This window comes from Azolla caroliniana, unplaced genomic scaffold, assembly GCF_043228905.1.
Source record: "Azolla caroliniana isolate FFs.n. ecotype wild unplaced genomic scaffold, voAzoCaro1.0.p SCAF_3, whole genome shotgun sequence".
Taxonomy (NCBI): domain Eukaryota; kingdom Viridiplantae; phylum Streptophyta; class Polypodiopsida; order Salviniales; family Salviniaceae; genus Azolla; species Azolla caroliniana.
In genome coordinates this window covers 16,418,043-16,490,131 of record NW_028230438.1, presented here as the reverse complement: position 1 = coordinate 16,490,131, position 72,089 = coordinate 16,418,043, and the positions used below count along the sequence as shown (strand labels likewise).

Genomic DNA, 72,089 nt, shown 5'->3' with positions numbered 1-72,089 from the left:
GAGCTCCACGGATCATCCTCAATCCAATGGACAGACAAAACGAGTAAATCAAATTGTTGAGGACATGCTTCGAGCATACGTTGGTGCAAAACCAACAAAATGGGAACGTTATCTCCCAATTTTAGAGTTTGCTTATAACAGCTCCAAGCATACGTTGACGGGATATAGTCCTTTTATGTTGATGTATGGTTTTTCAACCACGAGCCCCGATTGATGTTAATATACATCATGATGAGTTGCGAAGTACACAAAACTTTCTTCGGGATATGCAAGATATGTTGCATATTGCACAAGATAATATAAAAACAGCTCAAGATAGAGCGTGTTTTTATGCCGATCATCATAGGCAACCTCGTGTATTCAACCCTGGACAGAAGGTATTTTTACGTGTACCTCACAATTCTAAGACATTGTCTAAGGGTAAGTGCACTAAGTTAGCCCCACGGTTTTGTGGACCTTTTACAGTCCTCAAACGCATTGGGTCATCAGCCTACCATCTCGCTCTTCCCGATGGTGTTGAAATTCATCCAGTTTTTCATGTGAGTCGTCTAAACCACATGTACCAAAAAAATTATCGATGTTAAAACAAAAAAATTACGTACTAAAGAAATCCAAGAATTTAAAATAAAATGGATGGATAAATCAATAAAAGATGCCACATGGGAACACGAAAATAATCGCAAAACTAACTTCCCTAACTTTCCATTGCAAGAGTGCAATGTTTTAAAGAGGGGGAGTACATTATAGGCATGACCATATAATATCCCGTGGTGAGAATTTACTGTAGTATTCTATACACGTGGATAAGTGTGAGGGTTAAACGAGAGTGTAAAGAAGGGGAGGATTACTTTTAATCCTCGGGATTGAGACAACCCATTAGGCCAAGTGTGAACTTGTTGGGGCCCTCGGGTATCGCTATAAATAAGAGGCCTAACTACCCTCATTTGATCATCTTGTTGACTACGTCGAGACTCTGTTTCGTGGTGGATCAACTCTTGTAGCGAGAGTGCCAACACCAGGTACGACTCGACGCCACAGCGGTGGTTTGGGACGCCGATCGAGGCTCGAGTCTGTCTCGATCTCTTCGCTCGGGGGTGGTCAGGTGGATCGTGTTGGGAATATGTCCCTCCAGTGGGAGGAAGAACCAACTGATCGAAAAGCCGACAGTCGATGACAGGGAAGATCTGACTTTTTGGAAAGCCGACAGTCGAAGAGTCGAAAACAGTGAGTCGACTGTTTGAAGATTCGACTATTATTATTATAGTAATAATAATGATGATGATGTGTGGAAACAAGTCCCTCCAGATGGGAAAGAGAGAGGAGCCGAGTTTATGAGTGACTCGGCCAAGGCCGAGGCCGAAACCAAAAACGTGTATAACTCGGGAGACTACAATTATAAATAGTCTGAGTGTGCGCCCCATGAGGTCTACGTATGTAAATAACCAAAAAGTTGCGTAAGTACATATGCAACTAGGGCAAACTTTTAGTTTGTGTGTTAGTGAGACGAACAAAGAGAGAGACAGAGAGTGTGAGTGTGAGCCGCGCCATAGCTGTGTGAGTAACATCATACGCGAAGAGCCCTGTGCAGCTGATACACTCAAAAGAGTGTTGTATTCGTCTTGGTGTTGTATATCCACTTTGTATAGTGAAGAAATCTGTTCACCCGTGGTTTTCCTCGTTTTAGGGTTTCCACGAAAATCTCTGTGCACCATTGTTAATCTTGTCTTTTCTTTGGCATATTTCTGTGATTCGTATTTCAGCAGTGTCTGTTCATTGTGATTTATATTCCGCAACGATTTCTCAATAGATCGGCACCCTTCTTTCTCTCTCTCCTTTCTATCTAGATCTATCTTTTATCCTTATTTTATGCTTACATTAGTTCATGTCTCTAATACCTATGTACTAGGCTAGGACTGTAGGCCTCTAATGGCCTACCGGTTACACTCTGATCCTAACACTGATCCAGCTCTTGGTTCCGAACACCGATCCGGCTCTGGCTTACTCATCCAATCCGGATCAGGTTGAGCTTGCTCGCTCAACAATAATAATACTCTCTCTGTTAATCAACCGACTAATTGATTAGTCGTTTCGATTAGCCGATTCCTATGTCGATTGTCTAGTCAGCCCAACTAATCGGCCTTGTCATCGACCATCCAGTCGGCCCGACTAGTCAGTCTTGTCCCCGACTTGGATCCTCTACTGTCGACTCTCTCTCAGTCAACTCTATCCATGTCGATTATCTCTTAGTCAACTCTTCGTGTCTTCAACTATCGACTCTCGGCCCGACCAGTCAGCTACTCCTTGTCTTCGACAGTCGGCTCTTACTCAGTAGAGCAGTCGGCTCTTCCCACAAGGACATATTCCTAACATACATGTGGCAACTAGCAAGATAGTATTAGATGGTGGTTTTTAAGAGATTTTAATCATTCCCTTGATATTTTTCGTCAGTATAAGTTTTCCAGGGGTATCATGAAGGCGTGGTGCGATTTGAATCATAACTTGATCCAATCTCTACCATCATGTATGGAGGACTGGTTGTGCCAACCCCTCATAATGAACCTATTGTTTCTATTAGAGGAGGGGGGGAATGTTAGGGAAAAGAAGTAGGTTGAAATGGGTTGATTTTGATATAGGAGAAGCTGGATCAGTAAGGAATTAGCTGAATTTTTCTTCTTCGATGATGGAAAACAAAACCTAAGTTTGTCACACAATTTGGGGTGGAAACATTATGTATGTAGAAATTGATAGAGTGTTTATGATGTATTCCTTTTAGCCTTCTCAAAGTGGCCTATTTTGGTATGGTATGTTTTCATCTTTACATGTCTTGTTGGTGGTCAAGGGTTATAAAAACTCTCGTGATTGTCTTTATTTCGATGTTTTGCATTCTGGACGGCTTCATTCTATCCTTATGGAAGACGAAGTTGTATCTCAAGGGAGTATGTTGCCTGTTCGTATATTATGGAAAAACAATAAAAAATGGATGTTGAATCCACACCCAAATGATATAATCAATTTATCTAAATTGTGGGTCTACGAGAATAAGCCCATTGATCAACTTTTGTGGGATCCCAATGAATGGAAATGGCAAAGCATATCAGCACAAGGAATTTTAGGTAGGCAAATCCCATTTTTTCAGTACTCGATAAAAATGGGTAGATAGTTGTTAAGGAGGCGTGTGGTTGTTACACCAGCAGCATGTAAACTTTGGAGTTTGGGTAATGTACGACACTCATGGTTGAATGCTTATTGGAAATGGTTATGGGCCATGCAAATTCCTAGAAAAGTTGTCTTGTTTAGATGGTTGTTGGTACATTATTGCATTCCTATGAAGTCATGGATGATGGGGCATTGCCATGATTAAAAATGTGACAGTTATGGTTTTCCCAATGAAACGGTTTACCATGTTTTATGGGTATGTCCTATAACTAGAGCAGTATGGAAAAGAATGTTGAGAATTTTGTATCCTATTTATGGTAAAGAGGTGTACACATGGGGTTTTGTGAGATGAGGAAGGTTACTTGAAGAAATACAGAATTATGAAAGGGACTATGTTGATTTTCTTCTCCTCTCCGATGAAAGACGTGTATTGGAGGCCTCTTATACTACACCAATCCATTGTTTGGAAGAAGACAAGGTTTGGTCTACGATATCTTCTTTAGTAGTTTGGATATTATGGAAGGCAAGATGTAAGTGTGTATTTCAAAAAGTCAAACCGAATGCGGTTGAGTTAGTCAAGGACATATGGTTGATGCTCCTGCATACTCTAAGAGGTCAATATGAGGCAATACATGGTGAGCATGATATTGTGTTTTGCAAGCAACAACAATTTCGAGAAATTTGGAAAAAGGTAGATGTCTTCACCTTTTTTGGGGACAAAATAAAATGGAGATATGGTCTACCAAGATGGATTTTTCCAGCCCCTGTCTTGAAACGACCATGCATGAGGGTTTCCGCTACCAGACATGTTGATTCATGTGGGTACGAGGGTTGTAATATATTGTATGGATTCTTTGTAGCCTTTGGGCATCTTTTCATTAATACCACGATGGATCTTGACATAAAAAAAAATTCTAGACATTGTAATTTTTTGGTTTAACAATATACATCGGGTTTAATTTTCTCGTTTTTTTGCAATGAGAAAGACATTGTAATTTTTTGGTTTAACAATATACATCAGGTTTAATTTTCTCGCTTTTTTGCAATGAGAAAGACATTGTAATTTTTTGGTTTAACAATATATGTCTCTTTTAAGTTTTTGGTTTTCTTTTTCAATGAGAAAGATATTTTTATTTTCTAGTTTAACAATGTACATTTTGATTAATTTTCTAGACATTGTAAATTTTTTTAATTTTTTTATCCCAAAAAAAGCTCCTTCCATTAGTTATAAAATTTTACAAATGAGACGATTATGTACAAATCCCTGTAGGGACACGATAGTTCCATCTTATGTGGATGCCCACTAGCTCAAGAAAGGGAGAGGAAGACCATTGTTGGATGAAGGCTATTCGTTGTCTTTCAACTCCATTGGAGCCGCCCTTGAGCCCATCATATTGGCTCTTTAGAGTGGCTACAATTTCACTCCATATCTCTTGTAGTAACCTTGTTGGATGCGTTGTCGTAGTGTATTTCGTACACTACGTGAAAAATGTATAAAGTACTCGATTTAATAAATATGAAGAAAACGACGAAAATATCAAAATATATATTACATGCATAGGGCAAGATTCAAACCTTGTACCTCCATGTTACTAATTTGAAGGCTTACCATTACACTAACACATCATGAGTGTTAGAAAAGCAAATATCCCACATAGAAAGGTTATTTCACGCATATTTTCTAGGAAAAAACAACACATGCACATTTAAACGTGCATGAACTGTATAGTTGATAAAAACACATGAGGTTAGAAAAGTATGTTAGAGAAAGCATATAGTCTATAGTTAGAGAAAAAGCATGGATTGCTAAGACTCTCTCATCACTATATAAGGATGGGGAGCACAATGTAATAAGGGGGGAGAAAAATAAATAAATAAATAATGGGGTGATTATTAGGGTCTAAATATTGATTAATATAATACTCGTGGGATTCACGAGGTTTTTTATCTCTCTTTTCCAATCTATTCCTATCGATTCCAAAGTATAATTAGGGTTAAATATTAATAAAAGTAAATTTAAACTATATTCATGGCATTCACGAATTTCTATCTCTCTTTCTTATAATCGATTCATATTCATAACTAAACTCGTCTCAAATTCTTCCTCCTCCTAGTCCAAAACCCCGGCGGTTCCCACCCGACTCACGCAACAATCTGGTGCCGAAAGGCACGACAGAGCGGTTTGGTTGGAAAAGACCCATCTACACCATTGTTTCCATAGAATCCAAAGAGTTATTGGGCTGACCAATTCCAACACAACTTGAGATTTGTCATTAAGAGGAGTTGAGTGGACATTGTCGTTGGTGGAGAAAAAAACCTCTTATGCTTTTATCACCAAAGTCATCCCCTCCTCCTGATGCTCATATCTGCCAACTGGGGTCTGCCATGATAGCCAACATATATTTCCCCACTTGATTGAGCCTTGCACCTGGCATAATTGCAACAAGCGTCCAACCCCCCGCCATATTCGATGGGACGTTGGACAATCCCATAGAGCGTGTCGTATTGTGCATTTGGGCACTCTACACAATTAGGAGAGCTAAGGTTCCCACGTTGCCATGCTCCCACCAGTAGGGACTTATGTATTAATATCCATTGGAGCGTGGTACGTGTATTGTTGTTTCCAGATTTTCTGCCAAAACTTGGTGATAATTGTGGGAGGAACTTGAATTGTGTGCCAGACCTTCGCAGCAGCCGGGTCTCGGGCGGTTTGAGCAGCTAGAATGTGGCGGCCCAATCTAGTTGTGAATTGGAAGAAAGGGATTGGTTTGCTTCCTTGCCCCGGGTAAGGATCACGCCATGTCCATTGCAAAGGGTCCCAACTGACCTTACGTAGCCATGTGTTTTTATGAGTACATATGTGCCAATCGGGTTGTACTTTGATCGGATCAGGATCTACAATCCATTTATGACCAGTATACGCGAGTACTAGAATTACGTTATTCTATGTTGGTGTCTCAATGTCTCGCAATTCAAAGCCTTCGATCCTATTTGGTGGTCCCCTACCTCTCGTGATCAGAGATCCCTCCTCCTCGTGGCTTATCCATTTCTCCATTGTCGTCCTTTGAGTAGCAAATTCCCTAATTAGTAGAGCGTTAATGATTTCTAATCTCATAGTCCATCCGCCCCTAATTCCATGGAGTATGTTGGCTTGATCTTGTAGTGGCAGTGACTTAAACCGTCACCAACATTCTATACTTTTTCCTGGACCTTCTGCAATGTATCCCCATGACAACCCCTTACATGATCCCAGTAGTTGATTAGATTCATACTTGATACATGGGTTCCATAGGATACGTTGACTGAGCCAAGCAGGTTCGGAACTTGGTTGATCACACTTGAGCCCTCATCTAATGTCACACCATGCCTTCCACATGGATGCACTAAATCTATCCTCCAATTGGCGAGAGAAACTAGGTTTGAGATCCATGTTTAGAATCCATCCTGTTTGGGGGGCCCAATTGACCCCTTTTCGTGGCCTAAAGTACGTGAAACGTAACCATAGTAGCATTTTCCAACAGTCATTTCCTGGTTGGAGTCCTTGCACCACAAATTTGGCAAGTAAGGCTTTTGATTGTGAAAGGGGATCAATAAGACCCAATCCCCCTCTCGACTTAGGTGTTGTGAGTATAGGCCACACCACCTTGGCGCGAGTTACATGGTCTTCCTTACCAGACCAAATGTAGTTATGGACCAATCCTTGAATATGATGTATACTTTCCTTAGAGATTGTCCAACATGATAGAGTGTACCATGCTATTGCGGGTAGTACTTGGTTTGCCACTATGATGTGACCCACTAGAGACAGTTTTTTCGAACTCCAATGTATCAACTTTTGTCGAATGGAATGGATAACGAGTGTAATCATAGTCTCCGGTGGTATGTTGAAACCAATTTGGAAACCCAAATATTTGGTGCTCACTCCTTGATTGATCCATTTGAAAGCGGGATGTGGATGCCACGCCAGATGTGTTTCATGAGAAAGCCATATTGCACAAGATTTGTGCCAATTGATCATGGCATTGGATCTCTTGCAAAATACGGCTAACCCACTTTCTAGTTTTTGGAGGTTTTCGAAGTCCCCTTGCAGGTAGACCGTTGTGTCATCTATAAATTCTATATCTTGGATGATTTGGTGAGAATGAGGTACGGGAAGACCACGTAGGTTGAGATGTCACGAGTTGAGAAAGAAAGAGAGTGCTTCGGCGTATAATAGAAATAAGGATGGAGCTAGTGGGCATCCCTATCGTATAGATCAGGATATTTGGAAAAAGGGGCCCCTTTCACCTGCCAGTGAAACGCAACTGTTGTCGTTCCTATAAAGTCTTGCAATGCCTTTGATCCATGTCTCTTGAAAGCCGAGTTTCCCCATCACACTTTCTAGAAAGTTCCATCATACCCTGTCATATGCTTTCTCAAAATTTAGTAGCACCACCGCTACCTTGTTGTTGGTACGCTTTGCAAGGGCTACTGCTTCCTAGAATGAGAAGAGGTTGTCTAGGATGCTCCGATTTCTATCGAACCCTGTCTAGGACGGATGAATGAGTTGAGGGAGAAGTGGTGCTAAATGACGTGCCACGATTTTTGCAAGCAACTTATAGACAGTATTGAGAAGAGTTATGGACCGCCATTTGCTAATGTCGTTGGCACTCCCACCACTTTTAGGAATGAGATGTATCATCCCCTATCCAAATTCCTCCGGCATGCTTCCAGAGGTGATGATCTCCTCATATGCCTGGAGGAGGTCTTCTTTAATAGTGTCCCAAAGGCATGTGAAAAAGTTTGGGGTGAGGCCATAGATTCCAGGGTAACTATCAGCATCCAAATCAAAGAGGGCCTCCCATATCTCAATGATTGATAGGGGACGCACAAGCCATGTATTCATTGTCAGCGTGACTTTCTCGAGTATGCTTTGGAGGATAATATCTTCTCTTATGTCTTCCCCTATAGCCATAGTATCTTCGATAAGTAGGCAGTTATAGTAACTTGTGGCAATATTCCTCATTTCGTTGCCATCCTTAGTGGTCGTTCCATCCTCTTGGTTGAGGCTACTCATCACTGTTCTAGCGTGCCTCAAGCCTTTGGAGCAGAAGAATTCCTTTGTGGTTTTGTCCCATACTCGAATCCATCGTGTCATGCTTCCATGAAACTCCATATCATATATTTCCTTTTCCGCCATGCTGAGTTCATATTTGGCCATGGAGACTTGTTCTGCGATCCAAATCCATGACAGGTATCTCTGTTGGAGTCGTTGTAAGGCTATTAGTCCCCGTTTGGTCCTCTGTCACTTCTCTTGAGCATCCTTGCTTCTGGTCTTGACAATCTGATGTAGGAGAGTTGAAACTCTTGTTAATTTAGCTAGAAGTTTGTTAGATGTTGATGAGTCATTGACAGGTATTGTCCATTGGTTGGAGAGTTGTTCCTTCACCTATGTAAATGTGTAAATAGTGTGTGGGATGCGAGTCTGGAATGGGCCCCATTTTTGGTGCAATTGAAAATGACCAACTACCGGGTAATGGTCAGAGAAAGTCGTGCCTGGAGTTATGTGACTCCACCCTCCCTTCGCTTCTAGAGCCTTGCCCACATAAATGCAGTCAATGCGAGATAGGGTGGGTCCACTATTCCACCCGTCTGATTGGGAGAATAAGAGAGAATCCCTTTTTCGTTGGAAGTTTTCAGAATGCCAGATGTCTCGCAGGTTAAGGTATATGTAAAGAATCAATGGTGATTCTTGTGTAGCGGAAGAGATGTGTGTTATGTGTATGTGTGAGAGGAAAGAGGAGATGAGAGAAACACAAGATGGATATGAGACAAAAAATGTACTCAAGAAGAAGGAGATGTATATTAACAAGGAAAATATGATAAATGAAAAAAGTAGCATTACAAGGAGTCACAACCAACTTGGTATGATGTATGAGGAGGGTGCTTTATATAGAGTCAGCCTCTCTCTTCATTAACTTTACAACAACCACTCTCTCTCTCTTGGGGAACGTGAAGACTCATAGTCATGGGAATATGTAACTCATATAGTTAATGTGTAGAGAGTAGTGGTGTGACTCGTGACCTTGAGTAATCATAGATTCTCAAAAGGTGTGTTCACACGTTGTGCTATGTTGAGCTTGATTCTCAACACGCCCCCTCAAGCTCAACTCGGATCGGTTCCATGTGTTTGTGTGTATCCTTTCGCTACGAGTCGAGCTTTGTAGCGGTTGACGGAGCCGTCGGCATTATACTTCACCTTGTAGATACATCTACATCCGATCGCCTTCCTGTGCGGTGAGTGGGGAACGAGATCCCATGTCTCGTTCTTACATAGTGCATGCATCTCCTCGTTCATTGCTTTGATCCATCGCGGGTCCTTCACAGCTTCGGAAAATGTTTCCGGCTCCCATACTGTTGCTACCTTCATCATAAAGGCATAATGGTACGCCATGTAATCGTTGTAGCCAAATCGGCTACGGGGTTCTTTTCACAGGTGGATCGGCGGAGCTTCTCCTTTGCAGATACTATGGCTTTCTCCGCTCCATTTGTCCAACTCAAGGCCTTCGAACTCACTATCGAGGGAGTGAGTCGATTCGTTGTCGTCAAAGTGATCGTCTTCATACTCCGGCATTTTGGCCTTCCCTTTGTCTAGCTTCGGACTCGGTCGAGATGTGCTTTGATCGCTTAGAGGCTCTTGTGGTCCGCTCAGTTGGGTCGTGATCAGACTTTCTTCGAACATGCATGTAAGGAGATCTTCATCCTCTATCTCTTGTTCAGCGGATTCCAGGTCGAGCGGAATCGGAGTCAAAGTTGTCTCTGGTGCGTACCAGGATGCGAACTAGTAAAAAACGACGTCTCGACTTACGCGAACTTCTCGAGTTGAGGGGTTGTAGCACTTGTACCCCTTTTGCTCCAATGAGTATCCAATGATGATACATTTCTCCAACTTCGGGTTGAGCTTTTGTCACTTTTCATCGGGGATGTGCACATACACAATGGAGCCGAATATCCGAACGTGTGATAGATCCGGCTTTTCGTTCACCATGGCCCGTGCTACTTCGAGGATGTGCCGATTCTTTCGTTCGGCCACTCCGTTTTGTTGTGGTGTATGTCGACACAAAAACTCTCGCCGAATTCCTTCTTTCCGTAGATACGTCATAAACTCATCCGAGAAATATTCCTTGCTTCCATCCGATCGAAGGCACTATACGTGTCAACTCGTAGCTTTTTCGAGTCCACTCTTGAATTTTTGGAAGTGTCCGAACAGTTCGCTCTTTTGCCGCATCGGGTAGATCCAAGTGTGCCTAGAGAAGTCGTCGATGAAGGTTACATAATATCGGCATCCGTCGAATGTCGCCATTTGAGCCGGTCCCCATACATTGGAATGAATTAAGTTGAATACGCCTTTGCTTACATTCCTCTCCTTCGGAAATGGATGCCGATGTTGCTTGCCGAATTGGCAAGCCGCACATACACCTTCAATCTCTCTCTCTTTGAAGGTCAGGAGTCCGATGACGACTCCTTTCGATTGCATTGCCTTGAGCTTTTGAAGATTGATATGGCCAATCAGCTTGTGCCATAGCTCTATGTCGGTGTCGGGTTTGAGGCCCTTTGCGTACATGGCCGATTTCACCTTGTTTGACTCGAGGATAAACATCTGACCTTCCTTTCGACCCCGAGCGATGAGTCGGCCTTCCTTCTCGATGAAGCAACCACCTTGGTTGAATCGAACTTGCATCCCTTGCTCCACAATTTGGCCGACCGAGACCAAATTCTTCGTTATGGTGGGTACATGTAATACATTTTTGATGCAAGTTTGTTCGCCATCTTTCCAGAATGGGACATTCCCGACATGCCGAATCGGATGAGTGGTATCGTCTCCAATCTTGACATAACCGGGTCGATCCGGCTCTTGCAAGTCTCGGAACCACTCTTGATGGGACGTCATAAGGTTCGAAGCACCGGAGTCGACAAACCATACGTCTTCCGGACCAAAGGCATTAGTTGATGTAGAAGCCGACATAGAGTTTGCTCTATGTCTCATCACGAATAGTCCGCCGTAATCGTCGTACTCGGAGTTGTTGGCGTAATTCGTGAGTTGTCGTCTTGTGGACGCCGACTCACGCATCTTCTTTCGGCACTCTTCTTCGCGGTGGCTGACTTTCCCGCAATATCCGCATTCGATTGAGGTTTGTGGGCTCAGACCGGAATGGTGGTTCCCCCTTCTTCCGAAGGTTCCCCGATGGCCTCCATCTTGTTGCTGTAATTGAGAGTTGTTTTCGTAACCTGAGCCTCATCCGCCTCATCCGCCTCATCCTTAGCTGAATCGGCCTCTTCTTGCACGGCCGCGTCCTCTTCCTCCGTCCAAGTGTGTGTAGAGCATTTGGCCTTCCGAGCCATTACTCCTTGTTCGAACATGGTTTTCTTCGACCAACAACATGGATTGAAGATCAAAGAAGGAGGGCGGATTCTCCCATGCTAGTACGGCGGTCCGCATCGCACCAAACCATGGTGCAAGGCCGCCGAGACATATTTGTACCATCTCGTCATCCTCCACGTTTACGCTTATCGAGCCGATCGAATCACAAATCTCCTTGATCTTCAAGGTGTAGCTCATGATGGACATATCCCTTTGTTGGATATTATTTAACTCTTGGCGGAGTTGAAGCTTTCTCGCGGTAATGTTGGCGGCGAAAATCTTTCGTAGATTCTCCCACGCTTCCTTCGGCATCTTGGCTTCTCAAATGTACCCGAGCATGTGGTCATGAACACATCTCGCCAAGCAATATATCACTCGGCTTGCCGCTTGCTCCCACGTTGCATAGTCAGCGTCTTCAGGTTTGGGCCGATTTTCTTGTACTCCTTTGATGTAGCTCCAATAGCCTTGGCTGACAAGGTATTGGTGCATCTTGTACTCCCAAGATGCAAAGTTGTTGTGATCCAACTTCTCGCTAGGGAGAGCACTCCCCATTTGAGTATTCATTGTCGATGTAGATTTCTTCCTTCTTTTCTTTTCCGTTTCTCTCGAACACGAGCTATGTAGTCGCACTACGATAGCGATGAGCCGGTTCTTCTTGAACCTCGGCGTAGAGCACAACACATGATCACGATGAGGTGAGTGGGCTAGATCGAGCTATCAAATCGCTCTGATACCATGTAAAGAATCAATGGTGATTCTTGTGTAGCGGAAGAGATGTGTGTTATGTATATGTGTGAGAGGAAAGAGGAGAGGAGAGAAACACAAGATGGATATGAGACAAAAAATGAAGTACTCAAGAAGAAGGAGATGTATATTAACAAGGAAAATATCATAAATGAAAAATGTGGCATTACAAGGAGTCACAACCGACTTGGTATGATGTATGAGGAGGGTGCTTTATATAGAGTCACCCTCTCTCTTCATTAACTTTACAACAACCACTCTCTCTCTTGGGGAATGTGAAGACTCATAGTCATGGGGAATATGTAACTCATTAGTTATGTGTCATAGAATATGATTCTATGACACATAGTTAATGTGTAGAGAGTAGTGGTGTGACTCTTGACCTTTGAGTAATCATAGATTCTCAAAAGGTGTGTTCACACGTTGTGCTATGTTGAGCTTGATTCTCAACAGTATACACATAGCTTCTCCCATTGTTTACGTTCCCTTCCTTGTAGAACTATGGGTTTGTTGTTGGAGCTATTGTGAATGGATTCGATCATATTAAAATCCCCTCCAATGCACCACTCTTCCACACCCGCTACTTGTAGGCAGATGCAGTCCCAGAATGTTTCCCTTTCTGTTCTACTATTTGGAGCATAAACATTCATGAAATTCTAGCGTTGCCCTTGGATGGCCAACGTGCAAAAATGTGCCCTACCAAGTATAAGTGATTCCTGGTGTATTAAGCCTTGGGCTAGATGTTCCGGAATCAAAGTGCAAATACCACCATGATTTCCATCCTCCCCTATTGCTGGCTCCCAAATTGTTCGCCATGATCCTGGTAGAAAGTCTCCAATTTCCTTTAATTGTGTGTTATCGAGGTGGTGTTCCTACAACATGATGATGTCAGCAACACTCCCTAATAAATATTCTTCAAGATCCCTTCTCAGTTTCCATTTGTTTTGTTGGTCTAGTCGACTTCTAAGCCTTTGCATGTTCCATGTTACAATCTTCATACTCATGGAATGGGGTGGGAGTTTGCCAATTATTCCTAGTGCTTTGCACAACAGGTCGTGAGTGAGGAGCACTCACCATTTAGACATTCAGTCACCATGGTGCACCAGAATTCTGTGTTATTCCAATGCTTCTTTAGTTCGTTCATGAGGGCTTCATCTCTTATTTTTGTGACAAAACAGGCTGCTTGACTGCATAGAGTATCTTTGATCTTGGACTTGGACTAGTCCTCTTGTGCCGGAAGCAAGAGTGGAAAAGAAATTGAGGTCATCAGTACTCCATTCTTGTGTACCGTTGATACATGTACCCTTATTTTGTCCATTGTCATATGCCCTATACCTAGCCACTTCAGGTCATTTTGCAGGTGTGGTTCAAGGTCCTAGCTAGATGTATCACACTCATTTGTGGCTAGGAAGGCTATGATCTGAGGCGTGATATTCAAACTACTACCTTGGTTTGTTGTTTCTCCATTGGGTGCAGTTCCATTAAAGCTCCACATTAGGGTCTTAACATGACTTATCCTTCGTCGCTTCCCTATTTTGTAAGCTTTAACGAGAATTTTCTCTTCTGTGTTTGGAGTCACCTTGGGTCTTTCCTTGGGGCTTAAGAAAGCACTAGGGGAGTGCTCATCTGCGGGGGGGGGGGGGGGGGCTCTTGTTGTAGATCAAAACGATTGGGGCTCACTGGCGATGGAGGATTTTGTGACTGTGGAGTTTCGCATAGGACATGGGATTTCCCCACCACTCGCCATTCCATCACAGCCTTATCAGGGCGTGGTGGGGGAGGCTTCTGATTTCCTATGGTGTCCTTGTCGAATACCAGTGTATAATGGCCGTATTCACACTGTCCCTTTGGACAGCCCAAGTTTGGGCTATTTCTATAAATAGCATAAAGAGCAGTTGCCCTAGGATAGTCACTATATAAAGTGACTTTGTAACCTGTTGTTGTTGTTGCTATTGAGGAATAAAATCGTATTTCTTTGTGCCTATCACTCTCTCTCTCTATGAGTATCTTGTGTTCATTCGCATACGCAGGTTCTTCACCATCACAGATGTTGTTTGTTCTTCCTCACTGACGACCTTGTCCCCAACATATGGTATCAGAGCATTGGAGGTTCTTCAACCCGTTGCCGGCCGTCCTCGTACACCACAACATTCTATTTTTTGTAACTTCTTGAAGAACAAAGAAGAGAGAAGAAAAACAAGAAGTCTGCATCTCACTGTGTTAAATCACTAATTGGAGTAAGCTAGCCGGCTATACTCTGTTCCTGTGATTGTAACCACTTGAGATGAGCTCCTTGTGCAACACTCGACCCAATCGTGCTTCATTCAGTTAAACGATATCCGAATAGGTCATTGGATGCTATTCACTCGCTTGTTGTAACCACCCACTACAGATTGGTCTCCTGGCAACAACCAAATTCGTGCTTCATTCAACTGATCGTCATTCGAGAGGATCAGTTGGATCCGTCCCTCTCATCGTTGCAGTCACCTGAAGCAGAATCGGCCCAAACAATCGGTCTCTTGTAATCGGTATTCGGTATAAAATCGGAAGCTAACCGGGCTCACTCCGACTCGGCAACATTCGGGAAGACCAGCCGGTTCTGTCCCTCAAGTTACCGTAGTCACTCCGAGCAAGTTCAGCAACAAGTATCCGAAACCAAACCGACTCGGGTTCGAAACCAACTAGAATGATATCAAGTGAGCCGACTGGCTGCACCCCACTAAGGTTCGTAATCAACTCTGAACCGAGTCTTACCAACCGAAACTGAAGCAGATAGCATCAACATCCAGCTCATCGGAGATGAGTCTAAGGAGGTTTGATGGTTCGAACTTCAACTTCTAGAAGGAATAAATGCAGGACTATCTCATAGTCAAGGGTCAGATAAACCCGATTGAGAATGAAAATCCTCCATAAGCATACAAGGCAAACGAGTGGCTAAAGCTGGACAAAATCGTCCGCGCCATGATTCGGATGCACTTGTCAGAGTCAGTGTACTTCACAGTGCAATCATGCACGACAACTTTTGAACTTTGGAAAACACTGTCGGAAACTTATGAAAAGAAGGTCGCCGCAACGAAGATGTATCTGATCCGGTGCCTCTACAACTTGCGGATGAAAGAATCTGATTCGGTTTAGGCACACCTCACGAGTACGAAAGCATAAGCTCCCAAATCTCGTCTCTAGGGAGAGCAATCAAGGATGAACTTAGAGCAATGATATTCATGAGTAGCCTCCCCTCTTCATGGGAAACTTTCGTAACAATCGTGTGCAATACTTCAACGACTACCGTTAAGTACTCCAAAGTCACGAGCGCAATCCTGACTAAAGCAGCTTGGAGAAAGTCTTTCGCCAAAGACCCGGCAGATGAAGCTTACGTAGTACAAGGTTCGACCGACCGATCGAACAACCGGGGAAGAAGTTCTTCCCGACTGCCGAACAATCAGCGAAGTCGGAGCAAGTCCCAGGACAACCGAATCTGCAACTACTGCAAGAAACCGGGACACATCAAAGCCGATTGTCGAGTACTCAAAGCAAAAACTGACAAAGCTCACAGAGCGGATTAGAAGAGTAGCCAGCATGAGGAGGTCAACTACGTCGGCTCTTCAGCCGAAATTTTGACGACCGACCTGTACATATTGTCCGTAGAGAACCCAGTCGAATCAAAAGTTCTGCTTACGACTGAGGAATCGAGCACATGGCTCCTAGTCTCGGGCACATCGTATCATGTAACACCTCACCAATCTCAGTATCGGCAATACTCGGACCGGCACTCCGACTCAGTTCGAGTCGGAAACTCGCAACATTGTGCTATAATCGGAATCGGCACCGTAGAGCTCAACCTTTCGGGTGGCTCTACACTCATATTACACAACGTCCGACACGTTCCTGAGCTTTCAAGACCCTTGATCTTAGTCGGACAACTTGACGAAGCCGGCATCTGTGCCGGGTTCTCATCAGGAGGGTGGACACTCCACAAAGTGAACCTCCTGATTGCTCGAGGACCAAAGGTACATTCCTTGTATCCTTTATATGTCACACTCAAAGAGGGTGACTTATTTTTGGTTGATATCCCCGTGTCATCGTTATGGCACAGATGACTTGGACACCTCAGCAAGGCCGGCATAACGCACCTATCCAAAGCCAGTTACATCCCGAAACTCTCCTTCTCAAATCACCAATTTTGCAAGCATTACTAGTACGGCAAATAGGTAGCTGCATCACACCCGATATCAGCACCAAGAGAATCGAGTCCCCTCGATTTGGTCCACTTGGACGTCTGTGGCCCGATGCCACATCAGTCTCTCGGCGGTGCTTCGTACTTCGTTAGTTACATTGACGACTCGACTCGAAAGGTGTGGGCTTACCCCATTAGAACCAAAGATCGGGTGTTCTCAATCTTCTCCGAATGGCTTGCAATGGTCGAAAACCAAACCGGTCAACAACTGAAATGTCTCTGAACCGACAACGGAGGAGAATTCAAGTTTGAAGAATTCGTCAAATTTTGCCAGGGACGCGGCATTCGACGTGAATTTACAGCACCTTATAGTCCGGAGTAGAACGAAATTGCATAACGCATGAATCGGACGATTCAAGAATGCGTAGTATCCATGCTCCAACACTCCGAACTGTCGAATGGCTTATGGGCAGAGGCTCTACTTATGGCAGTACACATAATCAATATGTTGCCAAGTAGAACTCTAGGACTTAAAATACCTCAGGAAATATGGACCAGTAGTAAGCCGAGTTATGACAAGCTGAGGATCTTCGGCTGTGAGGCGTATGCCCTCATACCGAAAGACGACTGCCGGAAACTCGAACCAAGATCAAGGAAATGCCTTTTCCTTGGATATGGACCCGACGGCGAGATCGGATACCAACTCTGGGACCTCGAGCACAGACAAATCGTTCGAAGTTCGGACATCGTGTTCAACGAGTCGGCTATGCATAAAACGGCCGAAAGGCTTATTGAAGTCCGACGGGTAATATTTTCCGAAGTGCCAACCCTTCATGAAGGCCTAGCCCACAACACGAGATCGGTTTCATGGGTAACCGACACCTCCCGTCCTGAATCCAACAATTCAGCACGGCCGAGTGGCTCGGCTTCCGACCATCCGACACGCACACCCGATGTGACCAGTCTAGTCATACCTCAAAGATCCGAGAGATTGTAGCAACCTCCGAAAAGTTACTCTCCCGGAATTTTCTTTACCGACGCCGGCGAACCGACGTCTTACGAAGAAGCATCGGCATCTGCCGACTCAACCACCTGGCATCTAGTGATGGAGTCGAAAATGCACTCCATTCGCGCAAACAAGACTTGGGACTTGGTTGAATTACCGACGAATCGACGTGCTCTTCCGTGTAAATGGGTCTATCGACTAAAAGAGACGTCCGACTCAACCAACCCAAAGTACAAGGCCAGATTAGTGGCGAAGGGATTTCGACAAGAATATGGCGTCGACTTCGACGAAATCTTTTCACCATTGGTGAAAATGACAACCCTTCGTTTCATGCTTGGCGTCATGGCCGCCAACAACTTGGAGCTAATTCAACTAGATGTAAAAATGGCATTCCTCCACGGTGACCTACAGGAGGAAATCTATATGAAGCAGCCAAAAGGCTTTGTGGCATCCGGTCAGGAACATCTAGTCTGCCGACTCATGAAAAGTTTATATGGCCTGAAACAGGCACCCCGACAGTGGTACAAGAAGTTCGACGACTTTGTCCAATCGGTCAGCTTCTCCAAGAGCGATGAGGACCACTGTCTCTTCACCAAAACAGTTGAAGATGGGTCTCCTGTCTTCCTCATCATTTATTTGGACGACATGCTACTCTCCGGCCAACATGCCGGAGAGCTCACCGAACTCGTTCAGAAACTGCAGTTGAAGTTTGCCATGAAGGACCTTGGTCCGACAAGACACATACTTGGTATGAAGATTAGTTGGCATCGCGATAAACGACAACTTTTCCTATCTCAAACCAACTACATCGGACATGTCTTGGAACACTTCAACATGAACTCGGCCAAGTCTGTTTCGACCTCGCTCCCCATTAACCTTTGGCTATCTCGGCGAGATTGCCCGACATCCGGTCCGGAGGGGGAAGATATGAAGTCGGTACTGTATGCACCGGCAGTCGGCTCCTTTATGTACGCGATGGTCACGACACGGCCTGATATTTCTCACGTCGTAGAGTCGTCAGCAGATTCATGCACAACCCAGGCCGATCGCACTGGAATGGAGTCAAGCATTTGTTCAGATATCTAGCTGGCACAAAAGACCACAGCATTCTTTTTGGCCCGAACTCAACCTCAGGCGTAGTCAGTTACACCGACTCGAACTTCGCCGGCTACGTGGACAATCGGAAATCAACAACCGGATATTGCTTCAAATTCGGCAATGGAGCAATCTCGTGGAAGTCGAAACTCCAGGAGTGCACAGCCACCTCAACGACCGAAGCAGAATATGTAGCCGCGTCTGACACGGCAAAAGAAGCCTTATGGCTCGGTCGGCTGGCGCACACATTTCGACAAGTCGACTCCGACTCGGCTCCAATTGTCTACAACGACAGTCATGGGTGTTGTTGCTTTGTTAAAGAATCCGATTCACCACAACGCCTCCAAGCATATCGGCGTTCGATATCACTTTGTTCGGGACTACGTCATTTCAAGGAAAATCGGTCTCGAGAAGATATCCACAACCGATAATGTCGTAGATGGAATGACAAAGTGTCTTTCGGCGGATCGCTTCCGGTCCCTTCGGCACCATATGGGCGTAACGAAAAATCAGTCCGGTTAAGGTCGGACACAGCACAGGATGGCTTCAGACAACCGACATCAGTTCTTTGAGGATCGGCTTTGGCTCTTCCGACCCGACCGGTTCGGTCTTCTATCTTCATATCTTGCCGACTCGAACAAAACCGATCTGTCTGATAAACCTTGTATATACCTGTAATTTCAGATAACCCATGTATACACCTATTACGGGGGAGTGTCGAATACCAGTGTATAATGGCCTTATTCACACTGTCCCTTTGGACAACCCAAGTTTGGGCTATTTCTGTAAATAGCATAAAGGGTAGTTGCCCTAGGATAGTCACTATATAAAGTGATTTTGTAACCTGTTGTTGTTGTTGTTGTTATTGAGGAATAAAATCGTATTTCTTTGTGCCTATCTCTCTCTCTCTCTCTCTCTTTCTCTCTTTGTATCTTGTGTTCATTTGCATACGCAGGTTCTTCACCATCACAGATGTTGTTTGTTCTTCCTCACTGATGACCTTGTGGGGGGGGGGGTTTACGGGAGTGGGGGCCAAACTACTCGAACTGTGGTTGGTGGGTTCTCACTTGTCGAACTTGGGGGGGGGGGGGGCTAGAACCCTAAATGAGGAGGGCGAAGCATCGGTGGCAGGGAAGTTGTGACGACACCAACTATGGGTCGTCTACAAGGAGTAGAGAGAGGCTTTCGTGCCCCACGTCTACAGACCTCCTCCCTGCACTGGCGCGGTTCAAACCTGCTCCGGCTCCGTTTCCGTTGCTCACTCGCGCGGTTCAAACCTCCTGCTCTGCTCCGGATCTCCTATTGAAGTGCTCACGCCACAGACCTCTACCCTGCACTGGCGGGCCGCTCTGTTGCTCCATTGCTCCGCTTCTGTTCGCCACCAAGTCTAACTAGTATTGTTCCACCATTGAAGGAAGTTATAGACATTGTAATTTTTTGGTTTAACAATATACATCTGGTTTAATTTTCTGGTTTTTTTGCAATTAGAAAGACATTGTAATTTTCTGGTTTAACAATATATGTCTCAGTTAAATTTTTGGTTTCTTTATTCAATGAGTAGGGATCGGCAACGGTTCGGTTTAGGCTTAGCCGGTTTGGCCCGATCCAAGCCAAACCGGCTAAGCCTAAACCGTTTACGGGATCTCAAACTTGAGCCGAGCCGAGCCGAGCCGGTTCACAACCCGGTTTAGCCTGAACCAGTTTGGTAAACGGCTTGTAAACCGGTTTCCAAACTAGCTTGGAAACCGGTTTAGAAACCTCCCCCCCTCTCTTTCTCTCTCTCCCTACCTCCCTCTCTCTCTCAGATGATCCACTATATACTATATACTATACATTGTACAAGCTCTCCCTCCCTCTCTCTCTCTCTCTCCTTATATGTTGTCTCCCTCCCTCTCTCTCTCTCTCTCTCTCTCTCTCTCTTTCCCCTTGTCTGTTGTCTCTCTCCCCCTCTCTCTAAAGTTTATAAACGGCTTAAACAATTTAGCCGGCTTGAGCCGATTTGGCGAGGCTCAAGCCGAGCCGAGCCGAGCTCAAACCGTTAAGGCAAGTTCAAGCCTAAACCGAGCCGCCAAGCCGGCTAAGCCAAACGGTTTAGGCTTGAGCCGAGCCGTTGCCGATCCCTATCAATGAGGAAGACATTTTAATTTTTTGGTTTTTTTGCAATTAGAAAGACATTGTAATTTTTTGGTTTAACAATATGTCTCAGTTAAGTTTTTGGTTTCTTTATTCATTGAGGAAGACATTTTAATTTTCTGGTTTAGCAATGTACATTTTGCTTAATTTTCTAAACATTTTAATTTTCTGGTTTAACAATATACATCTAGTTTAATTTTCTAGTTTAACAATATATGTCTCGTTTAATTTTTTGGTTTTTTTTTCAATGAGAAAGACATTTTAATTTTCTGGTTTAACAATGTACATTTTGCTTAATTTTCTAGATATTGTAATATTTTGGTTTAACAATATACATCTAGTTTAGGCTTAATTTTCTGGTTTTTTGCAAGAAGAAAGACATTTTAATTTTCTCGTTTACCAATATATACCTGCTTTAATTTTCCAATGTTAGAGTTTAACAAATTAGTGTATGTCTTAATGGTTTTATTCGTTTATGGGTTTAAATGGTGGGCTTCATTTTTATTTTGGATTGAATGGTTTGGTTTGGCTTTGATTTATGATAAACTGGTTCGGTTTAGTTCCAAATATTTCATAAATGGTTTGCTTTCACCTACGTTTTAATCGGTTTGGCTTAATTGCCTTGGTTTAAACTGTTCGGTTTAAACAACATGATAATTTATAAATGGTTTGGTTCGGTAAATGGGTTGGTTTGGTTTTAAGGCCAACCAAACTGGACCCATAGCTATATATACCAATTGGCCACTTGGCCCGTCTACTTTTCAATTTTGGATTCCTTCTTTAAGGTTGACTTGTGGTCAAAGTTATCAACTAGTGAAATACAAAAACGAACATGATATCCTTAATCATGCAAATGGTGTTGATTCATATAATTGGACTATGCAAGAAAACTCTTGTTTGACATATATATCTATATGTTAACAAGCAATATGGTGAGAGCTACATGTTAACAATATGTCGAGAGCTCAGAGGACTCTTCTTATCAATGATCGTAAACACAATGATTTCTATGTAGGGCACACTAAGGTCAAATAAAATTATCTTTTGGAGTATTAATCATGTTTCCAATAATTTTCTCGTAAGAGTATACAAGAAGTTGTCCCCGAAATGGAAAAGGTCAATATCATTAAGATGACCATGAACAAGTATAGGTGAGGAGTCGACACTTGAGTTATGAACTAATTATAAAAGCACATCTTGCAACCATTTCTTTGTATTTTATCTCCCTAATGTGGATTTATTTGTATTCATTACAAGATTGAGGTAGATACATTTAGCTTTCTAACAATATGAATATCTTATTATGCTGAATGCTTTTAAAGATTTTAGAACTTTCCTAAGCTCCTTTACAAATTTGGAGTTTGCCTGATTGGACCACATGGATAAGTTTTCTAAATGAAAATTGAGTATAATATTATATATATATATAGAGAGAGAGAGAGAGAGAGAGAGAGAGAGTATTCATGCCACAATACTCCCTCCACACCCTTTATAACTATAGGACCTTTATAATAGACCAAATTGGAAAACAATATATGTGATTGAAGTATTAAAAGTCACAAAGACTTTTATTGTGTTAGATCAGAGAGATGTGCTTAGTGGATCACTCAAATGCGAGCACTAAAATTTTCTCAATGTTTTCATAGTCATGCATTTTATCGAACTTGTTAGTGTATGGTGCACAAATTTATTTATTTTTCCAAAGAATGGTGCACAAATATTTGTTCGATATCTAAAATTAGGTCATACACTTGTAATGCGTTTTGATTTCTTGGAGATATTTCCAAATGTGATATCAACTAAAATATGTTATTTGTCGATGTAAGATCCATGCATAAATAGAACTTTCAAATATGAACAATAAATTACATCAAAAGGAATAGAAGAGAGAGTGAAATATATACTTAATGGCTAGAAATAAGCTACACGTGAGAGAAAGCAATTACTGACTCACAATCCTTGACTACTTAAATGTTGATCTTGGGGGCCTACCATAGCTCTTCATCGATTAACTTTTATATATTAGTAAAAGTAATGGCCATGATAACATAGAGGCATCTATATGTCCACATGATCTTTAGCTAGCTAACATTATATTTTATTACTCAATTCTACGTTTCAATCCTCAAGTTATAGAAATTGAATGCTTAAAGTTATGTATTGCTTATGACCAAACAATTGTTACCATGCATAATCTAAAACTAACCATAATAAGAAATAACGTCTATAAAGAAAATTGTGTTAAATCAATGAGTCTTGATTTGATCCCCAAACTTAAGGTTCCAAATCAAATGTTACATTTATATCTTCAAATTTCAAATGTTTAATAAGGTAAGCTTGTGAATATATAAGAAACCATTTATTCAATGTAATTAGTGAGGACATCTATGGTCTCTTATATCATACTCAAACAATGATTGTTTAACACATTAAGTATTGTGTAGATGATGGCGCCTTAAGTGTATAAAAGCCACTTCATATTTCACAAATAAAGTTTTGCCTAACAAGAGAAAGAAGAAGATTGAACTTACTCTTATACAAGAGATGGAAAACAAATTGTTTCTTGTTTAGTATTAACATGTTTTTTGACTATGACATAGGGGCATATTTGTAAGAAGAGAAGATCAAGAAAATGAAAACATCAGGGAAGAACACAAGCCACAAACACACATGAAACGAATTTACAACATTGTAAAAGATTTCTTCACACAATTAAGTCAGGTATTGGAACCAAGAGAAGCAATAATTGGAAATGGATGATGTTATGGTAATGGGACACACATTTTAGGTTCTCCATGGACATTTTTTATATTCCCCCTTGTCATCCATTTGGTGCACAAACGAATTAACACTTGTAAGAATCATCGTTGCAATAGTACATAGACCTTTTATACCACCAATATGCACTTTTTTACATAAGGTGGTGTGCCTCAATAAATCACAAAACGAGTGGCTTTATAGCATTGAAAATGAAGACATTATGGGTATGGAACACTCATTGTAGTTTCTTTTTGGGCCTTTTTTGATAGCCCCCTTTTCGTCTCATTGGTGCACAAACTAATAAATACTAGTAAGAATAATGGTTGTAAATTGTAGTAGTACATAAAACTCTATACCACCAACATGCCCATTTGGCTCTAAATGGCATGCATCGATAATCACAAAAACAAATTGCTTTATTAAGAACTCAAGCACCTCCGAAGAAGACTTGTTTCATTGGAATTCACGGGGGTTGGAGCTTATTGGTATGTGCAACATAATATTGTTAAGGTGTGGGGATGTGTTGCTTGTGACAAAGTGATATGAATTTATATAGATTTGCACATGATAATGTGGTATGAAACTAGATAGATAGATAGAAATGTGGTATGAAACTAGAAATTGGAGAGAGAGAGAGAGAGAGAGAGAGAGAGAGATTTAACACACATGGGAGATTGATTGTGATCTACGATATGTGGCCTGGCCTATGTTGGGGATTGCACTAGGGTTCTCTCAAAATTATGACTTTTTATGCTATGGTGTAAACCACCAAGCCAAAAACTAGAGAGAGGGACAAAGAATTGTCCACAACAAAAGCTCATTCATGTTTTTTTGTACAATGATTGTGGAAGATGCTAGACAAAAGTTCATTGCGTGTCTAGTTAGTGAAGTCATTTGGGTTGTTATATCACAACTTTGGGCATCATTAACCAATTAGTGTTTTTTCACCTTTTTTATGGATTTTCATTGAGAGTGTTAGAGCTCTACCCATGCCATCATATAAGGTTGTGTTTCACTATCTTAGGTATTGGGGGATGTCATATAATTGGAGCATGAGAAGCAAGTTATTGTTTGATGGAATTTGTGGGGTACCACAACAAATACGTAGGCCGAAAGGAAAGCTGATTTTCACAACTATGTTGTAAGAGTTAGATTTTATCCCATTTAGTATTACAACACCTTAGAGTCTACCTTGCCATATCACTACGAGGGAGTAATTGAGAAAACAAAGGTTTTATATTTTCATGTTGTTTCAATGCAAACATAAGATTTTTTGAAAGAAAAAGAGTTGTCCTCAAGGGGTCAACGAAAACGCCACAGAAGAAAATAACTTCGTGAAAAATGCATAGAGGCATCACTTGGAACAAAGCTTTCAAGATATAGATATGTGTTAGATGGGAGAGAAAAGGGAAGCGAGAGTATAGATGATGCATAATATATGTATGCATAAGGGACTTTAAGGATGTGGGACATACACACGTTTTCTTCTTCGGAGTGGGTAGAGTATGGATTTGTGGTAGTTAAGAACATTTTATGTAGCACATACACATAGGCATACGCATACACATATGTACATGTTCTTAGTACATACACATACACGTTCACATACTATACACATACATGTTCACATACACATATACATACACATACACGTTCACATACCATACACATCCACATACACGTTCACATACACATACACATCCGCATACACGTACATGTACACGTACACATACACATACACATACACATACACAATGGGAGGAAATCAGGGGGGAAATTTGGGGAGTTTGAGTGATTTAAGTGAAAAGTGTGAAGTGAATGAGTAACCAACTTACTTGGCAAAATGCATAACTCAAGGGGGAGGGGGGCTTGTCGGTTGGCTTTTCCGTGTGTGTGTGTGTGTGTGTGTGTGAGAGAGAGAGAGAGAGAGAGAGAGTTGACTAGGTAGGATCGATCCATTCATTCACTCTATTATTTTCCGTGATGTTTAATGTTAGGGAGTCTTCTATCCAACTCTTGTCTTCGAACAAAGCCAAGCCAAGCTACAAAGAAACCATCTATATCTATAGACTATGTATATGTATATGTATTATTACATATATCAATAGAGAGAGAGAGAGATAGATAGATTATATTATCGTCTTCGGAGAGAGAGAGAGAGAGAGAGATTTGTATACATTGTTATTAAAACAGAGGGGTGTAAGGAGGGAAGCATTATGAGAGGAGACCCAACACAAATGAGAGCCTTTACTTGTGAGAGCCATTAGAGAGAGAGATTCTGTGTGCCTGCCTATCTCTCTCTACACACAGAGACATTAGAGACATCACTCCATACCTCTACTATATATCTATATATACATACATACATACATACATATCTGGAACCATAGATAATAGACAGGTAGATATATCTTAGCAGTAATGTCATCATCGCATGAGGTAGAATTTAACCCTCCTCATCTCAATCTCCATCACAGTCACGATGCTACTGCTAATGTTAGTGTTGCCGAGCCTTCAGCTCATCCCAGTATGATGAATGGTGAGATGTGTTTACAGCCTACTAATAAGAATCTCCATTGCTGCTTCTCCATGGAAACACCCTCCTCCTCCGTCTTGCATTGCCTCCCTTCATCACTCACAAATGATGGCTTACTTCAGAAGGTTTCTCTCCTCTCCTGCTTTTTCTAACTAATCAATCGTCCTTTTCCTTTGGTTTGTTGATTTGTTTTGTCATCAAATTCAGCTGAACAAGGTAAGGTAGTTATGTGTGAAGCACTCTCCATGAAGGTAGGAGGGGTCAGAAATAGAGGAAATCATGTGCTGTCTGTCTGATGTTTTAGGTGGTTTTGATAAGTTTTAGGTATATAATCTAGAGAAAGATGAGGAGTAAGCAAGCAAAAGAAGATGTAGTGCCATCGGTGGGTATAAAATGGTGCTTGTGTTGGATTGAATGGGAACTAGGGTACATAATGAAGAGGGAAGATGAGAAGGGTGAAAGGATGGGAGAGATGTAGTGGGGTAACAGGGGGGGGGGTTTATGAGCTCCATTGTTAGAGTGGATTGGGTACTTGAATTTGGAATGGTCTTGTCATGGAGATGGATTTTTTGAAGCTTTTGTTTGATCTGTTGGTGTTGGTGGTGGTGTAGATAGGTGCAGAGATGATATCGACATACATCCTGGTGTTTGCGGGGTGCGGGGCAGCCATGGTGGATGAGAAGAGCGGAGGAGCGGTCACACATTTGGGCGTGTCGGCCGCATTCGGGGTGGTGGTCATGATCATGATCTATTCGGTCGGACACATCTCGGGCGCGCACATGAACCCCGCGGTCACCCTCGCCTTCGCCACTGTCCGCCACTTCCCTTGGTCCCATGTAAGTGCATTTTGGCTCCCTCTCACTTCTCTTTCATTTGCTTTCCATTTCATGTGTGATAGAGATTTTGTGAATTCTTTTGTTCGGAGACGATTTTGTGAATTCTTTTGTTTGGAGACTAAGCGAAGCTTGATACGGCATTCGCAAACATTTAAAGTTGGTCTGGGACCCCTTCATCTTTAGTTATCTTTTTGTTCTGTTTAGTAACACTTTTATTACTGGTGGGAAACCTCAAAGTCGAGGGGGAAAACCCACAAAGAATAAAGAGAAGTATTTATAGAAGTGTCGATTAGACACTAAAGAGCTTAGAAGCACTCAAAGTAAAGAGTGTAGATTTGCAGTGTGATGTCTCTAAGTTCCAGACAATTAAACAGAGATTCTCCACTTTGTGTTATCTTTTGGTATCTATGAGATTGGGGGAGAAGTATCATCTAATGGATGAGGAGTAAAAGATACTTTACAAAAAAGGAGGGGACATGGAGGAAAGACAAATAAAAATATGGGTGTCGGGATGGGGCCATGCGCGAGTAACAAACTCGAGTTCTCTCAAATTTCATGAGTTTTTACGTGAGGGAGAGCGAGAGTGTGTTTATGTGTGAGTAGTAGATAGATAGATAGATAGTAAGAGTGTGTGTGAATAGGAAACATTGAATGTTTTTTTGTTTTTGGTCCCCACCTTGGGTGTGCATTACATCTCTTATTTATTATTACATTCAATTTCCTTTCCTACCTTACTAACTGCATTTCCCTCTCAATTTCCTACCTTACTAACTGCATCTCCCTCTCGATGTAATATGTCTATTAATTGTGCATAGAGAGATGAATGTTTTTGTCCGTCTGGTCCGAGTGATTCAAACCTGACCCAAAAGTGGATGTTGTGCATTTTGCACATGCGAACTCCGGCCCATCTCTGCCTGTCTCCCCTTGGGCTATTTTCCTTGGATCCATGGACAAATGAAGTGTTCCTCATCATCAGATGATGTGATTCACACCATGGTGTGCTACCATATGTATGATCTCTGAGATTCAAAACCAACATTGTGACTGGTATTTGCAAACTTTAAAATGTTTGTGCCGAAAAGTTATGAACCTTAATTTATTAGTGCCCCTTTGCTTTGGCCGCCCCAACTATGTCATGTGAAATGCATGGTGTAATCTTGAGAATTGTAAAATCATGGTGTGCATATAGATGGATTCTCCAACATGATGTGCATAAGAGTCCTAGTCGACAAGTGAGATTGGATGTATTGGAATATACCAAATCCATAATCACGCAATGGGTGAGCTATGCTCCTCCAACAAAAGATAAGATGTGCATTGCTTGATTGTTGGTGGTGTGCCCCATGGATAAAGCTTGACAATTACACTCTCCTCCATCGCCCTGTCTCGTGCTGATGAGCAATAGTCACCATCACACAAATCAAGAACTTCTTTGAAAAATAGACACACTTTAATGTTTTTCAGGAGCACTACTGTTATTGCATTATTGGAGTGAACATGAGAGAGAGGGGAGCCTCCTTTTTTTTGTAGGAGTAAGTTGTTTGCATATGCCTTCTTTGTAAGTTTACATAATGCATATCAATATCTTTTATTGTTATTGGGTTTTGCCTCCTTCATCTTGGGTTTTGCCTGTTTTCTTGGAAGGTGGTTCCATATGTGGGGGCACAAGTGGGGGCATCGATATTGGCGAGCTTCACGCTACGTCTCATCCTGGGGTCGGTAGCAAAGATGGGGGCGACATTGCCGGCGGGGTCCGACCCGCAGTCATTGGTTCTGGAGATCATCTTGTCCTTCGTGCTCATGTTCGTAGTGTCGGCCGTCGCGACCGACACCCGGGCCGTAAGTACATACATAGTGTGTTTCTTCTTGTTATCTGCGTAAACACAAAATGATGAATCTCTGTTTTTTTTTCCAATGAATTATTTGAAGAGCAGATCGGAGAGTTGGCGGGGCTCGCCGTCGGCTCAGCCGTCGGATTGGATGCCATCTTTGGCGGGTAAGGGCGTTGGCGCCAAAAACCAAAAGCAAAAGCAAAAAAGCAAAAACAAAAAGATAGGAATGGAAAAAAAAAATTAAATCTACATTTTGCTCTCTAAGTTTGCTTTTTTGCTTTTCTTCCCCTGTGGGGATGGTTTTGGTGCGCTTTAAGATTTGGAAATCGAATGAGCCATTAATTTCTTTTGAGAATGAATTTGCGAATCATCATCATTATCATCATCGCGCTGAGCCCTGCTCTGCCTCCCATTTGTTTGTGGTTTTCTTCTTCCATCCATCCATCCATCCCTTCTATATATATATATATATATATATATATATATTGTTAGGTTTTATTTGAATGACCACCGCCTGCCTAATTCCATTCCCTTCATTTACTTTTCTTCTTTCGGGCCGAAAAAATCAAAATCCGGAGAAAAAAACGCAATGGACTGACTGGACTGCCCAAAAAATTTCAAAAAGCCACAGAAACGAGGTCGTACGGCCGCATTTAATGCACCGCCTTTTCAATTATATTTTGGCTCCTTTTTCCTACGCAATCCCAAAAACAAAAAACGAGTCGATTTCAATTCTCTCTCTCTCTCTCTCTCTCTCTCTCTCTCTCTCTCTCTCTCTCTGTGAATATTAATACTCCTTTCATTATCTATATATTATATTAATTGGTAGTTTTTATTGTAACGGAAACCCATAAAACAGAAAACAGCAAAACAAAAAATGTCAATTATAGGAAAGAGATCGACCCCTCTTTAATTCATTTTAACATATTTGAATAACAACGCATTTATATGTAATACAATTATTAATTAAAATTTACAAAGACACGAGATATTCTTTTATTTATTTATATATGTTATCATGTAATTTGCTACATGCAATAAAATAAATAAATAAATAAACAATGTCTTGTTCATTTGGTTATTTAAATAGCTTATTTGCACAAGCTGGGAAAAAAGCCCAATAATGGCCATCATTTACTTATTACAATATGTGAGCCTCCTTTTTTTGAAACACAAACGTAATGACATTTCAAAAGTCTCGACAATGACCACGGACTTTCCCCCCAAAAAACCATCGATCGGTGGGGCCGGGAGTATGACACAAAAGGACCAGGAAATGTGCCTTCTTGACTTGACTTTGAAATGTATGCACCACAATCAAACAATCAATCCTTTTGCTTTCACATTGTATTGTTAAGAACCTAATGTCTTATTGAAACTAATAGAAGTCCTCTTATCCTAGCTAGCTCTATGGTCCCCAGCTTACTACACATCATCTCTCTTTCCATCCCATACTCCCAATCAAGTTATGTATGCTAATGTTTCTTGAAGTGAAGCAAAGATGAGATATGGTGGCTGCTATTCATACAAATGTCTTTTCCTAATGACGTATTCTCATTTGCAGGCCAATAAGCGGAGCTTCGATGAACCCTGCTAGGTCGATCGGGCCTGCAGTCGCGAGTAATGACTATAGATCACTCTGGGTTTACATTGTGGGTCCCATTTTAGGTTGTCTCTTGGGTGCTTGGTCCTACAACATGATCCGCCTCCCCGAAAAAAATGGCGAAATGCAACCGTCCCGATCCTTCAAGTCATCTCGTCATGGCTAAGGAACACATCCGGTTCCGAAATGAAATCAAAATCGAAACCCATACATTATTTTTTATTAACCCTCTTATACATAACTATCTAATCTATTTCCCTTTTTCCAATTCCATCTATCCTCATTCTTATTCTTATACATTGTCAATTCAGTCCTTCCTTTAATGATGGTTGAAGGTCTATTGTGAGGAATTGTTGTGTCTTTCACTTTTCCTTTCGTTTTGGTCGATCAATTTCTAGGATATCATGATGCTGTTAATGGATTTTATGTTTGTTCTTCAAAAGCGAAGTTTGCCATCTGTGATCCTGTAGGTTCTGTGCAATTGAAAATGGAGAATATCGAATGATTCATCAGTTTGTCAATGTGTATGGATAGAAATAAGACGATCGTTGTGAATCGTGGTGCATGTGCTATAGTTCTATTGATTATCAATCATTGTTGCGTGAACCCTATGCACTCAGTTTTTAAAGTGCTACATGGAAGGTATCATTACTTGTTGATGTGATTGTCATATGCATCACACTAATTTGAGAGAAATGTTGTATAGGTTTTCTAAGGTTCATAGTGTGACATTGCTCTTGTTTTGTAATACCTGTCATGATTATTTTGCTCAATCATTCAAAGTTTGGTTGGTAAATGTATCTCACCTAAGTTATGAACTCAGTTTATGAAGTCTTCTTCTTTGAAAGCGTTGGTTATGAAATGAATTCCTCCAAGGCACAATGATTGTCTTCATTTAAAGGACTCATTATGGTGCTCATTAAAGTTATAGAAATATACCATGTAGATTACATGATTGATATACTGACTAAGATCACCACTACAAGTAGCAGTTGTAATGAAGGCATACCACAGTTACATTAAAGTAAATAAACTGTAATGATGTGCATAGAGGAATGACCTAGTGCACAAAAATTTGGGGCTAAATTGCTAGTGTCTAGGCTTTGATGCGTATTTAGTCCACCAACATATCTTGTCGTGGGCTTGGGTGCAACATGTTCCGCGACATATTTCTATAGATGTGTTAACGGGTAACACGTCCTTGTACTCTAGTGCATGTTTGTAACGTATACTTGCTTGTTCCAATGCATGTTATCAAATACACCAAAAACATATTCAACCTTTCAAATACATTCAAGCCTTGATCAATAAAGGTTCAAGTTTTGTTCATTTTCTTCATTCAAAGGGTATGACATGTAGGTAATAAGAACCCATAAGCATTTTGACCATATATTTAACCCATGAGAGAGAGATTCACATTAGTAGGAACCAAATAGTAGGCTCACTAGTAACTGCATTAGAAATTTCTAACATATAGAGAAATGTGTGTTAAAAGATGGTATTTTGTGGTCAATTCATTTAAAATTCTTCATTCTTCATGTTGTTACCTTGCTTATCATATTTACATTGCTATTGACCATCTTTGGAATATTAGGTTTTCAATCTTTTTCTAGCAAATTTATACCAAGAACAAAAAATCAATATTACTAATTTACTGGCTATTGTTAGAATATTCCTATATTTTCAAAGTTTACAAGAATACTCCTCTGGTGAAGTAGATTTACTTGAAAGGTAGAGCTAATATTTGTGTTTTGTACATTTATAAATTGGGACTTTTTAGAAAACAAACTAGACACAAGATGTCTCAAACATTTCCATGTGTAGGAGGTTCGCTATTCATTCGAAACAATACTTTTTTATTTATGCACCCGTTTAAAATATCTAGAATTAATTAATGCAAGAAGGTCATTAATATGATGGGACATAGCTGCCACATAGAATTCAATAGAGAATGGGAATTTATGGACCGTAACAATAAGAATCCCTTATAATTATGAACAAACCTCAATTTGATAACGTGATAATCCCATATGATTTCATCCCAACTCTTAACTTTTGAGAACTATGGCCTTCGTTGTACCCTTATGGTTATTTCTCAAGAAGTCCTACTTATTCTACCTCTTGGGATATCTTGGCCCACCTTTTGAATGGGCAATCTTTCTGTGTCCATTAAAATTGTTTGTTGTTGGATTCCACTAATTCCCCCTCTCGGAATCTCTGGGTTCCATGATCTCCTTGGTCTCCCATTTGAATGGGTAGCCTTGATACTTATTGTCTTCTTCCCCTTCAATTGAGAAGTCCTAAAGAAAAAATTAGGCTCTCATGCAAGTTGAGCATTCAATATGTGTCAAAAGATTGTCTCTCAATGTATGTAGCATGTGCCCTAGAAAACTACATTTAGAACCAATGGACCCCACACGCTCCCTTTCCCACCCACCCATGCATGGGTCTGGTAAGGACATCTAAAGATGAGCATTGAATTTTTGACAACCATCTTCAAATTGGCAGTCAAGTATTAGATGTATAACAAACATCCTTTTATATATTGTCATTTTCCCCGAGGTATTTTGTTTGACTCTCTATCCTCATTGTTTCTCTTTAACCTTATCCTTAGATCATGTTATTTATATATTTATGAGCCCCCTTTGTTCCTTATAAATATAGAGTGGTTGGTATGTATGAAATGGAAAACTACATTGAGACCATGCGACCATAAAATGGCATGTACACGAAGTGAATAAGGATCAAGCTCTCCATATCGTATACTATGGTGGAAGAAGGGACATGATTGGAGTGACGAGAGATGTCTATTGATGTGAAATGCAATCTTAACATCTAGATTCAATGAACATTTTGTTTTTATAGCTAGATCAACTAGGCGAAGACCTTGATAGTAATGAAAATGGGAACCATTTACCTGAAGAGGGAGAATGTTGCAAAACAGCTAAGTATGTTTACCATCTTTTCTTTGCAATCCTCATTGGGCAAAAGGCATGCATAACAAAAAAAGTATTTATAATGGAGTAAAATACTTCTCTTCAACCTTTTACATATTTTTAGATAATGTTCCTAAAATATTATAATCTCACTAGGTCCAACTTGATAACAATAATTTAAATGTCTGGGGTCATACAAAGAATCATCCATCTATTAAGCCGTGAGGGTCAATGCAATAAATGAGAGATTAGAAGCTTTGTATCCTTAAATTTAAAAGAAAAATGTTGCTATTGCTTTTAGAGCGATTCACATTTTTTTGGACTTCTACAAGGGCCTACAACATACATCCTCTAGGTAAGGGTTTTGAGCTACCCTATTTTAAAGATTAAAGCTCTTTTGAAAGGTCACTCCATTGTCACCATAGTATCATTAGTCAACACCACGTCTTGATCATCCCCACACAACTAGCTCCCTCACCGTCATCACAAAAAGTAGAATGCAAGAGGAAGAAAGAAAAGCAGAACAAATAGCATGAGGAGAAACCTTCAAATTTTCTATGAAAGAGAGGATAAGAGCACAAAACAGAAAAAGGTAGATTGTGTACACTCTAGTGAGGAAAAATACATTGGTAGAATTGAATGTTTTCCTATGTAGGATTTTTGGGACTTGCACAATTCTTAACTTGTGGTTGGAGAAGGTGCCTTTGGTTCGAACAACTACTTTTGTAATATTGATACACAAGGAACCTTGTTGTGAATAAGTAAAGCCAATGCAAGACCCTTTTTCAATTGATTTGTGGTATTCAAGATTGTATTTTTTTAGTCGGGACGTTTTTTGTAATCTTCCTTTTATTTGTACCGTTGGAATCTTTTTTCGGCAATGAGTGGGTATGAAATTTGGATAATTGAATAAATATTACAAGATAGCCGTTTCTATTGATTTACCACTTTTATTTATTAGTTGCCACTAATACAACATAGTTCTCATGTGTTAAAAGAGTATATAGCCAACAAACTCGAAAATAATCAAGAAATGTATGTAGAACCATTATCATGGGGGAATCAAAAAAGTTTAATAGAGACATTCAAAATCCTAAGTTTTGTACTCCACCACAAGACATCGAACTTGCTAACAACTAAAAGAACCACACAAATGATGTAAATGCGACCACATTTGAGATGTTAGAGGTCCTAACAAAATAGACCATCCACCATTGGTTCTTGAATATCTCCCATGAGCATGCGATGTTTACATGTGTCTAGACAATATTAGTGAGAAAACTTAACTTCTTGGTATATTGGAAAATACATTGCAAACAATAAAACCTCAAAAATGATATTGATTTGTAGCCCAACCATATAATAGCAAGTTTAATCATTAATGAAGATTTAAGATTTCTACCCTATATATGGTCTAAATTTATCAATCACAATTAGGATGAAGTGGATTAGAATTGAAACCAAGCCCTTCACAAACAAAATAATCACATGTAGATTATGTGCGTATTTAGATATGATGGAGTGATGCATCAAAGGTAACATTAGATGAGAAACATCATGATGATATGAACACAAAGTCATTATTGCTTTGTCGACCTCAAAAGGCCATCGAAATTCAACCACTTTCCTTATATGGAAATTTCCTTATTATGTGATCCTTATGAGGAGTTTTGTGTGATTGATGGCACGTGGAGTTGTGAAAGACATCATTTTCAAATCTTGATAACACGAAGGAATACACACTTCATGTTAATCCCTAGTGGTATTTTCGTAGTAATATAATATCTAGTGTAGTGGAACTTTCATGGGACATAATTCCAAGGAAGGTGGTAAAGTAGTTAGAAGTCATATTTGAGCCGTTTAGAATTCTTTTGTTTCTTTGGTTTTAGGGTTTCTTGAAAATGATTGTTTGGAATTGCTTAGAGTTCTTACATTTCTTTGTTTTTTATATAAAATCTTTCTTAAAATGATTGTTTGGAAGTAGATAATCAAGGAAACCAACATATGCATGTGAGCCCACATATGCATGTACATATGCTTAGTAAATGCATTAGGTAAACAAAGATTTTACCTAAACCCTAATAACATTGACAAGGCACACGAGAAAAGCTTTGCCTAAGACTTCGTCTATATTGGATGCTTACATGGCATATCTCATAACATACTTCTAAAACAAGAAATCTTGATGAGCCATGCAAACTTTTCATCAACAATGCCATACACGAAACATGTAATCACAGAAACCCTGTTACTACAGAAATGGAGTCAAGCATATGGTCACAACAACCCATCCTTGGACCTTTACCATGCCTAAATCAGTTGAAGGCAAAGGAAGCCATGATGACAATGACTGCATAAGGAATACAAACACACACCATGCTATATGTATGTCAAACCCGTTTCACACTGATAATTATTTTTTACTCTCCAGAAGGTGATAGCTACATTTCTATTCAACCATCTTCTTAAGCAAGAAAGGTATGATTTTATGAAATTACCATCCTTTTACTTGTTAACTAGAGTATGAGATAAACAAATGTCATCTTATCATACACTTGGAAATTTGCCCAAACGTAAGTTTTATTTACATTAAATCTTCTGCCTAAATAACTTACAAGAGCCTTTCCATCTTGACTTGGGTTTGAATCTCACCTAAAGTCCTGCTGGTTCGTGGTGGGGTATGCTTTCCTGGTTAAAGAGCATGTCGGCATTGCACTTTACCAATCCAGGCACCAATATGTATCATTCCATTTCTAACAATCTTCTTGTTGGTACTCAGAAAACAAAAGCATAATCATTAATAGTTAATGTTGGTTATGCTTTCAAAGAGAATATATTTGCATCACCATTATTCATATGGGAGCCATTATCCTCATTAACCAATGGAGTTGGTGATGTTTTGACAGACATATATCTGCATCATCATCGCTATCATATAGTAGCCATTGTCCCCATTAAATGATTAAGTCGGTGATCTTTAGAAAGTCATACATACCATCATCATCATTATTGTATGGTAGATATTATCCTCCAAACATATCTTGTTGGTAACCTTGATAAGGAAAGGCTTCTGGTACTTGCCATGTATTTGAATACTCGATATTTTGTGCATCCCTGTGAAGTTGGAGGCATATGACCACGCCGTAAGAAACACATTGAATCAGTGATATATGAATCATTTTATCTTACAAGTATCTTTAGTACATCAAAAACATTTATTGTTTTTGAGTAAAAGCAAGCTCTTGCTTGCCAATACTTTCCTACCCTGCAAACCAACTCTCAATATTTCAACATAATCTTAATTCATAGCACACTAGGGGAAAACGCCAGAACACTCCTAACTTTCTAGAAATCTACTGTATTACGACCAAGAATCAAGCTCTTCAAATGAGCCAATAATATTTTTTCTATGAAATTCTTGAGGAAACGCTAAAATATCCGTAACTTTCATGCTTCCAAAGTTTTCTAGGATAAGCCTCCCTGTAATGAATTTTGGTAAGGATTCAAAACACCAAGGGTGTCCTGGTAGATATCCTAAAATAATATGGGTATTTTGGATGTTTTCCGAAATCCAAAAATAATATGGGTATTTTTTATCTTTGAAAATATTTATGATATGCATACTCTTCAAATGAGCCAATAATATTTTTTCTACGAAATGCTAAAAATATCCCTACTTTCATGCTTCCAAAGTTTCCTAGGATAAACCTCCCTATAGTAAATTTTGGTAATCTTCAAAATACCAAGGGTGTCCTGGTAGATATCCTAAAAATATATGGGAAATCCAAAAACATTTGAGATATTTTGAAAATTTTCTCAACAACATTGATTAATAATTTTAAGTTTTCATCACTTCTGAAATATGTCCAAACCTTTCTTGTGGTTTCAAATGGTTGAGTTCAGTCTCTCCATTCTTGATCTTCTTTAGAATAGAAACAATCGTTTCCATATCTGGACGCTGTGATGGATCTACTTCGGTACATAATAGGCCAATCTCAATGAGTGCCAAGACTTGATTGGAAGGATCTGAAGTTGTTTGAAAGAGTCCCACATCTACAAATTGCATCACATTGTGTGGGAAAAATGCTCGTATCTTTGTCTCGAGCGTAGTTTTATCCAACGATAATGATCCTGCCCCTGACCTTTTTCGTGTGATAAGCTCCAAAACTATCAATCCATAGCTGTAAACCTCTCCTTGCTTGCTTATAGTTTCGCCTTCAGGTGTGCATTCTATTAAAAATTGAGGGAAGTTATTGCCAATATTTTCTTTAAAAGAGGCCTACTCCTAGTTGCTGCAATAAAAAAAATACAAAGTATAATTCTATTATTATGTATCAAATTGAAGTAACACAAGCCAACATGAGTCTTTATCAATTTTATTGCCTCGGTACTATATATATATACATGTACATATCATGCATGCATTCTATACTTTATATATATATATCCCTTGGATCTTACAGAACTATAACTATGAACAAGAATTGTGCAAATGTCTATGAGAAGTGCGACCATGAAAAAACTGTAACATGCCTAATTAGCATTTTGAAGGTTCAACCATAGATCATTGCCTAAGTAGTCTTTGCAATATAATGGTACTCAACTGAAAGCTTGATCAATCATGAGTACCATTTAAGTGCTGTCATGATGAGTACCAGTTAAGCTTATATTAAGCCATATTCAAGTGTTGTAATTGATGTCACTATCTAGTACAATTCAACGAGATATCAGTTGTGCTGTGACCATACTCAGTTAGCTCGATGTATATGACGGACTACATTGCATCCTCTTGGAATGCAAATTTTCACATCCTATCATGATTTTGCATTCCTAAGTATTTTCCTGAACTCTTATCCTTATTTATTCAACACACATGCCCATTCAAAGATGAGAAAAAGCAAGTAATTATAACTTTAAATAAAATATACACTTTGTGATTACCTGGTGCTAAATAGTTGGTGTAATCATCAGGGTTTGGTTTGCGTGAAGGAGCTCTGTTGAGGACACCCTCTGCCATCGCATGATCATCAGATTTTCGAACAACTTGCAAGCCACCAATCTTTGCCCTACATTTTTCATCTAACAAGATGTTATTAGGACACAGATGACAAAACACAATCCGTTTCTTCTTCGCTTGACGATGCAGAAAAGCAAGGCCAAGAGCTACATCGGTAGCAATCCCTAACCGATCCTCCCAGCTTAGAGTGGCCATTTGCATTTTACCAAATAGATTATCATGTAAACTGCCCCTTTCCATGTACTTGTACACGACAGCAAGAAATCCTCGCCTATAGCACCAGTCGAGTAATCGCATCACATTCGCATGATTAATCTTGTTGAGTATGGTGCATTCTTTTAAGAAGTATGGCCGTGTCAACCAAAAAAGTTCACGGTTCAATACTTTTACGACCAAATGCCTGTGTCTGGGAAACTCACCCAAGTACACTTTGTATCTGGTACCACTTCCAATGAATGCCCTAGTACAAAAATGCTCCGTGGCTAATCTGAGGTCCTTGTAACATAGTCTTTGTCTCTTTCCACAGCAATGCAGCAAGCAAGAGTACTTAACATCCCAGGACTCAGCAGTTTCTGCAAAGAGCTTTGGTCGAAGGATCTTGAGAAATAAGCAAAACACCATAAAAATGAGGATGATCACTCCCATGCTGGAAGCAAGCAAGAAAGGTAAATATTTGATTTTATCCTCCTTAGACTTGAGAAATTTATATACTTTTTTCCCTACGTCTTTCAGAACATTGGGTGGAGTATAGCATGTAACATTTACAACTGGGCCACAGAGCCCCTTTTCATTCTTCAGGTAACCTGACTTCACAAACTGCCGGAAAAGAGGAATATCCGGTAGTAAACCCGACAAGTTGTTATGCGACATATCAAACACCTCAATGTATGTAAGATTTTGTAGATTCATTGGAAGGGACCCTGAAAATTTGTTATAAGCTCCACTGAAGTATCTAAGGCTAGATAGGCTACCGAAACTGTCTGGAATTGCTCCAATCAAGTTGTTCATTGACAAATCGAATCTGGACAATGTGATGAGATTTCCAATCTCAATAGGTATATCTCCACTCAGTCCATTGTTTGACATGTTGAGATATTGAATATTCAGAAACATTTGTATAGAAGGTGGAATGTTTCCGCTCAAACGATTTGAAGACAGGTCAAAAGTTTTTAATGCAAACAAGCCTTGAGATATCTCAGGTAGTGGCCCTGATAACCTATTGTCAGAAAGGTCTATATTTTGAATACGACCCAAATTTCCAATAGTAGAAGGGATGTTTCCAGTAAGCATGTTGTGTGACAAGTCAAGAAAAGAAACAAGAGATGTCAGTTTTCCAATACTCTGAGGTATAGCACCCTGAAGCTTGTTCTTCGATAAAGACATTTGCTCAAGAAAAGTTAAGCTTCCTAAGCTTTCTGGAATGTTCTTTCCAATTTGGTTGTTGCTGAGGTCAAGCACTATCATGTATGTTGCCGCACTGATGGATGGTGTAATGAAACCCGTAAAATAGTTAAAGCTCAATTTCAGCTGAGTCAGATATGTCATGCTGCCAATGGCCTCCGGTAGTCTTCCTGTCAACTGATTATGTGATAGGTCAAGAACTCTTAGACGTGTAAGCTCGCCCAAACTCCTTGGAACATCACCATGAAGTGCATTGTCTGAAAGTCTTAAGACCTCCAGATTACTGCATCTGGAAATGTCCGATGAGATCACACCTACGAAGACAAGAAGCATGAATCAATATATAATGAACTTGATCCAGAAAAAATGCATAATGCAACCGATCACATATATTGCAGCAAGAATTCAGAAAAATAAGTATAAAAGGGTGAAACAAAACAGTACGCCAAGTCTCAATGTTTACCTTCTTCCATATGACTAACTATGCTGAACCCAATCGGTTATCTTAAACATGAGATTCGGTATTAGTCTAAAGGTAGATTCTAACAGTGGGAATTATATCCCTTTCCATATAGAATAGAGGAAACCTGTAAGGAATTCAATGAATACCATAAATTTAACAATTCCCTCACATCAACTGTAAAAACTTACCTTTCATGGCATTCTTGCTCATACTGAATGTGGGCTGAAATAGCAATTTCCTATGCTCAACTGTAGTGTTCTCTATCTTGTTATGAAGTGGAGGCATAAAGTACAAAATCATACCTGTCATCACACTCTTGCACATGTCCTATGCTCAAAATCAGGATCCTCTACCTCATAAAGGATAAAAAACTAATGCACTTTTCAAAGTATTGCTCATGTCTCATGCTCAATGATAGTTTCCTCTACTGTATAAAAGATGCCTAAAATGCAAAAAAGAAATCACCTTTCATTGGATTCTTATTACTATGATGAGAATGTATTTGCTAAACACTAATCAACCTATATTCTCAACAGTAGTGGCCTCCTGCTTTGTAAAGATGTTTGAAGCATAAAATGTAAAAGGATTATCCTTTCATCTCATTCCAATAGGTCCCTCTTACTTGTAATGAGGTGGAGGCATGGACAACGTAAAACTTGCATCTTTGTTCATATCCTCTGCACAATAATAGTTTTGCAAAGAGGTGGAACCATCGAATATAAACCAACAAATACATACCTTTCATCCCATTCTTGCTCATATCAATGTTTCGGAGTGCCGGGCCATCACATATCACACCGGGAAAATCTCCCTCAAATTGATTGTTCGACAAAGCTAAGACCTTCAAATGTGTGGCCTTCTCGAAAGAAGGAAGAACCCCCGTGAATGCATTGTAACTCAAGTCCAAGGTTTCCAGAACGATCGCATTTGCAACGTAAGGCGGGACTTGGCCTCGGAACCTGTTCCGGGACAAATTCAGAGATCTGAGAAACTTCAATTGGCCGAGCTCAGGCCAAAGGGTGCCGAGAATATTCTTGTTCGGGAGCGAGACACGGCGGACGACAGGGACACCTGTGAAATCAGTGTTTGAAAACAAAAACGAGATTGCACTTAAAAAAGTTAGAATGGCTTCATCTGGAGATTTCTTTTTTCATATATTTTCTTTCTTCTCATTTCTTGAGGACATCGGAGAGAGAGAGAGAGAGAACCTGTTTTGAGGACCTTCAGATCACATTCAACCCCAAGCCAATCACAGGGTCGAGCCGGAGAAGAGAGAGACCAAGAGGCAAATGCCCTGTTCGGGTCGTGTGTGATTGTTCTTCTGAAGTTGTGAAGCAAGACAGCATCCTCTACTGCCAACACCGTGGTGGTAGTGATGAAGAGGAGGAGGTGTACATTGATGAGTATTACACAAATGATGGTGGTGGTGCAGGGGAAGAAGAAGAAGAAGAGGAGGCGAGATGGCGATGTGGGTAGGGACATCTCTTGCCATCGTTCATAGTGCCCTTGGGGCCGTGGAAAGAAGAAGGAATGGAAGAAGAATTCGAAGGCGATGGTGAAGAAGAAGAAGAAGAAGAAGAAGAAGAAGAAAGACAGAGGAGAAGAAGAAGAAAAGAAGAAGGTGGAGATGGAGATGGAATTGATGGAGTTCTTCTCTTGCTCTTAACGAATTAGGTTGAGAGATTGATTGGGAAGAAGAGGAGGGGTGGTGAAAGGTAACCTATACATATATTATATATACATATATACTTCACACGCAGAGACACAGACACACACAAGACTCTCACGAGGGACAATTGTTTTCCTTTGCTTGATTTTACTTGCTAGCGACAATTGTTTTCCTTCCAGCCCGGCGTTGCCCAAGGTGATAACTAGCGTCTCCCAACTATCCGGGAGGGAACCGAGCAGGAGAAACGCAAGGACCTCGTCGACTAAAGGTACTTCCAATGAGGTTATTTGATTTATGAGCCCCTGGAATGCATTCATGTGCTCCGCCATGCTGGATCTGTCTTGGTAGAGTCTCACTAACTTCCGGAATATTGAAACCTGATTTACGACGTTTTTACTCTCCAGCATGGTGCCGATTTTCTCCCAGAGCACATGAGCTTTGCTTTCTTCATTCAAGTTGTTGTACAGGCTCATGTCGATGAAGCACCTAATGTACGTTGTCGTCTTCATGTCAATCACCTCCCACGTCGTGGCATCGATCTTGTTCGATTTCTTATCCCTGAACTATACTGGCAATTAGAGCTCTTTGACCACGAGCATGTTCCTCATCTTCAACTTCCATACTGGGTAGTTGGAGCCGGTGAGCTTGAACATGCTTCCAAATGACTCTTCCATTTTCGTCAAGGTTTAGAACCTTCGCTTTGATACCAATTTGTGCGGAATAGTGCTCGGCCTCTACCGAGTCTTAAACACTCAATGGAAGAAAGCAGGAAATAGAAATGAGATTAATGCACTTCCACAATATGAGACGACACTAGATGTTTACGTGGAAAACCCTAATAGGGAAAAACCATGAGAGCCCACAGACTCCAACTATCACTATGAGAAGAGGATACCAAGCGAGACTCGGAGGCAATGACCTCGAGCTCTATGTCTTCGCCAACCGGCGGTTACAACAAAAGAGCTTTCTATATCGTTTTTTTTTTGGGTAAAATCACACAATTATATTAATTGCATGTAAAAAAAACCCTATTACAACTTGTAAGTCAACTTTACATATCTACGTAGAGAGATACATATTCATATCATTACAAACTGTGAATATGTCTCTTGACATCCCCTAACCTTTCTTATCAAACCAAATGATGAATGTGATTTCCAACTAACTTTCTTATTAGAGAGAGAGAGCTTTCTCTCTCTCTCTCTACAACAGTAAAAACTAACAACTCTAATGACTAACAACTCTAATGACCTCACCACATAAGTGGTTGCCCTAAGTCATATTTATACTTATATGACTTTAGGATTGTTAAGAATTAGGTAAGTAATTAAGGGTTAATTAGTACCTAATTATGTGATTAAGTTGATAAGCGGAAGATTATGTGATATGTGTGTGTATGTGTGTGAGAGGAAGAGAGAGAGAGAGAGAGAGATACACTTATGAACAACACAAGATGGGGGATGAGTAAGTATATTAAATTAGCATTATCATCATCATCATCATCAAATATAAAAATACCATCAATGAGGTATATATAGATCTCATGTGCAAGGGTGCACATGTGTGAGGAGAATATAGGTACAACCTTGTAAGTCCTATATTAATGACCTTGGGAGTGGAGGATCTAGAATATCCTACTTAAGTACAAGGACCTATTTAAGTTGTTATAGTCAACACTTCTAACTAGATTCTATCTAGGTAACTATGAAGTTACATGGTTGACTAACTAACTAAACTAAGTTGAGCTTGATCTCTCAACATGCCCCCTGAAGCTCAAGTGTGAGGCATCCGACATCCAGTTCTGCTTTTGGCGTTGTTCTGCTTTCGGTGTCGGCTTCTGTGCGGCTTCTGTGCGGCCTTCAGCTTTGTTCGCCGTAGCAATCTCGGTTCCTCCCCCTCAAGACGGTGACGAAGGCTTGTAGTGTGTGGGCGAAGGTCGACTACTTCCACCCATCATGGGTTACGAGCCGTTGCGGTGGAGCTCTTGGGCTCTTGTTCGGCCGCTACCTTCATCGTGAAGGCATAGTGATGGGCCATGTACTTGTTGTAGCCGAGCCGAGTGAGGGGATTCTTCTCTCTAGAAGAGCGTCAAAGTTTTTCGCTCGCCTATGTGAGCGCTTTCTTTACTCCAGGTGTCCGCATGATGGGTACACCAAACTCACTGTCTAGTGAGGGAGCCGACACATCCAAATCACTATCGTCGGGGTGATCAACTTCGTATTCAGGCATCTTACCTTTGCCTTTGTCCAAGTTCATACTTGGCCGCGACATGATTGGGTTGCGTGGGGGCTCTTGTGGCCCATTAGGCTTTGCCGTAATTGGACTTTCTTTGAACATGTGTTCGAAGCGATCTCCATCTTCTACCTCTTGTTCGACGGATTCTGGGTCGAGCGGAGTCGGAGTCGAAGTTGTCTCTAGTGTGTACCAGGATGCGGACTCATCGAAAACTATGTCTCGACTTACCCAAACCGCTCAGGTAGAAGGATTGTAGCATTTGTATGCCTTCTTCTCGGACGAGTATCCTATGAGGATACATTCCTTCGACTTCGCGTCGGGCTTTTGTTGTTGTTCGTTCAGGATGCGTACATTCGCAATGCTTCCGAACACCTTGAGGTGCAACAGGATCGGCTTCCTTCTGATGAGGAGCTCGTATGGAGTTAGCTCATGGACTCCATGGTGCACCGGTTCATGAGATAGACGGTCGTGGATGCCGCTTCGGCCCAATAGAAGTTCGGCATGTGCTTCTCATGCATCATGGCGCGTGCTACCTCGAGTATTTGCCGATTCTTCCTTTCGGCGACTCCATTTTGTTGGGGTGTGTGTTGGCATGAGAATTCTCTACGAATGCCTTCACTTTGGAGGTAGGAGGTGAATTCGTCGGAGAAGTACTCCTTGCCTCCATCCAATCGTAGGCGTCGAATGTGTCGACCGTTTTTTTTTTCGACTTGTCCCTTGAGCTTTTGGAAGTGGCAGAACACTTCGCTTTTCTTCTTCATCGGGTAGTAGTTGTCGATGAAGGTTACGTAGTATCGACATCCTCCGATCGTCAGCATTTGAGCCGGTCCCCATACATCCGAGTGTATGACGTCGAGGGGCCTTTGCTTGCGGAGCTCTCCTTTGGGAATGGGAGTCGATGTTGTTTGCCGAGTTGACACGCTTCGCATACTTGGTCGACTCGTTTCGACTCGAATGTCGGTAGTCCGATGACGACTCCCTTGGTTTGCATCGCTTGAAGCCATTGGAGGTTTATGTGGCCGATTCTCTTGTGCCACAACTCGATGCTTGTCTCGGTTTTGAGACTTTTAGCGTACATGGACGATTTCACCTCATTCAAATCGAGGATGAACATGCGACCGTCTCTCCGCCCCTTGGCTATGAGTCGGCCATCTTTCTCAATGAAACAACCTTCGTTGTTGAAGCAGACTTGCATGCCTTGCTCCATGATTTGGCCGATGGAGACCAAATTCTTCGTTATTGTGGGCACATGCAAGACATTCTTGATGCAAGTTTGCTCGCCTTCTTTCCCGAATGGGACATTGCCGATGTGTCGAATGGGGTGCGTGGTGTCGTCTCCCGTCTCTATGAAGCTGGGTTGATATGAAGCCGGGTTGATCCGGTGTTCGTAAATCACGAAACCACTCTTCATGAGATGTCATGTGATGTGAGGCGCCGGAATCAATGAACCACACGTCTTCCGAATTGGAGGTGCTTGTGGAGTTAGAGGCCTTCATAGAGTTCGCTCTATGCCTCATTATGAACATTCCGCCACGGTCGCCATAGTCAGAATTCATGGCGTAATTTGTAAACATTTCACTACGATCGTCGTAGTCGGAATTCGATGCGTGATTCATGAACATTCCGCTACGATTGTCGTAGTCGGAGTTCAATGCGTAGTTTGTGAGTTGTCAACTTGTTGAAGTCGACTCACTTCTCTTTTTCCGAACTTCGCCTCGTAGTGGCCGATTTTGCCGCAATAATTGCAAGTTGCGGGCCTCGTTTGACGACCATGTTCGGCGTGGAAGCTCCCCCTTCTTCCGAAGGTTCTTCGATGGCTTCCGTGAAGGTGTGAGTTCCCTTCGTGTGATGGGTCGAATTGACCTCTTCTACTGCCGTGACCTCCTCCTCGGCCACCGTCCGAATTCAAGAAGAACATTTTTCCTTTTGACGTCTTGCTTTTGGTTCAGACGTGGTTCTCTTCGACCAACAACATTGATTGGAGGTCGAAGAATGAAGGAGGGTTTTCTCTCGCCAAAATTGTCGTCCGTAATGGATCGAATCGTTGTGCGAGGCCACCCAAGCATACTTGAACCATCTCGTCTTCGTCGACGTTTATGTTGATGGAGCCAAGTGAGTCGCAAATGCTCTTGATCTTTTTGTCGAATGTTATTCAACTCTTGTTGGAGTTGAAGCTTTCGAGCGGTTGTGTTGGCGGCGAACATTTTCTTTAAGTTTGCTCACGCTTCTTTAGGCGTCTTGGTGTCTCGAATATGGCTAAGCATGTGGTCGTGGACACATGTTGCCAAGCAATACATGACTCGACTAGCCGCTTGCTCCCATGTTACGTAGTCGGCGTTCTTTGAGTCGGGTCAATTTTCTTGAGCGTCGTTGATGTAGCTCCAATACCCTTGACCGACGAGGTATTGGGTCATCTTGTACCCCCAAGATGAATAATTGCTCTGGTCTAGCTTTTCACTAGGGAGCGAGCTACCCATTTGTGTGTTCATGTTGATTGTAGTGTCTTCTCTTCTTTTGCTTTTCTTCCTTCGATCACGTACACGTGCTACGTAGCGGCACTACGGTAACCGATAGCTAGATTTTGTCGTCGACGTCTCGAACACACAATCACGGAGTCGAGTGGGCTTAGTGGATTTTCTAAACCACATGCTCTGATACCATGTTAAGAATTAGGTAAGTAATTAAGGGTTAATTAGTACCTAATTATATGATTAAGTTGATAAGCGGAAGATTATGTGATATGTGTGTGTATGTGTATGAGAGGAAGAGAGAGAGAGAGAGATACACTTATGAACAACACAAGATGGGGGATGAGTAAGTATATTAAATTAGCATTATCATCATCATCATCATCATCAAATACAAAAATACCATCAATGAGGTATATATAGATCTCATGTGCAAGGGTGCACATGTGTGAGGAGAATATAGGTACAACCGTGTAAGTCCTATATTAAATGACCTCGGGAGTGGAGGATCTAGATTATCCTACTTAAGTACAAAGTCCTATTTAAGTTGTTATAGTCAACACTTCTAACTAGATTCTATCTAGGTAACTACGAAGGTACATGGTTGACTAACTAACTAAACTAAGTTGAGCTTGATCTCTCAACAAGGACTATTTACAAATATGGCCATGACAGGCCCTCTAGAAACATATTTACAGATATGTCCCTAGATTCGGTTCACACCAGATCATTTGGATATCTTCTAGATCCGTCCGATTCGGCTCCTTTGATTCTCATCCGGATCCCATCCAGAGGGACCAAATTCCTAACAAAACGAAACAGGGGACCTGGTTGACCCACCAAATGGTGTGAAGCCGACCAGATGTAGGTGGATGTACAAGGTCAAGTACAACACCGACGACTCCGCCAACCAATACAAGGCCGGGTTAGTGGTGAAAGGCTATGCGCAACAACACGACATCGACTACGATGACACGTTCGCGCCGGTGGCGAAGATGTTGATCGTCCGTGTTGTGCTAGCAGTAGCCGCGGCAAAGGGGTGGCACTTACATCAAATGGATGTAAAGAATGTGTTCCTGCAAGGTGAGCTTGAGGAACAGGTGTACATGGTACAATCCCTCGGATTGCAGTCTGGAATGAATACGTTAGCTATTTATCGACTGAAGATGTCCCTGTATGGACTAAAGCAAGCGTTGCTTGCCTGGAATGCGAACATCACGCAAGGATTGCGTCAGATGGGGTTTGCCGCGTCTAGGTCGGATTCTTCACTCTTCACATGGCAAGGTCAGAATGGGCCGGTAAGTCTCTTACTCTATGTTGATGATTTAGTCATCGTCGGCACCGACCTAGATGAAATCGCCCACGTCAAGTCCCAACTAGCAGCATCATTCGACATGAAGGACTTGGGGGACCTTCATTACTTCCTCGGGATCGAAGTGATCCGCACCCATGAAGGCATATTGATCAGCTAACAACATTATGTGTTGAGTATGCTCTTCAAGTTCGGTATGCCGGAATGCAAGTCAGTCTTAACTCCTTTAGATAGAAATGTGAAGCTTTGCCCCGACTCCAAAACGACATGTGACCCGAAAAGGTTCTAACAGATCATCAGAAGCCTTATATACTTGACCATTACCCGATCGGACCTCAACTATCAGGTCAGCTTGATTAGTCAATTCATGGCGCATCCGATCGTGGAGCACCTTCAACACACACAGAATACTCAGGTATGTCAGCGGCACCAAGGACAGGGGATTGTTGTATCAAAATGGTACTGCCAAACAATTGGTCAGCTACACAAATGCTGATTGGGTTGGAAACGCCGACATATGAAGGTCTACATCGAGCTTCACGTTTTCACTTGGAGGCATCACAATCACCTAGAGCAACAAGAAGTAGCTGACAATTGCATTGTTGAGCATCGAGGTCGAGTATCAAGGAGCGAATGTCACGACGTGCGAAGCCATATGGCTCAAAAGGCTATTGAAGGATCTACAGGAGGAGGTGTCTGATTCGATGACGATCTAGTGCGACAACCTTAGGAACATCCAACTTGCGAAGAACCCCGTCTTCCACACCCGGACCAAGCACATTGAGGTGCACTATCATTTTGTTCGCGAGTGAGTCCTTTTTGGTGAAGTCGAACTTGTGTATGTTCCGCTGGATCGACAAACTGCCGATATCTTCACCAAGCCTCTTGTCCTTGACAAGTTGCGCCATTTTTCGAGTATGCTTGGCTTACAACATCTTGACATGCCGAACTTGAGGGGGAGGAGTGATGTTTGAAAAGCCGGATCGACTGAAGAAGTCGGAACGTCCGGATCGGCTGAAGAAGCCAAGGAAATGTTGGATGCATGGACAGGTGGAAGAAGATCGGCTAAGCAAAGGCTAGCCGCATGTAGGGGGAGCTGCCACAAGAGAGAGCCGAAGCCAAAGCCAATCGAACCAAGGGATGGAAGAGTTGAGAGAGGCGACAAACTCAGGAAGGACAAACCCGACCAAGGGAAGGCTAGGACCAAGACATGGACAGATGTGGTCAAGGGTCTAAAGAGGGGAGAAATCAGACAAGAGCCGGAATGAATAAGAGACAACCGATTCGTTTGAGGAGTTCAATTCGGATGAACCGAATCACATGAAGGTCATGTAGATGAGAAGGCAACCGAAGCCGACACCAAAACGAAGGAATTGTCAGATCGATGAGCGCCGAAGTCGCGATAGTGAGGGAGTTGACAAGGGCCTTACAAGCAGACAAGTCGACTGAAAGGGTTGAGGAATGTAGAACCGAACTGGACGATGAGCGCGAGCAAGGCATGAAGGCACTAGGAAGACCCAGAAGGTTGAGCTGGCAGAGAAGGCCATGGAAAGATATTCTGCGAAGGAATATATTTGGGAGTTAGTATAGGAGCTCCTTTATGAGCATTCAAGTACTGATGGTACTTGTGTCAGTCCTTCAAAGGGCTTGTATAAAAGTGCTCTCTGAGCACATTCGATGTATAGAACAGAGTATTATTTTGAAACTAAGTTTTGTTCTCTGTCTCTCTCTCACTCTCTCACGTATTGCTCTCAAGCTTTCCATTAAACCTACGTCTCTGTTTTCTGTTGCTATTCGACTGAGCCGGTTGTGGTGGGTGTGTAGTTTCCGCATGTAACTGTTTACACCATTCATATTCTTATCTGCCTTAAAATTCTCCCCCTCCTAGCCCATAACCTCAGTGGTCTCCACCCGACATATATAGTCGTCATCAACGCCTCAACCCAAAAGGTTTTTTGGAAACTCAGCATGCACCAACGTACATCGAGCCCTTGCCATTACGGTTCAGTTCATCCTTTCTGTTACGGGCATGACCATATAATATCCCGTGGTGAGAAATTACCGTAGTATTCTATACACGTGGATAAAGTGTGAGGGTTAAACAAGAATTTAAAGAAGGGGAGGATTACTTTTAATCCTCGGGATTGAGACAACTCATTAGGCCAAGTGTGAACTTGCATGGGGGCCTTGTGTATCACTATAAATATGAGGCCGATCGAGGCTCAAGTCCATCTCGATCCCTTCGCTCAGTGGTGGTCGGTGGATCAACACCTTTCTTTCTGTCTCTCCTTTCTTATTTCATATATCTTATATCCTTATCATATGCTTAAATTTGATCATAACTCTAACACTTTCGGCCATTTCGTTTAGTTTCGGTGTCTTCGGCACTGTATATTCCAGCCAAATACCTTGTGACCGGTAATATTCTTCAAACTGCCCTTTATATCCCCTCCATTGTCTGTCTGGATGGCCTTCAACTCTCACCTGGAACTCTTTGAAGATGAACAACACATGGTCCTTTGTCTTTAGGACGAAAGCCCACAACTTTCAGCTATAGTCATCTATGAAGGTCACAAAATATTGTGCACTAGCATGTGACTTCGCATCAACATAACATACGTCTATGCACGAGTTCTATAGTGTTCTTCCTCCTCATCAGGGCCTAGGCCAAAAGGCGGCCCTATTTTGCTTGCTAGCCACACAATCTACGCACCTATCCATATGGACGTTCGTCACCTTTGATAGGAGTTCTTTTTCGCCTAGCATCTGCATGCCCTTCTAACTCATGTGGCATAACCTCTTGTTGAGAATCAAGCTTAACTGGGTCTAGTGTGTGAACTCACCTTGAGAGTGAATAGACACTCCAACGGTCAAAAGTCACCACTATGTCACCACTTTGTATTCTAGCATTTAGTATGCATCATAGAATCATATTCTATGACACATAACTTATGAGCTTTCACATTCCCCATGCTCCATGAGTCTTGTAGTTAATGAAGAGAGAGGGTGACTATATAAAGCACCCTCCTCCCACTTTGTATAACGTTGAGTCTTTCTCCTTTGTTAATATACTTAACCTTGCGTATTCTTTGTGTTTTACTGCTTGTCTCTCTCACTCTCTCTCTCTCTCTCACACACACACACACACACACACACAACTCATATCTCTTCTGCTTCACAAGAATCCATCTCTTGATTCTTTACATGGTATCAGAGCGATTTGGTAGCTCGATCTAGCCCATTCGCCTCATCGTGATCGTGTGTTGTGCTCCACGCCGACGACCAAGAACCGGCTCATCGCTATTGTAGCTTCGCTACATAGCTCGCATTCGAAGAGAGAAGAAGAAGAAGAAGAAGAATCAACATAATGAATACTCAAATGGGGAGCGCTCTCCCTACCGAGAAGTTGGATCGAAACAACTTCGCATCTTGGGAGTACAAGATGCACCAATACCTTGTCGGACAAGGCTATTGGAGCTACATCAAAGGAGCACATGAAGACCGACCCGCCGAAGCGGCTCCCGGATACGTGACATGGGAGCAAGCCGCAAGCCGCGTGATGTATTGCTTGGCGACATGTGTTCATGATCACATGCTCGGCTACATTCGCGAAGCGAAGACGCCGAAGGAGGCATGGGAAAATCTACGAAAGATTTTCGCGGCGAATACAACCGCAAGAAGGCTTCAACTCCGCCAAGAGTTGAACAACATTCAACAAAGGGACATGTCCATTACGACATACACCTCGAAGATCAAGGAGCTTTGCGACTCGCTCGGCTCAATAAGCGTAAATATCGATGATGATGATGAGATGGTTCAAATATGCCTCGGCGGCCTCGCACCATGGTTTAGCGCGATGCGAACCGTCGTTCTAGCACGGGAGAAATCTCCCTCCTTCTTTGAGCTCCAATCAATGCTATTGGTCGAAGAAAACCACGTGCGTACAAGGAGCAATGAGTCGGAAGGCCACATGCTCTACATGCACTCGAACGGAGGAAGAGGACGCGGACGGCCGAGAGGCCAATTCGGCCAAGGACAAGGCGGACGAGGTCCGACCTACGATAACAACTTCCAATTTCAACCGCAAAACAGAAGCCAACGAGGAACCTTCGCAAGAAGGGGGAGCTTCCACTCCGGCCCGAGCCGTCAAAACACAACTGAATGCGGATATTGCGGAAAGCTCGGCCACTACGAAGAAGAGTGCCGAAAGAAGATGCGTGAATCGGCTTCCACAAGCCGACAACTCACGAATTACGCGCACAATTCTGATTACGAAGAGTATAGCGGAATATACGGGAACAACTCCGACTACGAAGATCATGGCGGAATGTACGGGAACAACTCCGACTACGAAGATCGTGGCGGAATGTATGCACGCAACTCCGACCGTGGCGGTATGTTCATGATGAAACATAGAGCAAACTCTATGTCGGCCTCTACCTCAACTAGTGCCCTCAATCCGGAGGACGTATGGTTTGTTGACTCGGGAGTGTAAACGATTACTTGCGAAAGCGTTAGAAATAGAGAAAGTAGGGAATACATAGAGTACGCGGGAGAGACAGAGAGAGCAGCACGTAAAAGCTATATTCAAAAAACGATATATGCCTCTCTCATTTACAATTGTGCTCAGTAGCACTATTTATACAAGTCCTCATGGGACTGACAGAAGTACCGCGTACTTCAATGCTCACACGAGCTTCTGACAATTACTACGAGACTATAATTGCCTAGTAGTCTAAACTAATACTAGGCTTCCGGTTACCGATTGGACCCGACTAACTGGCTCCCCAGCTCACCGACTTTGTTGCTTGCCGGCTTACCGATCCGTCTCGCTTGCTGGCTCAGGCTTATTCAGTCGACCCAGCTCCAGTTGAGCTTGTCGCTTCAACACTCCCCCTCAAGCTCAGATTGAGGTTAGATCCTAGTGTCAGTCTCTGTGGCAGTCGGTTCTTCCAACCGACTTCTCCTGGCGTCGCTCCGCCTTCCTGGCGCTCCTTGTCCGGTCCAGTTCTGTTTGCCATGACCCCTCTTGTTCTGCGCGCCTCGACCTTCTCGATCGGTATGTCTGCTTCGTGCGAGCATGGAACACAGGGTTCTTGGCGAGTTGCATGATGCTTATGTTGTCGCAGTAGACCAGAATTGGGGTCGGTACCTCGATCTGTAAGTCTTGCAGCAGTCGTCGAAGCCAGAGGGCTTCACAGGTGGCAATGGTAGTGCCCCGATACTCAGCCTCAGTGCTCGATAGAGCAACTGTTGGGTGCTTTTTGCTGCTCCACGCAACAACCGCGCTACCTAGGGAAAACATGTAACCGGAGGTTGATCGGCGATCTGATGCATCGTCGGCCCAATCGGCATTCGTGTAACCGATGAGCTCTTTGGGTATACCGCTGTCCTTCGTGCCGCTGACATACCGCAATATACTTTGCGCGCACTGAAGGTGCTCCACAGTCGGCTTCTGCATGAATTGACTTATCATTTCGACCGGATAGCTGATGTCGGGTCGCATGATAGTCAAGTAAATAAGGCTTCCGACGATTTGTCGGAACTGTTTCTCATTGCAGGCCAGTTCAGAATTGGGACGAAGCTTCTGGTTCCGGTCCAAGGGTGTGGAGACAGGTCGACATTCTGTCATGCCGAACTTGTACAACATATTGAAGACGTAATGTCGTTGTGAGAGCAATATGCCGTCCAGGGTTCGGATCACCTCGATCCCTAGAAAATAATGAAGGTCCCCTAGATCCTTCATCTCAAATGCGTCTGACAATTGGGACTTGACGCGGTTGATTTCTGGAACTCCTGGTCCAGTGATGACTAGATCATCAACATACAGCAGTATACATACGGGACCGGCTGAGCCTTGCCGGATGAACAATGAAGAGTCCGATTTGGAGGCCACAAACCCCATCTTACGCAACCGGTGCGTGATCTTCGCATTCCAAGCTCGAGGGGCTTGCTTCAAGCCGTACAACGACTTCTTCAGCTGGCATACCGCCGACTTGTTCATCTCTGATTCAAAGCCGGGGGGCTGAGTCATAAAGACTTCTTCTTCAAAATCACCCTGAAGAAACGCATTCTTCACATCCATCTGGTGAAGATGCCACCCCCTTGCTGCAACAACCGCCAGCACCACACCAACCGTCGTCATCTTCGCTACCGGAGCGAAGGTCTCGTCGTAGTCGATTTCGTGGGTCTGCGTGTATCCCTTCGCCACTAACCGGGCTTTATACCGGTTAACAGAACCATCAGCGTTGTACTTTACCTTGTATATCCACTTGCATCCGATCGGTTTACAGTGACGAGGAGGGTCAACCAGGTCCATGTCTTGTTGACATCAAGTGCCCGCATTTCTTCTTCAATAGCGGCATGCCAATTTGCGTCCTTGGACGCTTTTGTGTAGCTCTCCGGCTCACGCACTTCCGCCACCTTAGTCATGTACGCATAGTGATGCGCCATGCACTCATTGTACCCGTACCGCTGGACGGGATCCTTCTAGCGGGTGGACCGACGTAACTCAGTGTTACCCGGTTTGAGGCCCTTCTTAGCCAGTTCGGTCTTCATTGCCGAAGATCCGCCTTTCTCCTCGCCGGAGTCAAATGCACACTGATCCGACTCATCGTTTCCGGTTTCGAATTCCGACATCTTCTTCTCCCCCTTCTCTTTGCACGTGAACCGTCACCTCGGTTCCTTGCGCGGGGAGTGCACGACAGAGTCTCCACTACTCGCCGGTTCCTCATCAGACTGGTCAGATTGACTCAGTCTCTCGTTTGGCCCGCTCAACCGGAACGATTCCGGACTCTCATCCTGAGTCCACGCTTCATCATCCTGTACTTGGGCCGATTTAGGATCACTAGCCTCATCCACTAGCATCGGGTCAAATTCGGAAGTCGGAGTCGGTAAGGAGTAACACGATGCCGATTCATCAAACTCGACATCTCGACTAACTTGGACCTGCTTTGTCCGGGGGTTATACTACTTATAACCCTTTTGCTCTTGAGCATAGCCGACTAGGATGCATTTTTCCGATTTTGCATCCAGCTTCCTCCGCTTCTCATCCGGTACATGCACAAATGCAATGCTACCGAAGATCTTAAGGTGTCTCAAATTCGGCTTCCGCCCGAAATACAGCTCGTGAGCTGACATCTTGTCACCGATCCGGTTCTGGATGTAGACAGTTGTTCGGACTGCCTCCGCCCAATAGAATTTGGGCATGCTCTTCTCCTCCAACATTGCCCTTGCCGCATCGATAAGCGACTGGTTCTTCCTTTCGACAACACCGTTCTATTGCGGTGTGTATCTGCAGCTGAACTCTCGCCGAATTCCCTTTTGTTGCAGATAACTGTTGAATTGACCGGAAAAGTACTCTTTTCCGCCATCCTACTGCAGGCATTTGATCTTTCTCTCCGATTCCCATTCCACCATGCTTTGGAGACTCCGGAAACACTCGAAGACTTCACTCTTCCGCTCAATGAGGTTGATCCATGTGTGCCGCGTATAGTTGTCGATGAAGGAGACGAAATATCGACTCCTGCCAAGATTAACATTCTGTGCCGGTCCCCACACATCCGAATGGATAAGGTCGAGTTTGTTATGGCTCCGGTTACGTTTGGTGGGGAATAGAAGCCAGTGTTGCTTCCCGAGTTGGCAGGCTTCACATACTTGGGCCTTCCGGCCGCTAAACTTCGGCAAACCGAAAACAACTTGTTTCGCTTGCAGGTCTTGAAGCCTCCTGTAATTGACGTGGCCTATCCGCTTGTGCCACAGGTCGATGTCCGATTCGATCTGCTGTCCTTTTGCAAACAAAGCGGTGCCAACGTCATTGGTGTCAAGGATAAACATCCTCCTGTCTTTATGCCCTTGCGCAATAATCTGGCCCTCTTCCTCGATGAAGCACCCAAGGTGTGTAAACCGCACATGCATCCCCTGGTCGACAATCTGTCCTACTGACACTAGGTTCTTCGTGATTGTCGGAACATGTAATACGTTCATCAGCTTCCCCTTTTGTCCAACGTGGCTCAAAGGGACTTCTCTGACATGCACGATTGGGTGAGGAGTGCCGTCTCCGGTTTCGACTACTCCTGGTTGATCCGGTTTCTCCAAAAAGGAGAACCACTCTTTGTGGTTCGTCATGTGGTTTGACGCACCGGAATCAACATACCACACTTCCTCCGATTTGGAAGTGGTCTTCTTCATCGAGTTCGCCTCGTGCTTCATCACCAAGGCTGGCCGGTTACCGTTCTTGGATCCTCCCGATCCCTTCGCGTAGTGCGAGCTTTGCCGACCATCCTTGTCGGCCTTGCCGGATCCGGATTTGTCCGAATCAGCGCGTTTTCTCCAACACTCGCTTTCTCTATGGCCCTTTTGGCCACATTACCAACATTCCGTTGCAGATTGGTCTCGCCGGCCTCCGGCACCGCCTTGACTCCCCCTGTCTGTGGAGGTCCTGGAACTGTTGTCGGCACGTTCTCTGTGCCTTTGTCCTTGCTCTTGCCAGCTGCCTTCATTGCGTGCCAACCCGCGACCCTTTTGGCCACAATACCAACATTCCGTTGCAGATTTGTCTCGCCGGCCTCCGGCACCGCCTTGACTCCCCCTGTCTGTGGAGGTCCCGGAACTGCTGTCGGCACGTTCTCTGTGCCTTTGTCCTTGCTCTTGCCGGCTGCCTTCATTGCGTGCCGACCCGCCTCGTCCACCACGCCCATGGGACCGATCCGCCTCTGTGTACAACATCCGGCTGTCAGTGGGTGCGCTAGTTGACGCACCGGCGTGGTTCTCCTCTACAAGGAGCATTGACTGTAAGTCGAAAAATGATGGCGTATTCTCCCTTGTACACACCGCCATTAGGAACGCTCTGAACTTCGACGCTAGGCCCCCAAGACAGACCTGTACCATCTCGTCTTTCTCTACGGTAACGTTGATAGATGCAAGCGAGTCACAAATCTCTTTGATTCGGGCTGTGTAGTCCGCCACCGACATGTCCTTCCGTCGGACATTGCTCAACTCCTGTCAGAGTTGCAGCTTCCGGGCTGTTGTGCTCGCGGCGAACACCTTCTTCAGGTTCCCCCAAGCCTCCTTTGGCGTCTTGGCGTCTCGGATGTGGCCCAACAACTGGTCTCCGACATTGGACACGAAGCAGTACATCACTCTGATTGCCGATTGTTCCCACACTGGGAAGTCCTTATGTGCCGCATCAGGTTCTGTTTCGTTGGCTCCTTCGACGAAACTCCAGTAGCCATGCCCAAGTAGGTACTGGTGCATCTTATATGACCAAGATGCATAGTTGGATCTGTCGAGTTTCTCCACAGGGAGCGAGCTAGCCATCCCTCTATCCATCACTTCTTTGTCTGTTGTTTTACGACCTACTAGGGTTTGTTGTCAAGCGTTCGTCAGTTGCAGAGGAGGTTCTCAACCCTCGCGCTCTGATACCATGTAAACGATTACTTGCGGAAGCGTTAGAAATAAAGAAAGTAGGGAATACACAGAGTACGCGGGAGAGACAGAGAGAGCAGAACATAAAAGCTATATTCAAAAAACGATATATGCCTCTCTCATTTACAATTGTGCTCAGTAGCACTATTTATACAAGTCCTCATGGGATTGACAAAAGTACTGCGTCCTTCAATGCTCACACGAGCTTCTGACACTTACTACGAGACTATAATTGCCTAGTAGTCTAAACTAATACTAGGCTTCCGGTTATCGATTGGACCCGACTAACTGGCTCCCCAGCTCACCGGATCTGTTGCTTGCCGGCTTACCGATCCGTCTCGCTTGCCGGCTCAGGCTTATTCAGCTGACCCGGCTCCAGTTGAGCTTGTCGCTTCAACACGGAGCCTCAAATCATATGAAATCCCATAAAGAATGGTTTCTTGAACTTCGAGAGCCGGAGCGACCCGGTTATGTCGAAACCGGAGATGACATTACACACCCGATTCGGCACATCGGCAATGTTCCGTTCGAAAGAGGTAAGCAAACATACATTAAAAATGTCTTGCATCTTCCCACCATCACGAAGAATTTGGTCTCGGTCGCCCAAATGGTTGAGCAAGGGATGCAAGTACGATTCGACCAAGAAGGGTGCTTCATCGAAAAAGAAGGCCGAATCATCGCACGCAGAAGAATAGAGGGCCGGATGTTCATTCTCGATTCACACGAGATGAAAGCACGAAAGCCAACTCCGACATAGAGCTATGGCATAAGCGAATCGGCCACATCAATCTCAACAAACTCAAAGCAATGAAATTGAAAGGAGTCGTCATCCGACTCCCGACATTCAAAGAGAAGGGGATTGAAGGTGTATGCGAAGCGTGCCAATTTGGCAAGCAACACCGACACTCATTCCCGAAAGAGCGGAATGTGAGCAAAGGTCTACTCAACATAGTCCATTTCGATGTATGGGGACCAGTACAGACGGCTACATTCGGCGGATGCCGATACTACGTGCTCTTCATCGATGACTTCTCTAGGCACACTTGGATCTACCCGATGCGGCAAAAGAGCGAAGTGTTTGGACACTTCTAAACATTCAAGAATGAAGTCAAGAAAGCCACGGGCCGACATGTACGTTGTCTTCGATCGGATGGCGGCAAAGAGTACTTCTTGGATGATTTCACACTATACATATGTTAGCCCTAGGTGTATTTATACTAATACACAAGTATTGGCTATTTACAAATATAGTCCAAACCGGATGAACCCGATTTGGCCGAATTGGCCACAATCTGGATCTGTTACGAGCCGATCAACTTTCATTTGATTCGGCTAATGGCCAGTTGGCTACTGGTCGACTCTCATTAGATTTGCCCTCAGCCAATCGACCGACGACCATTCTGATTCGAACTTCCTATTCGGCTCCTAGTTAGACAGCCAACTCCTCGCCGATTGTTGTTGCATGTATCCGGAACTTGATCCGGACGGGTTGACTGATGGTCACTCTCTCTCGATCCGACTTATGCCCTTCCCATCCAGAGGGACCAAATTCCCCAATAGTGTGTGTCGGCCTTTTTAACACTTTGCCCTTGAATTACTTTATGTAGCAATTATAGTTCAAAATGAGGAAGCGTTATTGCAAAGGGCATGTGTAAGTCTAAAAGCTCAAATGTTATACCCAATTTTAGTAACTAAATAACAAATTACATGTTAAACCACAATTTCAAAGCTTTGCATGAAATACCATATTGGATATTTTTAACATTGTTGTTGTCGGCGATTGCCAAGTGCCGAATTATTTTCAGAGGTTCGTGATTTCATCTTACTATAATCCGAATAATGGCGTGGTGGTAAAGTTTGTGATCGTGTGCTGATAATGAGTAAATGTCGTGTTTTCAATTTGAGTCCGGGAAGAAGAATGGATGGGACGCATAGCCTTAGATCAATGGAAGTCAAAGTGGAGACTTGGTTGTGCTGTTTTTTGGCTCAAGGGTCCATGGCACATGCAAACAAGCAAAACAAACAAAGGTATGTTCGTGGTGCAAATTGAAACACATCCAAAACAACACACACCAAACACACATACACATTATTGAGTCATGTACATATACATACATACATACGTACGTACATACACACATACGTATGTATACAGTATTATGTAGATCTATGTATGTACATCATCATCATCATCAGAATCCATAATCATCATCATCATCCTCTTATTACATACATTAAGAAGAAGAAGAAGAGGAAGAATAAGAAGAAGAAGAAGAAGAAGAAGAAGAGTACGTACACTCCATCGCTGTTTACAGGTACACACACACACACAGACGGAAAGCAATGCTTTTGAGATGGGCCAAGATATCTTCGCGCCGCAATCTCAATGCTCTGCAGGCCGTCAGATTCCATTCTTCTGCTTCTTCTTCCGTTCAACAACAAGAAGCTCAAAGCACACACAACCTGGAAACTCAGGCATGTTCCCTCTGCTTCTCTTTTCTGTCCTCTTTTGCATTGCTTTTCTCATTCCTCTTTCTCGTTTTATTTCCTTCTTATTTTATTTTGTAGATATCCTTCTTTTTACAATTGTCTTCTTCTTTATTGGAAATACTAGACATTTGCTCCTCTTTTTATTTACTTATTTATTGTTCTCTCACGTTTTCTTGAGAACGTCTTCCATTTTACGTTGTTTAGAGAAAAGTTTCCATTTTGAAAAATTGGGCATTTTACTCTTTTCTTCATTTTCTGGAAAGTCATTGTGATTTCTTTCTTCTTTTCTTGAAATAAACGTAATCTACCATTTCCTTTATGTTTTATTGAGAAAATAGCCATTTTTCCTTTCGAAAGTACCATTGACTTTTTGTTAATGTTGATGTTGTAGGGATCCTCCAACAAGCTTTTTTTCTCCTCACATCCCCAATCTCTCACCCTCCCTCTTGATTCCAAATTACGAGTTGTGGAGCGCCAGCCAGCAGGACTAACTGGATTTGCTCTTCGCCTTATGGGATTCTATCACCGATACAGCAGGTTCTTGAGGGGAGCTCGAACTCTACACTTGCGTATCACACGACACATTGAGAATCCTACACTTTATGAAAGTATGTTATATTTCATGACATATATAGATTACTAGGTTTTATTATTATTCACAGAATTTGAATGTGAGATATGGAACCAAAGGAAATGGTTTCATGTAGTGTGTCTGAAGGTGATTAACGACTCTCCAGTTCAAGAATTTTACCACTGCACTGGAGACTCCACATTGTGGTCGGGAGAGAAAGATGTCTAAGGGATAGGTCATGGCTGATGATCCAGGGGAACCCTAAGTTAACATTCTTGACATAGATAGATACCTAAGTTTTACTATCATTTCGGAGTTCAAATATGAGATATGGAACCAAAGAAAATGTATGTTTTCTACACTCTGTCTGAAGGTGATTGGTGACCCTTGGGCTCAAGAATTTTGCTATGTCATGGTTGATGATGTAGGCAGGCCATATATTAATATTCTTTGGAGGTTGAACTTGGCCTTTGGGAACTAAATGGATAGAGAGAGAGAGAGAGAGAGAGAGAGAGAGAGAGAGTTAGTATAAGGCTTGTTTTCTTGGTGATCCACGGAGAACCCTGCAATGTTCATGTGAGCATGTACCTATTTGTGTATCCTTTTGGATGTATAGTATAGTCTCTTTTTACTGGAAAAAGAGAGGGAATCACTGTGCCAGAGATACCAAATCTACATACGTAATTACAAACGAGTTCAAGTCCTAAAATCAGAAAAGTAGTGATAGATATTATTAGTATTTTGCATTTTATCTTTTTTTTTATTTCATGCTGTTGGCAAGTGCAATGTAAATCCTTAAAGTATTGGCTTGATCCCATAGCTCAACTTGTTGGCTCCATGTAGATGTTATTATAAATGCATTGTGTTTTCTCTCACAGCTCATTTATTGAAGTCATCATATTTTTGCAGTTTTTGCTCCTCATGCTGTCCTGTTTGTACATTAGTTTAATATATCTTCTTTTATCATGTCATAATAGCATACTCCCCTTGGTTTTAGAGTTAAGTCATGAAGCTCCCTCTGTAAGAATCCTAGCCAAGTTTGTGATGAAGTATACTAGTGCATTGCTAAATAAAGTATTTTTTGGTGATTAACAGCATTTGGTTTAGAAAAATGTTTTCGAACAACACATGCTATGCTGGTACTACACGTATGGATGTGCTTGGTCAGGCTTCGATCAGAAGAAAAGGATGGGTCAGATTTTGGGCAAGCCTTGTATGAAGTTTATAATGAAGACCTAGAAAGACGTGTAGTGGCAGCAGGGGTTCGTAGCCACAATCCAAATCTGTTTATACTATACCTTCTTTGTTTTCCATAAATTAGGGCCCTAACCACAATATTTGTTGTTTCAAGACAGGTGAAAATGCTGTTTTCAAAATGGATGAAAGAACTTGAGAAGATATTCTATGGGTCTGTAGTTGCATATGATACAGCCATGAAGCCTGAGGCTGCTAGAGATGAGCTTGCTAAAGCCCTTTGGAGGTAGGAGAGCACACTTAATTCCTAGTGAATAAACAGATCAGATGGCTCTTTGAGATTATTCTATGTAGAGCCTGATTGTGAGAATGTTTTGATGCAATTATTTTGGGAAAATATAGTTGAATAATCTGTTGTACATGCTGCAAACCATACTCAAGATGATGAAATACATGATCTTGTTCTGTTTGCAGGAATATGTTTGCAGAGAATGATGAACCGATGCCTGTTGGAATACTGGCAGTACCTGCTCAGGTTAGGTTATACCATAGTTTGATAAGTTAAAGTTCAAAGTTTGTTACAAAGACTTTATATTAACTCTGTGATGTAAGCAAGGGCTTTACAATCTGATTTTCCGGCCATAAGAGAAAAGAGAGCCGGATGCGCGTGAACAGGGGTGTGCAAGGATGCACACGAACTAGGGCTTATGTACATAAACATATATGTATTAGACAAAGATAGTTATTCGGTACTTTAAGGATCCCACAAAAAGAGGGGAATAATAGGATATGATGGGAGTGAATCTTGTGAGGGATTGCTGACAGGAACGGCTGTCATCAATGCTGATGTAACCGTCTTTCCTTTGTGCTATAAAAGGGGAGATACGGATCTAAATTGGCATCCATTGTTTTGGAGGCAAAAATGCTATCAGTTTGAGCCCTGCAGGTTTTCGATTGTCTTCTGTGTTTTCGGGATCTCTGTTCTGTAGTTTTGATATACTGTCGTGAGGCCTCTGTTCGTGCTGGAATCCTGTGTGCTCCCGATCAGAGGCTCACTAGTGTCTGTGTACGTGTGTTGAGAGCTCGAAGCTTTGTCACATTCACGTCTTTGCTTCTTTCAGCCTATGTGTGTTTTCCGAGTATCTGAGCCCGTGTGCCCATCATCCTGCATCCGGTGACCGGCCCAGATCGGTTCACGTGCCTGTCCCCGTGTGCTGGCAAAGGTATCCTGCGCGTGATCCGGATAATCATCTCTTTCTCACTCTCTCGACCGGCTCCTTTGTTCAAGACCCTGATGGTCCCGCCCCGATCCAAGACATGCACACGGATTTCCGCGATACCGTGTGACCTGGAAGCTTAGAACTAGAAAAACTGGCTTGAGTGATATGCATTTTAACAGGTATTTGATAAAGACGATATAGTATCAACAAAGTCTGCAATTGTCAATTGTTCAGGTTTGAGTAATACACTTAGAGCTACAAGATGATTCAAATCCTGTTTGAAGATGCAGGGCACAACTATGAGCTAGCAGCATTGCCAACATAAATTCTCACCTCCCCTTTCAGCCAAATAAAAAAAAGCTTTTGAGAGAGTTGTGTGAATATATTAGGTGCGACTCTATAAATATAGCCACATTCTTTCCCCATCAATTAGTATTGTACCTGTGCCTCTGTTCATTCTCAATCATTGAGGGCTTTCTCTTGTTTTCTTGTCTTCCTCTATCTGATCTGTTTTCTACAAGTATTGTACCTTCTCATCAACTTATTCTTTCATGGCATCAGAGCTCAAAATTCTGACCCTTCCATTACAATTCAAAATGTGTCCTACTTTCCTTCTTGGTTTTCTCATCAGCCCTTGGGATCTCGCTCTACTCATGGTTCATGGATTTATGTCCTCATTTTGGCCTTCAACTTCTCCGTGTTCTCTGGTTCTGCCCAAAAGATCTGGAACCAACTATCTTATTTGGCAGTCAATAGTAACTACCATACTCAATAAACAATGTAGTCTGGGATTGACTTGATAGTGTAGTCAAGTCTACTAATCTTGCTGAAATTTGGGTATTTGTATGTATATCTACACTCATGAGGATTAGGTCGCTTGGCAACTTTGAGGATAACCGGTTTGGGAAGCTCAAGCCTGAACCGAGCCAAACTGTACCGCCAAACGTTTAAAAATTTAGGCTTGAGCCAAGCCATTGCGGACTCCTAATTCTGATGCAGCTTATATACAACCCCGTTTTTCTCAAAAGAAAAGGATGTCATTACAAATGATCAATCACTTGTCACTGAAATACACCTAAACTGTACCGCCAAATGTTTAAAAATTTAGGCTCAAGGCGAGCCATTGCGAACTCCTAATTCTGATGCAGCTTATACACAACCCTGTTTTTCTCAAAAGAAAAGGATACCATTACAAATGATCAATCACTTGTCACTGAGACACACCTAGACACTAACTTCAATGAGCACGCATCGTGCATGCATCGGTGTTCCTTCAAGGTTTGTGAGCTGGAGCGTTTTCTGTTGACATATGGTGGTGGCTCAATCTGGAAACAAGTTTTGTGATCAAGTTGAGCTATGAACACAATTATTTACTGGAACGAACTTATGCATTATGGTAAATCATGAAAGTCTTAAGTATCAATAATGTGTATGACATCCAAATGTCCAAATAATTTATGCCAACATCATAATGACTCCATATTCCAAAGTTTTGTTACATAAACATGTTTTGGAGAACCTCAGAAACACTGCAAAACAGTTCTGGAGGATCTGATACGTTTCTGTTTGCATTAACTATGCTTGATGAAATCTGAGATATTTGTGTAAATATGAAATGCTTGGTTATTAGATTACTTATGAACTCCATCAATTTGTTCATCATTCTTTTCCCACGCATTCTGTACAACTTTATGTGTGTGTGTGTGACTAAGCTACTGGAAAGAAGTTTCTCTTGCAATTTTTTCTCAGCCTCGAGGCTGTCAATTGTTTAGGCAGCTATTTCCAAACATTCATATAATCCTTCTTGTTTTAGAAAAGGCAAAATATACTCTTTGAACATCCGTTAATGAGCCAGTCGAGAAGAGAACGAATGTTCTGCATGCATTTTGAATTCCTTCTATTGATATGGGGTCTCGTTTCAAGTGACTAAATCTTCAGGAATTATGTGAAGTTAATGATGCTACCCCTCAAACATTGGCCACTTGTAAGATGAGTTGAAATGAAACTCAGCCTGATTTAGATCTGACGGCTATGGAAGCTCTCAAAGTTTGAAGAGATATTGTAGAACACAAGAACCATAATAAAAGTCTTCTCCTGACAAGAAACTGGAAATGAAGTAGGACCTAACATGCTGTAAAATCGTCGTTTTGTATTGGAATTGTAACTTTTCGCTGCTCCTTTGAAAAGTACCTTCCTAATTACTGCCAATAATGTGAGATTGTATATATTTGTGTTTAAATTACAAAGATTAAAAAATTGTATTAACCAGCCTGAGAAATGGGTTAAAAGATGCCATGACCAAATGTCTTAATTAGCATGCTACTTGAGTAAGCTTTCTGATTCTTGGCATTGAACCAAATGCCTTGATTAGTGCTCAAATCCTGATTAATCCGTGATGTACTGTTTAGTTAGCATTTTAAGTACTATGTGATCCTTAGCATATCTGGATTAAATAATCTAAACATATGGCGTTTCAGCAATCATACAGGAGTACATTTTGAAAATTTTCAAATATGGCTGTCACTTATAACATTATGATTGTCAAAATTATCGAATTCATTGTGTCTTGGGAGGTTTTTGAAACTTTGTGTGTTTTTCTAACAGAATTTAGCCAGATATGTAAGAAGGGAGACAGCTTGCCTTGCATTGACAGGTAATTCACCTTGCATAACAAGCATACCGTGTGTTATTATGAACAGGTTTATTCTTCTTTTAAATTTTTTTCTCTAACTCATTTTCCTTTGTTCTTAATCCTCTAGATAAAGAATCACTTCTAACTGGGAACATCCTTTTCTCAACCGACACATTGGACACGAAAGAGTAAAAATTTAACAGGTTGCTTGAAGAGATTATTTTTCCTTTTCCAAAAAGGAAGGCATTTATGAATGCTTGGGAATAGTTGCCCAAATTAATTGATATAGTCTCGAGAAAACTTTGCAAGTGAAATGTTGTTGCTTATGGCTTAATGGCACATGCATACATAAAAGCTGTATAGAATTCGTGGACAACGCATGACGATGAACAAATCAATGGGGTTCATAAATATTTAATAACCATGCATTTCATGTTCACTTAATAACTTGGACTTCTTAATGCTTAGTTACTACTGCAAATATGTAATGGTGCCTCTTGGATATTGCTGCAAACCTTGAGAATGATGATTCTTTATAATGTTAGACAAACTATTTTGGGTGTATGGTTTTTGATTACATCATCAATGCTTCTTTGTTTTTCATGATTTGTCATCATGTACAATCATTGTATCAAGTAAATACTTGTGTTTGTCTCAACTCGTTCATTGAAACTAATTTCCATTTTGTGGTGGTTTGGCTAACTACTACTATCATGAACTTGTGTTTGTCATTGAAGGGCCAATTTGTTAAGATATAATTAATATCATCAGAGTTTGACTTATTTTTAGGCTTCTTCTAAACTTCTGATATTGATGATGTTATGTAAACCATCATTTTGAGAGATAGATAGATGAGGGAAAGATAGATTATATTATCGTATTCAGAGGTCACGTGATAAGTGTGAAAGTGAGTAGCTACTCTTTATGTCCAAGAACTCTACCAATAAATGTTGCAATCGAGAGTGTACATTGAGGTTGTGCGAGAAATTTGTGCAAGGAGTGGGCTTGGTCGAAGATGTGTGGACAACATGGTTGAATATGATCAAAGGTAGAGCATTGTATCAAATTGTGATATATAGACTCTCCAACTTATTTAGGGCAAAATGTGCATAGTTGACCATTATTATTAGTTGTGCCCCAACACCTCGTCTCATATTGCAATGCATGTGAGCTAAGTCACGTGGAAGCAATGGTTCGAATGGAAGGCAACAGATTGGGCTCAAACGTGTACTAATGTATGCGGTTTCCTCTTTCTGCGAAGAATATGGTTTTATAGTTAGGTGCAACATGGTTTGAGAGTGCACATTGTGATTGTGAGAAATTAATTCAAGGATTGAGTCTAGTTGAAGATGTATATGGAAATTATAGTTAGAATGTGATAAAAGTCAAAGCATTGTATTAAAGAATGATCCTTGACTCCCAAACTTGTTTAGGGCAAATTGAACATTGTGAGTTTGAGAGAAATTCATTCTAGGAAGTGGTTTTGGTTGAAGATGAGTGGAGAACACAGTGGAATGTGATCAAAGGTAAAGCATTATATGGTAGTGTGATACCGTTGAACTTGTTTAGGGCAAAGTCGACTACTCTCATCACATGTGCCCCAAAGCTCCCATCTTATGTTGTAGTAACTGTGAACTTACTCACATGGAAGCAATGATTTAGATGGTAGACAATGGGATGGGCTCTAATATGTGTTGATGTGTGCAATTTTCCAGTTCGATGAAGAATGTGGTTTATAGTTACGTGCAACATATGTAGTATAATGTCTGAAACGTTGTTGTGAAGTGTACATCACTTGTGCCGAATAAGCACCGTGCCTCTATCTGCAAGTGGCAATGGAAGAGGCAAAAGATACTTCGTAATGGTTGTTTTTGCCGAGTTAAGTCTCGAACTTGTGAACTTTAAGATAGATTAAAATCTCATAGTACCTAATATACTCGAATGCATCGGCAAATATTCTTTTCCACACGTTTGAAAACGAACGCGTATGTTATCAAAACATTCGTATGTTTCTTTTTTACACTTTTTACCTTAACTTTCTTACTTTAAAAGAAAATTTACCTTATAATAAATTACGAATACAAAAGTATAGTATTTATTATACTTCGAGGGTGTTTATCATATTCGAAGATTGAGACATTCTCGAATGCGAATGCGAATGCACGTATGGTACCTAAGGTTCATACTATGGATTAAATAATTTCCTTAAAGCATGTATTCCACAATCCTTTCCATGGCCATGATTTCCATGAGAAGGGTTCTTGTGAAGTGATCTTGTCTCAAGATGAGGAAGTTCCATAGCCAAAAAGCTAAAACATGGGCCGCTTTTGCTCAAACCTATAGGCTACATATATGTTTAGAAGTGATAGTAGATATATAGTTCATGGACTTGGGAATAATTTGAATCTAACATAAAAAGGGTAAAATCCTATATCATTCATTTAGTGGCCATTAATGAGCTAGAGCGTGCATGATCAAACATTATGTCATGCTCAACGATACTCTAAAGAATTCGTACAATTAACTGGAAGCAAAGCCCTTCTATAGTACAATTAATTAATACACGAGCGATCGGGTGAGCGCGCACACATTGAGAGACACCCAAATACAATTATGATAGCACAGAGTAGCAGAAATAGAGGAGGGAACCTAGTACAATTAGGATATAAGCGGTAGCCATAGTGTTTAGCTTAGCATTGTTGTCTCCATCATCCACATGGATCCGACGGGCGTCAAACTTCTGCGTATCAGAAGGGTGGATGGCATACCAATGCCTCAAATTGCGAGCCTCTTTGATGCCGCGCTTATGTATTACGAGCTTCGCGCACGGGATGAGATGGCGCGGCTTTGAATCTACACCAACCATCGACAGAATGCTCTGGCGTATGGAATGTGGTATGCTCATGATTCTACACAACCGGGCACCGTCAAAGTAAGTGATGTAGGCGGAGCATATGGGATCTTGCTCGTGGACGTACAGGATCGGCTGCCATGCGCTCAGCAACTGAAACCGTCTCCTCTCTTCTTCCACTACCTCTGCCTTTTGAGTGATGGCGGTCAATGCCCGAGAGGCGATCTCGTGTAAGAGCTCCACTGTACCGGCAGCCCAGTCCGGAAGGCCTAGCGCAGGTATCCATCCTAACAGCCTACCGTTTCGTAGGGTAAGGTTTGGTGGATTGAAGAGATGCGCTTCTATTAGCTTTCCCTTCTCTGCCATGGCACGCCCTACCAGCAATCCTATGGCCGCCCCTTTCGAGTGACCCGTCACACAAACCCTCTCCCACCCCACCTCTTCTACCGCTCTCTCAACCACATGAAGCCCCTCCCTGAACCGTGGGTGCAATTCTAACCTTCCCAAATATGTCATAAGATTCGCCGCCCAATCTATCGTTCGCATCATTGTGCCGCGGAATGCGACCACGATGGCCACCGTGCCGGTTGGAGCATGGCGTAGCTTCCTACTGTAAACCGCCCCAAAAATAGTAGGATTACCGTTCTCAGAATTGTCTACAAGCATCTCCTCCAGTTCGTAACCGAAATGTGTCCACCACATGGCGGTCTCGGTGTCCACATCAGATGGAAGTAGCTGCCCACCTCGGTGTTTTCGGTCATTCTCTAGCTCACACACGCCTGCGACCAAGCACGCCATCGCCACTTGTCGGTGACGATTTTCCCAATCCCTAATTATGAAATTATAATGAAACATTAATAACATGTATGAAGGTAGTGAAAAATAATAATCACTATCCACTGATTATTGACCAAATAATGTATTCATCACCAACTGACCAAATTTCAGGATCCCTAATTTCGGTTGTTAGGATGCTCTTGAGCTTCGGAGAGTCTTCCCTACCGTTTCCCATAACCCAGGTTTTGAGGAGGACCTGACCTGAAATATTTGGTTCCAGAAACAAGAGATGAATAACTGCTCCTTACAAGAGAAGAACTAAGCGTTTATATGGAGGTCAGAGTTAGTAGAGTCATTGGATATTGTATGACAATGTCAAAGTAGCATTGAAGAGGAGGCTCAACATGGCCCTACCCAACCGATTGTGATGTCTTCTACTTGTCGTGGTAAGAATGGGATGGTATACGGCAGATATATAGAAAGTCAAGGAAAGCATTATGACCATGTCCAATTTAGCATTAAAAATGGATGCTCAAGTGGCCCAACCCAATTGACTCAACTTGGAGGGCAATTGATTATAATTTTTGATGCCCCTTTTTGACCAACAAGATAAAGACAAATGGTCGCGACTCGGAATATTATTATTAGTGTCCAATAGAAGATGAGGATTAAAGTAGGCTTCTCTCAAATTTATGATATCCATGAATCATGATACAATGAGAGATAGAGAGAGAGACGTCAAAAGTTCGATGGGAGCACTAACGCCCTAATTTTATTTATTGGACTAACTAGAAATTCTTTCCTCCGTGGAGTCTTCGTCTTGCCTATTGGCGATTCAACATGTCCCATTCACTCCAACACTCAATTTTGGCACCATTACATTATTTTTCACAAACATTTACTAATTAACTGTATTTTTTGAGAAAAGAGAGAGAACAAAGAGATGAAGAAAAAGAAGAAGAGAGTTTGTTTTTTATTTTTTCCAAAAAAAAACTCCTTCCATTAGTTATACAAGAGAGCTTGTTTTTACTGTTGTGGTCTCAGATATGAATGAAGCAATTTTTCATAGAGAAAAGCTTGGAAACCCTTCGTGAGAGCTTCGAAACGATATATAGGAAGTTTAAATTGGTGGTTTGTACTTGTAGCAACAATAGAAACAAAGAACGGTGCATTGTTAACAAATACATACTCAACACACATTGTAGTCCTCCTATTATCTTTTTCATCTTTGTTGTCTGTGGTTTTCTCTCAAGTATTCATTGAAAATCCTATTTATCCTAGTTCAATATGACATCCAGAATAGATGAGATTGTTATGCCCCTATTTCATGGGGGTCTGAAGACACAAGACAATGCGAGTGGAAAAAAGGTCCTGACACCAAATCACTATATATTATATTATAGTGACAAAGCTTACAACAATCCCAATTTGGGACAAACCAAAAATGAAAAGTTTAGACAAGTTCGGGACTCAGTCGAGACAACTCCCAAAAAACAATTATGGGAAAGTGAGTACTACACGCTCTTAGAGCTAAAGTAGTGAATGAGACATTGAATATAAATGAAGGATAATCCTCTTTATATAGGCAAAAGATGATCGTTGGGGCTAGCCATTGGTGATGGGATTCGATCCCTATGATTTCTGAGGACAACCGATTCTGAAATACACAATGAGCATGGAAACCGGGAAAAACAGCGAATGCACAGTACATAGTAATTACGTGGAAACCCTAAATGGGAAAAACCACACGGAGGAATAGAGATTACACTATACAGAGAGAAGTACAAGGTGAGATCACACAATACAACACTCTGAAACTGAGTGTATCAGTCGCACAGGGCCCTTGATGTCCACACTCACTTAGCTATGGTGCCGCTCTATTTCTCACTCTCACTTTTTTACACACTACTGTTCTATGCTCACTTACGCAATAGAGGCACACACACTACTTTTGCCCTAGGTGTATTTATATTCATACACAATATGGGCTATTTACAATCATGGCCATTATTGTTACCTAATAATAATAATAGTCTTATTAATCAGTCGACTGTCGGCACTTGGCCTGACTAGTCAGCTAATCCCTGTCCTCGACTGTCGTCTCTATTTGGGTAGTCGGATCCTCCCACTGGAGTGAAATATTCCTAACAAATTCCCCCTTCACTCTTGTGGGAAGGAGTCCGTTAGTCCCGTCCTCTGTTGACAGGCTCTAAGTCTGTCCATCGGTAGGTTCTTTGTAAGAATGTCGGATCCATTGTTGTCAGTATGGATCTTTTCGAGGATAAACTCTCCTTTTTCGACTTTCTCCCGCAACTAGTGATACCTTCTCTATATATGCTTGGTCTGGGAGTGATACACAACGTTCTTGGCTAGGTGTAGGGCACTTTGGCTATCACAATGAAGGAAGAACTCCCTTTGCTTCATCCCCAATTCACTGAGAAAATTTCTCATCCAAATCAACTCTTTGCCGGCCTCTACTACTACCATGTATTCTGCCTTTGTAGTCGACAAGTCCATCGGTAGGTTCTTTGTAAGCATGTCAGATCCATTGTTGTCAGTATGGTTCTTCACGAGGATAAACTCTCCTTTTTCGACTTTCTCCTGCAACTAGTGATGCCTTCTCTATATATGCTTGGTCCGGGAGTGATACGCAATGTTCTTGGCTAGGTGTATGGCACTTTGGCTATCACAATGAAGCAAGAAATCCCTTTGCTTCATCCCCAACTCGTTGAGAACATTTCTCATCCAAATCAACTCTTTGCCAGCCTCTACCGCTGCCATGTACTCTGCCTTTGTGATCGACAAGGCCACAGACTTCTGCAGTCGTGACTGCCACGGCACTGCTCCCCCTACATAGGTCATCACGTACCCTGACATGGATTGGCTTGAGTACAAGGTGAAAGATTCAAACTTCTTGTACCATTGGCGTGGAGCTTGTTTCAGGCCATACAAGCTTTTCTTCAATTGACACACAAGGTTCTCTTTCCCTTTCTCCACAAAGCCTTCGGGCTGCTGCATGTAGATCTCTTCATCCAGCTCCCCGTGCAAGAATGTTGTCTTGACATCCAACTGTTTGATCTCCAAGTCCATGCTGGCGGCTATGCTCAGAACGTTTGTCATCTTCACGGCTGGTGTGAATATGTCGTCAAAG

General features: G+C 42.1%; 4 protein-coding genes across 5 annotated transcripts; 2 read left to right on the top strand and 2 right to left on the bottom strand.

Annotated features, from left to right (window-relative positions):
- Window positions 1-25,666: 25,666 nt before the first annotated feature.
- LOC147866333 (aquaporin NIP1-1-like) lies at window positions 25,667-30,791 on the top strand. The gene is made up of 5 exons (XM_087316699.1): window positions 25,667-26,130; window positions 26,617-26,841; window positions 28,486-28,680; window positions 28,776-28,837; window positions 30,238-30,791. Exons 1-5 carry the CDS (start codon window positions 25,891-25,893, stop codon window positions 30,440-30,442), a joined length of 927 nt encoding a protein of 308 aa, XP_087172825.1. The 5' UTR covers window positions 25,667-25,890; the 3' UTR covers window positions 30,443-30,791.
- Window positions 30,792-35,640: 4,849 nt separating this feature from the next.
- On the bottom strand, window positions 35,641-41,773 carry LOC147866332 (uncharacterized). Of its 2 annotated transcripts, XM_087316697.1 has the most exons (5): window positions 41,302-41,773; window positions 40,832-41,164; window positions 38,154-39,944; window positions 37,085-37,442; window positions 35,641-36,326 (listed from the first exon to the last, which is right to left on the bottom strand). In XM_087316697.1, the coding sequence occupies exons 1-5, from the start codon at window positions 41,573-41,575 to the stop codon at window positions 36,236-36,238; spliced, it is 2,847 nt and encodes a 948-aa protein (XP_087172823.1). In that variant the 5' UTR covers window positions 41,576-41,773; the 3' UTR covers window positions 35,641-36,235. The 2 variants fall into 2 exon arrangements, with proteins under 2 accessions (XP_087172823.1, XP_087172824.1); XM_087316698.1 differs by lacking the exon at window positions 35,641-36,326 and having other exon boundaries at window positions 37,426-37,504.
- An 18,288-nt stretch (window positions 41,774-60,061) lies between these two features.
- On the top strand, window positions 60,062-65,749 carry LOC147866331 (uncharacterized). The gene is made up of 6 exons (XM_087316695.1): window positions 60,062-60,301; window positions 61,360-61,526; window positions 61,620-61,744; window positions 61,933-61,993; window positions 65,283-65,331; window positions 65,438-65,749. Exons 1-6 carry the CDS (start codon window positions 60,205-60,207, stop codon window positions 65,500-65,502), a joined length of 564 nt encoding a protein of 187 aa, XP_087172821.1. The 5' UTR covers window positions 60,062-60,204; the 3' UTR covers window positions 65,503-65,749.
- Window positions 65,750-67,921: 2,172 nt separating this feature from the next.
- On the bottom strand, window positions 67,922-69,226 carry LOC147866330 (GDSL esterase/lipase At4g10955-like). Its single transcript, XM_087316742.1, has 2 exons — window positions 69,100-69,226; window positions 67,922-68,990 (listed from the first exon to the last, which is right to left on the bottom strand). Exons 1-2 carry the CDS (start codon window positions 69,171-69,173, stop codon window positions 67,922-67,924), a joined length of 1,143 nt encoding a protein of 380 aa, XP_087172868.1. The 5' UTR covers window positions 69,174-69,226.
- Window positions 69,227-72,089: the final 2,863 nt, after the last annotated feature.

Coding starts and splice junctions, on each gene's coding strand:
- LOC147866332 (XM_087316697.1), bottom strand. CDS start 41,575: ATGTCCCTACCCACATCGCCATCTCGCCTCCTCTTCTTCTTCTTCTTC. Junction 41,165..41,301: donor TCTGAAGGTCCTCAAAACAG/GTTCTCTCTCTC, acceptor CTGATTTCACAG/GTGTCCCTGTCGTCCGCCGT. Junction 37,443..38,153: donor CACCAACTATTTAGCACCAG/GTAATCACAAAG, acceptor AATTTTTAATAG/AATGCACACCTGAAGGCGAA.
- LOC147866331 (XM_087316695.1), top strand. CDS start 60,205: ATGGGATTCTATCACCGATACAGCAGGTTCTTGAGGGGAGCTCGAACT. Junction 61,527..61,619: donor GACGTGTAGTGGCAGCAGGG/GTTCGTAGCCAC, acceptor GTTTCAAGACAG/GTGAAAATGCTGTTTTCAAA. Junction 61,745..61,932: donor CTTGCTAAAGCCCTTTGGAG/GTAGGAGAGCAC, acceptor TTCTGTTTGCAG/GAATATGTTTGCAGAGAATG.
- LOC147866330 (XM_087316742.1), bottom strand. CDS start 69,173: ATGGGAAACGGTAGGGAAGACTCTCCGAAGCTCAAGAGCATCCTAACA. Junction 68,991..69,099: donor ATTAGGGATCCTGAAATTTG/GTCAGTTGGTGA, acceptor TTTCATAATTAG/GGATTGGGAAAATCGTCACC.
- LOC147866333 (XM_087316699.1), top strand. CDS start 25,891: ATGTCATCATCGCATGAGGTAGAATTTAACCCTCCTCATCTCAATCTC. Junction 28,681..28,775: donor TCGCGACCGACACCCGGGCC/GTAAGTACATAC, acceptor TTTGAAGAGCAG/ATCGGAGAGTTGGCGGGGCT. Junction 28,838..30,237: donor TTGGATGCCATCTTTGGCGG/GTAAGGGCGTTG, acceptor TCTCATTTGCAG/GCCAATAAGCGGAGCTTCGA.